The sequence below is a fragment of the Bison bison genome, unplaced genomic scaffold, assembly GCF_000754665.1.
Source record: "Bison bison bison isolate TAMUID 2011002044 unplaced genomic scaffold, Bison_UMD1.0 scf7180017864098, whole genome shotgun sequence".
Classification (NCBI taxonomy): domain Eukaryota; kingdom Metazoa; phylum Chordata; class Mammalia; order Artiodactyla; family Bovidae; genus Bison; species Bison bison.
In genome coordinates, this window is record NW_011494670.1 from 23,359 (window position 1) to 86,674 (window position 63,316).

A 63,316-nucleotide genomic window follows, 5' to 3' on the forward strand; every position below is an offset into this window, starting at 1 on the left:
TTCAAAGTCCTTGGGGCACCGGGATGTCAGACAGAAGAGCATCTCTCCAAGCTGCGACCTCACCCGTGTGTGGTCCCCGCTGCCCGGATGCAGGATGGTGAGCCTGTCACAGGCTGAGAAACAGGACTCTCATTTCTGTCTCTCTCTGCCCTCCTTCTCCCCTCCCCTCCTCCTCGCCCTGCAACTTGGGCTAAGCCAAGCAAAACCCATCGTCCTTGCACACCCCATCGTCATAAGTTCAGAGGGGGAAGGACCACAAAGCCCAGAGGCCTGAGCAGCGCCTTGCCAGTGTCTTGCCCAGGAATAAGCCCAGTCCCCCGTGTGTGTCCCACCAGCTGTGGCTCCTTGCAGGTGTGGGGCCTTTGCTAAGGTGCCTGAGAAAGGAGAGCCAAGGAGGAGGACCATCAAAACCCAAGTGTTTCATTCTTTCCAGCAAACCACGGTGCAGACGATGCCGAGCTCTTTCTTTCTGAGCCGGTAAGAGCGACAAGAGCCCTCCGTCAGCGGTTCCTTTCCCGGTTCAGCCTCCAGTAGCTGATGACTAAAAGTGCTCATGCAGGAGAGATGGCGCCCTCTAGTGGCACCAAGTGGGATGGTCACAGTGCCTTACGGTGACCTAAGGGCCTTGAATTCTTGCCTGGAAAATCCCATGGATGGAGGAGCCTGGTGGGCTACAGTCCATGGGGTCGCTAACAGTCGCACACGACTGAGCGACTTCACTTTCACTTTTTACTTTCACGCATTGGAGAAGGAAATGGCAACCCCCTCCAGTGTTCCTGCCTGGAGAATCCCAGGGACGGCGGAGCCTGGTGGGCTGCCGTCAATGGGGTCGCACAGAGTCGGACACGACTGAAGCGACTTAGCAGCAGCAGCAGCAAGGACCTTGAAGAACCACCCCACTCATAAGAGGATCTTAAGACCGGGAGAGGACAGACACCGCTCTGCTTCTGCTCACCTTTTCTAGATGTCTCCTCGGGACCGCTTTTGATGGACGATACAGCCAACCCCAAAGATTTAATGCCAGCGGGGACGACGGTTACACCTTTCTCTGTGGCAACAATTTCTGCAGACCCTGAAAACACACGTCTTTATGGTCCATATTCAACAAGTGATTCGAGGGAAGTTAAGGACTTTGGGAAGGTCATGTGCACATATTTAAAATGAATAACCAACAAAAACCTATTACATAGCACCTGGAACTCTGCTCAATGTTATGTGACAGCCTGGATGGGAGGAGGGCTGGGTGGAGAATGAACACGTGTATATGTATGTCCCTTCCCTGTTCACCTGAAACTATTACAACATTGTTAATGGGCTACACCCCAGTACAAAATGTTTTTTGATGTTAAAAAGAATAAAAAATTAAATTTAAAAAAAGTGGTTTGAGAAGAGATTTGCAGATGGACACATGCTCAAGGCCAAATTCAGACAAAGCATCAGGAGAGAGAGTCTTCTCAGACTGGGTCTGCAGATAGCCAGGGCAGAACCTCAGGGATCCTCGGCTGCTACGTGAGAATTTCCAAATTTTCCATGATGACGTTAAAACTGTTGGGGCCCAAGCTAGAACATGTGGATGACATCTTGGGGGCAAGAAGCTTCACAAGCTCTCAAGCCTATATGCGTGTTACGTTTACTATCGTGCGCCTGCCAAGTAAAGGCCACCAAGATGCTCACAAGTGAAGAGAAAACAGAATGATGGAGACATTAAGCCAGTTCTCAGTATAAAATCACGCAGGCAAGCGAAACTCTCCCTCAAACTCTTCAAAACCGCGTTAGCCTCTCTTCATGCTCAGAATTAAGTGCGAAGTCCCTTCCACCGCGGGCAAGGCTGCCAGCGATGTGGTCCTGCTTCCTGGACCTCCCTTCGCTCTCATATATCAGTCCCACCTGCCCCCTTGGCTGCAGGCAGGAAGGTCTCCAGCCCCAGGCCAGATCTCCAGCCCAGTCTGGTCCAGACCAAGGGAGCGTCAGGAGGCTCTGCCCCACTTGTCCACTGACCTAGGCTCAGTCCCCAGAGCTCAGGCTAAGGCCTGGACCTCTAACTTGCAGTCCTTCTCCAGACGCGCCATATTGGTTTTATTCATACATCCAGGCCCCTGTCTCTGCTTGCTCAACACTCTGATCCTGATGGGTTAGAAGCAGCCCTTCAGGAACCTTGTCATAACCTCAGTCTCCTAAAGTTAGCATCCTGTTCAGTTCTCCAGCCCCACAAGTGGAAACCCATTAAATGGTGACTTTCTACCACACTCCAGAGAGCTGGAAACAGATGAAGACTCTCCCTGACCAAACTTCAGTCAGGCCCCTCTGAGCCCTCCCTCGACCTTAGCCCGTGAGCACTGCAAGCTCTCCGCACTCCCCACGCTAAGAGACTTAACCAAATTCTAGTGTTAGTCACTCAGTCATGTCTGACTCTTTGTGACCCCATGGACTGTAGCCCACCAGGCTCCTCTGTCCATGGGGACTCTCCAGACAAGAATACTGGAGTGGGTAGCCATTCCCTTCTCTGGGGGATCTTCCCGACCCAGGGACTGAACCCCACTCTCCTGCATTGCAGGCAGATTCTTTACCATCTGAGCCACCAGGGAAGCCCAAACAAACCCTAGCCTGGTTTCTAACACTCAGGGAAAGCCTTGTCCCTGGGATGACCCAGTTCTGGTCTTCCTTAAGGTCCTTAAGGTCCAAGAAAGCGCAAGGCAGTCAAGAGAATTCACTGCTTTCCATCCACACCCACCTTGCCGAACAGGTCTCAGCAAACAGCCCCTACCCTCTCTTTGGAATTTTCCACTTTTCTGGCTCTGCGGGAGCTCCTAATAGCTTCCCCTTCCTCCTCCCTCATCGGCCTTTAAAATGCCCCATTGCTTCTGCACAAATCAAAGTGGAGCTCAGTTTATCATGAAGTCCACGCCTGGACAAGCGGTCGTAGGGTGAGAGAGGCCAGTCCAGTTCAGGTATAAAAAAAAAAAAACACCACGTTTAATTTTAATCAGAGGAAACAATGGAAAATAATGAGCTACCATTTTTTTCTATTAAAAACTAGAGGTTTTTCATTCTCTTGTTTTTAAATAGTACCCACTATTGGCCACTGGAATGCACCTGTGAATGTAAATTGATTCAGTTTTTCTCCAGGGCAATATGGTGACATGTTGAAAGCCCTGAAATGATTACATCTTTTATACAGCAATTCAACTTCTAGGTATTTATCCTGACAAATTAATCAGAAGTGCATAGGCATAAAGAAAGTACGTATCTATTATTTATAGTAACACATGTTAGAAATAATTGGTTAAATAAATGATAGGATTCCACATAAGGAATTGTTGCACAGCCTGTAAAAACCATGTTACAGAAAAATACTTCATGTCAGGTGAATATCACCTCGTTGTATGAAGTGATACAACTCAGACTATGAAACTGTAGCTGCCAAGTGATCTCAAATTCATTTTGTTTATGTTACGGATGTGCTTACTCTGGGTTGGGTAGAGACTGGAAGAAAACATCTTCAAATATTAAAAGTAGCTATTTGTATTCTGTGAATTTAAATAGACAACCAAGTATAGTTTTCTGTATTTTTTCCTAAATGCATCTCTTTAGCAGATAGGTTTCTGTATCTTCCTATTAATGGATCTTTTGATTTCATTTTGTCTATTTTTTGGTAAAGGGAGTAATTTTTGTAGAGGAGGGGAGTTGAAAGTAAATTGGCTTCAGTGAGTTCTCTCATTTTGGGGAGCACACGATGAATGTACAGGGGACAACAACATACGCCAAGGGGGGAGAAGCTGAGCATGCCTACCTGGAGAAGGCGTGGTCCCAGAGTCCTCTATGCCTTCCCGGTCTCCACCTGGTTCTGTCCCCAAGGGAGAGACAGGGAGTGAGCATTAACTCCAGTCTGTCCCATCTTAGTGTCCAGAGGCGGCTCCCATCCCCTGGGCGCAGGAGGCCACATGCTCCTTGCTCTGCCCCCGTTCACTTCCCAAGGGGCAAATAAATAGATAAGTAAATATTTTTAAAAATAGAGCCATGGTTGTTAATCACCACGAACAAAGTAAATAGGTTAATTCTCTTGATGACGTCTTGCCCATCTATTTTTAGATAAGACTTTGTTCTCTGTGAAATCACAACTGTATAACAGGAAGAAGACAAATCTTACCTTCTGAAGTCTGGGGTTAGAAAGCAGTCCAGAAATCAAGGCTAGAATGACTTAGAGTTTTTAATATCCCAGAGTCTTGGTTTCCTATATAATCTGCAGAATGGGCATAGTAATACTCACTCCAGACCCTGTCAAATAGTGGTCACCGGTGTGAGTGTGTGTGTGTGCACGCTCGGTTGTGTCTGACTCTTTGTGACCCCATGGACTGTCGCCCACCCGTCTCTCCTCTGTCCATGGGATTTTCCAGGCAAGAATACTAGAGTGGGTTGCCAGTTCCTACTCCAGGGGATCTTCCTGATGCAGGGATCAAACCCATGTCTCCTGCACTGGCAGGGATTCTTTACCACTGAGCCACCTGGGAAGTCGGTCACCAGAACTCAGCACAAATACCGAGATGGCATTTTCTATTAGGTGCCCTCCTCTGAAGTCCCTTCTGCTTACTTGTCCTGGAGAGCGTGATCAGTTGGTCAGCTCCAGTCTCAGATGCCACTGTGAAAAGAAATCATCAAATCTCAATTACCAACCCAGCTCAGCACCTTAGCCGGGCAGAGGAGAGAAGACCCATGGCAATCTGATCAGGGACTCTGTCTGGGTATTGTGGCCCCATTACTTCTCAACTCAGTGGACAAAAGGCCAGATAAGGGCCCGTCTTGTGGTTTAGACAGAAAGACCAGCAAATGACCACTCTGGGAGAAACAGCCATTATTTTCCCTGGTTGGAATGGCTTCATCTGGGAAGGCAGCTTAAGAGGAAACGTAGGTCTAAAAGCAAGGATGGAGGAAGCGGCATCTTCAAATCTCAACCCTCCCACCAACTCTGGGTTTCGACAGCTTCTCTCCATCTCAATATGCCATCTGAATATGGAGATTCTAGTAATTATTTCATAGAATTGTATGAGCATTAAATGAGGTTACATAGTTTCAGTCTCCCAGTATCCTGCTTGTGGTTTGACATTGTGTGTGCTTTTTTTGTAGCCACATTAGAATTTTTGGAAGAAGATGCTGGCCCAGAATCTTCCCGTGCTCTGTCTCATTGAATTCTTCTGTCTCCCCAAAGAATAGGAACAGTCAACCTTTTCCAGGGATTGGTAAACTATGACCCAGCCCTCGGCTCATTTTTGTCAATAAAGTTTTATTGGCACCACAGCCACACCCATCCAGTTACAGACTGTCTGTGGCTGCTTTCCTGCGGCAATGGTAGAGTTGAGTAGTTGTGAAAAAGATCTTCTTGACCCCAAGTCTAAAATATTTACTATCTAGCTCTTAACCTGAAAAAAAAAAAAGCTGATTTCTATGCAAAGTGAAATTTAGAGAGGTTAAACCATGCTCCCCAAGTCACATAGCTGAAAAATAGGAGAGTCAGGAATCCACCCCAAATCTGCCTAACTCTAAAACATAATTTCACCCCATAATGGTGAGAACAGCTGCAAACCCTTACAAACTGTCCCATCGGCACTCATGTGATTGATTTTTGAGCCCACATTAAGGCTTCCTCCTCGGAGGGCATTTGTGAACACTGCTGAGGTCGTGGGTGTGAAGGTGTTGAGTGTGTGTTGGGGGCAAAGATGTGAGTGCATCCACCCTCTTCCTCTACTTAGACTCCAGACTCCTTGAGGAACCTTATTTACTTTGAGTCTTTCCCAGGGTTATGCCACAAGGGGAGTAAGGATTCTGGTTGAAGAAAGTGGAAAATGTATGAATTGGGGGTGATTCTGTGATTGTCTGGTGGGGCCAGGAAACCCGTAGCTTATGCTCAATTTTTTTATTTATTCTTTTTTTGTTTGCTTTTGGCCATGCTGTGCAGTAATGGAAGACCTTAGTTCTTCAACTGAGGATTGAACAAGTGCATTGGGACCTTGGAGTCTTAAACACTGGGCAGCCAAGAAAGTCCCATTATCCTCAGTTTCGAAGGGACGTGGCCACTGCCAGTCACACTGGGTGTGGCGGCTGCTTAGGGGCAGGGCATATGGTGGAGCTTTGGTTTGGTGTTGGTGCCCTCTCCTCTTTTCTCAGGACCAGGAATCCAAGGCACGGGCTATCTGGGAGCTGTTGGGGATGACATGGCCTTGGACATGGAGGATAGCCACGGGATGAACCCATGAGCCTCTGCTTCTAACCTTGCAGAAGCAGCAGCAGCAGCAGCAAAAGAGAATTAGATGCAAACCTGTAGGCAGCGGGTATGCAGTGGGCTCTCCCCGCGGTGATGAGTTGCCAGATTTAGCAAATAAAAAACCAGGAAGCCCAGTTACATTTGGATTTCCCATGAACAATAAATATCTTTTTAGTAGAAGTAGGGCTCATGCAAATTCTGGGACACACTTATATGAACACAGCATTCATTGTTCATCTGAAGTTCAAGGTCAGATGGTCAAGGGTGTGGGTCCTGTGTTTTAATTGGTAATTCTCCTGAGATGGGACTAGGAGTTGTGGGAGAAAGCTGAGCAAGTAGAAAAGAGATCTGTGGGTCAAAAGGAAGTAGGGGGGACTCTGGAATGTTCCTGAGGTGGTTCCACTGCAAGCCCAGGCAGGGGGAATTTTAGGTAGCCAATCTCAGCAAGTAGGCAGATGGCACCATCAAAACACAGGTATTTGGGGTCCCCACCGGTCCCCTGTGCTCACCTTCTCCTGAGATGGCCAACAGGCTGGAGTCCGTGGGCTCCACAGGAACCACTGGAGAAAGAGAGACCCTGGGAGCAATGGGTGATGAAAGCAAGTGCCAAGGGTCTCCAAGGACAGGCTGGGCAAGGGAGGAGGGAGGGGGCTGGCAAAGATGTTCCCAGAGGGGCTGCTTATCCTGCCTCTCGCACCCCACCTCAGGACATAGGGGTGCCCAGCAGGGACCCTGCTCAGGAGGGGCTCCAGTCAGTGCTGGTTCTTGCGGGGAAAGTGACGCCATCAGTCACAGGCTGTTGCAACCAAAGGGCTGCAAACCCTGAAGGCTTGTGGCTGTGGACCGTGGTCCCCACCCGAGAAGAGTGCTGTTCACACGGGATGGCAGAGAGAGAGGGTGCTGGACTCAGAAGGTCCACAGAGATACCACATGCATACACAACCCACACACACGTCCACACGCGCACGCCTACACATGCTCATACACAAATCCACACACATATAGGCACAGACACACCCACATCCACAGCACACACAGTCACACCAACTTCCTCTTTAGCAAACACGGCAGGACTAGTTCTGAGAAAGAGACTGCAGCCCCAGGAAAGGAAGGATGCTTGGCCAAGGTGCACCTTGAGCTTCCCATCCTTGGGTACCCACGAGGTTGGGACTGAGAGATCGTGGGGAATTTGGCAGACAAGGAATGATGTGCATAAACTTAACTCTCACTTTTTTTCATAAGACTCATGTTTTAGACTTAGAACCATCCCTTGCTTTGTTCAGTAGACAGTTATGAAGAGCCCACCTGGTCCTGAAAAATGACATAAAGAAAACAACCTCCTCTTTAGGGAGGCCCCACCTGGGCCCAGGTGGCTCCTTGGGCTGCATGCTCTGGGGGACAGACAGGGAGGCAGCCAGTCTATCCCCAGGAGGCCTCAGCCACCAGGAGGTCACCCCGCCAGAAGGGCCTTGCCCTGTCTGAGCACTGAACTATGTCCTGCTCACAGCTATAGACAGAGAGGAAGAACCTGGGGTCTTCATCCTAACCAGATCAAATTCACACCTGTCTACCTAGCAAGGGCCATTTGATGTTGGCTATGGACTGAATTTATCAGAAGTAACAGTGTTTCTTAGAGAAGGAAACGGCAACCCACTTCAGTACTCTTGCCTGGAAAATCCCATGGATGGAGGAGCCTGGTAGGCTACAGTCCATGGAGTTGCAAAGAGTCAGACCCAACTGAACAACTTCACTTTACACTTCAATGGTGTCTCTAGCTGGGGGAGGTGGACATGCCTTCAGTGCCACCGGTCACTCCAGCTCCCCAACCTAACCCTGATCCATCCAGTCCCATCTGCAACCAAGGCCCTGTGGTCCAAGCAAGAGTGGCTTCCCGAAGAGGCCTTACCTCTTGGCAGGATGGTCAGCAGCTCCTCCTTGCTGGCTGTCTCTGAAAAGAAAGCACGTTGGAGAAGTGGGTTTGGGATGTTAGAAGGCGCTGGACTTGGGCATCTGAAGAAACGCAGCGATGATGGTCTCTGACCAGCTCCCACCCCAGATCACCAGCCCCAGCAATGACGCCAGGCCTGGGTCTTCCTACCTGGAGGCTGAACCAGACAGAAGGATGTGTCCAGAAGGTTCAGGGAAGAGTTGATACTGGACCGAGCCAAGCACTCTATGGCAGCCTTATCACAGGTACACAGCAGGTGCTCACAGGTGTCCCTGGATTCTGTATGCAGAGCAAGGACAGAGCAGGTGGGAAGAGCTCACTGGGAATCCCAAGAGGTGATGCAAATGCTCAAACTGACTGCTGACTTGCCCTCCACCGCCCTGTTTCTCTTGCGGTTTTCTTCAGCTCATCCACGACGGCTCCGTCCCTTCCGCTGTGTGGTCCAGCCTGGGAGCCAAAGGCACTTTTCTCCCACACTCACACCCCATCCACCAGGCCACCCTACCGGCTCTGCTTTCAACCTATATGAATCTGATCATGTAGACCTGGGCTTTCCTGACAGCTCAGTGGTAAAGAATCCGCCTGCCAACGCAGGGGATGCAGGTTCAATTCCTAGGTTGGGACGATCCCCTGGAGAAGGGAATGGCAATCCACTCCACTATTCTTGCCTGAGGAATCCCATGGACAGAGGAGCCTGGTGGGCTACAGCCCACGGGTGGTAAAGAGTCAGATACAACTGAGCAACTAAACAATAGCAACAATGCACCCCCACCTGCTCTCCACCCCCCCCAAATCCTGCCTGGCTTACAGCAGAGGCCTCACTAGGCCCCCCGCCTCCTCCCCTGTTGCCCAGCCTCTTCTCACCACTGAGGGGCCAGAACAGTCTTTAGGGCTCAGGTCAAACCATGCCTTTCTGTGTGTGTGTTCAGAATCCTCCATCAACGTCTTCACGCAAAGTAAACACCACTACCTCTTGTTCCTTCTCAGACCTCACCTCCTTTCACTCCTCCCTTGTCACCCCACTTCTGACCTGCTGTCCCCCTCGTTCCTGACACACCAGGCCCCTGGAGCCCAGGTCCGCCGCGGGCCACTTCCTCCATCTGCTGTTCTCCTGAGAAGCCACAGGCGGCTTCCCCCTCCTCTCGGTCTTCACGCAACTGCCGTCTTCACAGGGAGGGTTCAGCCGACTTTCTTATATAAACAGGACCCCCCTCCCCAGGCCTCTCTGTGCTTTTCCTCTGATGTATTTTCCTCCCCAGATCTTAGCCCTTCTTAACGTATCGTACAGTTCCTTTCTGACGTTTCCAGTGTCTGACAGCGAGAGGAAACCCCAGGTCAGAGCACCGCCGACATGTAGGTGATTACCTTGCACTTGGTGGGGTGCTCAGTGTGTAAGTGTTGGGTGAATGAGCAAATAAGCCATGGTTCCCTGGTTCACTGTGCTCCTCACCTAGTGATTTACACCCTTCCTGATGCTCCAGACTCCTGCCAGTTGACATTACTTGGACTGAGGGGCCAGTCAAACCTGGGTTCAAACTGTGGCTTTGCCACTTGGCAGCTATGTGACTTTGGGAGAGTTATTATTTAATTTCTCTGAGTCTTTCTGTCCTTATCTGAACACTGGGGATGACGACCCCTGTCTAACAGAGTTGTTAGGACAACCAGAGTTGCTGTGTATACTATCCACGACTTGTAACAGTCACTCAAAAAGGCTGGCTCTAATACAGTACCCCATCTTGCCATGGTCTTCTTCCCTCTCTGCTTTGGCCTACTCTACTTCTTCTGCCAGGATTGTTCAGAGACATGAAGTAAAATTCCTAGAGTCACACAGCAGGTAAGGTGGAGAGCTGAGACTGGAACATACAAGTGTCTGATTCTTATAAACAAGCACCCCAGCCTTATTCATCCATCATGGCGTCTGCCTCCACTTCCACCATCATTGCGTTCTCAACAGATGCCAGTCTCCATATTGTTTGACATTTAACACTGTTTAAAAATTGTAAATGTAACATTTTAAGCATTACTTAATTTTTATAACAAATCTCTGAAGCAGGTTCTGTCCTCCCCCTTTTGAGGATCAAAGTTGTTAAGTAGAAGGTCAGGGTACTCCCTTCCCGAAATCCACAATGCCTAAGTAGCAAACTATTTGCCTTCCCCAAGCTTCCAGGGTTGGTACAAGCATAGCATTGTAAATCAAATAATCTGCTGAGCAACTGTTGTTTCAGTTCAGAAAGCATGCAGTGGGCCTCTACGCCTGCAAGGTACAGCTGCCACAGATCTGGCGGGGCTGTAAGTATCCACAGCCACAGATCTGGCGGGGCTGTAACTACCCACAGCGATGCAGGCAATGGTGACAATGACGAGGGTGGACCCTGGGAGCCTGGGCCTGGAGTCTCTGAACTGTCGTTTCTCAGCCCAGTCTCCTGGGACACCTGGAGACGCTCACCACACGAGATACTCTTGCTGATGCAGTTGACATCCGTGCTAAGCTTGGCAGGGTCTTGCAGACAGTCCATCTCAGCGGCCTCCTCATAGCACCTGCGATGCTGGAAGCAGCAGCTGCGGCAGGAAGGGTCGGAATGAGAGCGTGGGTTAGAGCATGGGCAGGCAGCACACCATCATTCAGTGTCCCCGGATGGTTCCTGGCAGTGACCTGTTTCAGTCCTTAGTGCGCACACACACACATGCTTGAATTTGAGTTGTGTTGCCTATGCAGCAGGCGCTATCATAGCTATCAGCGTTTACATATGTGAAAACTGAGACACATGGAGCTCTGCAACTTGCCAAGGTCAAGGTTGATCACAGAGAGAGGCTGACACCAAACAGCTAAGTCAGGTGGCTCTTGCAGTCCAAGCAGGAGGACAGTGGAGCCCGACGCAAAGAAGAAAAAACACACAGGCAGCTGATGGTCTTGGGCAGGCTGCCGTTTCTGACACTACCTAACTTATAGAAATCTGTTAAGGTCAATAGAATGTCAATATAGACTCTACCATGCAGTAAACACTCAATAAGACTACAGCAATTATTTTTGGGGTCTGGCAAGCAAGTTCAAGGTGGAAATAATCTGTATCCCAGAAGTCTGGAAACTCCCACCTCCGTCAATTGCACCGTGTAAAGTCACTGAAATTGGGTGTGACACAGCATTCTGCCAGTTTCGGCCATCAACGCTTTGATCATTAACACAGTGATGAATTGCTGCTTTATTTTTTTGACTTCTAGGTCTGCTCAGTATTTTAATAACTAAAAGAAGTGGCAAGAGAGGACCTGAAAGAAAAACACGTTCCCAGAAACGGTCCTGGCACCATGCCCTGAATGGAATCAGTTTCTCCCTTTCTGAATGTCAATGAGCTGGCTTGTGGTCCCAGGGATGGAAGACTGCCCTCTGTTCCAGAAACAACTTACACCCATGGGAATCCTTCCCTACCTTCTGGGACTCTGTGTGGATGAAGGCGCACACTCCATCACACTGGATTTGGGCACAAATATAGTACCAGTGGGAATTCCCAGGTGGCACCAGTGGAAAGGAACCCACCTGCTAGTGCAGGAGACCTAAGAGACGCAGGTTCAAATCCTGGGTTGGGAAGATCGCTTAGAAGAGGATGTGGCAACCCACTCCAGTATTCTTGCCTGGAGAATCCCATAGACAGAGGCGCCTGGAAGGCTACGGTCCAAAGGGTCACAAAGAGTCGGACACGACTGAAGTGACTTAGCATGCATGCATAATGCCAGTGAGGTGTGGACACAGTCCCAGAGTAAAGGTGAGACTTCCACACTGCTGCAGTTACTATGGCTCCAATTACTGCTAGAACTACTACTACTGGTAGTAGTACTTCTACTACTTCTACTTCTCTTACTACTTTAAATACTACTACTACTACCTCTAGTACTACTAATGTTACTACTACTATTACTAGCCCAACCCCTAAACCCTGATAGCAGTTTTATTAGTACTGCAGCTATTGCTACTACTGTTACTATTACTACAGCTACTACAGCAACTGTTCTACTACTATTGTTACTACTACTACTAACACCAACACCATCACAGGTTCACTAGTACTGCTTCTGTTGCTATCACTGCTATTACTATTAATACTACTGTAGCTACTACAACAGCTGTTACTACTAATATTGTTATATCACTACAACTATCATCACTACTAACACAGCACTACTAATCTTGTTGCTGTTGTTATCAATCACTAATAACCCTTGAAAACAATAAGTCAGGCAGAATTCCATCACATTAGCTTGTATTTGGTCACGTAATCCTAAATAATAACTATGAGGTAGGTGTTTTTATTACCTCCATTTAATAGGTAAATAAACTAGAACACAAGGAAGTAAAATAATTTGCCCAAGGTCAGGTCCCTAAGGAACAGAACATGGGAATTACTGGCTTATAGGTGATCTGCTTAAAACTCTAACATGTGTGTAGCCTCAGTCGTTCAGTCGTGTCCAACTCTTTGTGACTCCATGGACTTTGTGACCCCACCAGGCTCCTCTGTCCTTGGGGTACTGGAATGAGCTGCCATTTCCTGCTCTAGGGCATCTTCCCAACCCAGGGATCCAACTCAAGCTTCCTGAGTCTCCTGCATTGCAGGCAGATTCTTCACCGCTGAGCCATCAGGGAAGCCCCCAAACTCTAACAGATACCAACACATTGTCCTAACTGACCCTCCTGCTACCAGTAGCTATTTGCCGTATCCTTGCTGACGCTGAATGCTTCTAAGATTTTAAATTGTGTTGCACATGCCCATATACACCTGCACACAGAAGCAGGGACCAGGGAGCCTTCTGCACCTGTGCTCTGCCCAAAGCTCAGCCGGGCCTCCACGAGCTCACCTTTGGTCTTGCTCACCTGTCAGACTGGTCCACAGGCAGCCCTTCCATCTCAAACCTGCAGGCACAGCCGTAGTCTTCGAAGTCCCGGGGGCAGAGCCCAGCCACGCACCTCATACCATTCACGAACTGGAGCAGCGCGGGGAAGTTGGTGAAGACGGCCTGCAGCCAGGTGAAGTGGGAGCCCAGGCAGTCTGGGGGAGGGGACCAGGGCTCACCGGGAGCCAGAGTTAAGGAGGGAGCCCCCTTTTCAGGGGGATAGAACCTCCTCACCTACTAAGCACCCACTGCATACTCAGGACTTCTTGACCATTGAAGGGAGGCAGGTTTACAAGCTGCGGTCCCCGTTGGTTGCCCCCCAATGGCCTTTTATCCTTCTGCCTTACCAACAAACCTGAAAAGTACTCAAGGAAGGTGAGCCGCCTTCCGAAGTCCCTAGGGATGTTTAATAATCATTCTCAGCTCATCATGGTAATCTCACGCTTCTGTGATAAGGTTAGTCTAGGGCTGGCCATGAAAACCATGTATGACCCAAAAAACTTCAGGGGTAGTCTGTTAGAAGCTTTGGAGACATATTCCTTTCCTAATAAAGCATAAAGACATAGAAGAGGGCCTTTCTGACCTACAATTTTCTCCTTCCTTGAAGGTGGTGAGGATATACTGGGCTAGAACTGCAGCAACCACTTTGCAACCATGAGGCCCCATATCTAAAGCTGAAAAACTATTATGTCCAAGGGAGCAGTGAGGCAAGATAAAATGAGCCTGCTGGGTCTCAGATGCCAGTGCTGCGCTACTGCATCAGTCCTTGTGCCTTCAGAAGGCTTATGTGAGATCATTAAATGTCTTTATTATTTAAGTTCCTATTAGTTTCCTGAATGGATCCCAAATGATACAGTCTTGGCAATAAAGAACTATAAATCAGCCTGAGGAAAAAAAAGGAGTATAGACACTAATAATCTGGGGTTACCTGTTATGTGCAAAAAACAGTTAGATGCTTTAAATAGCACAATAGTTAAAATTGATAGAGTGAGTAATGCTATGAAAGGCTTTCATGGTCAACGATCCCATAAATGTCTTGTTCATTCTGAAAGACAGATCCTATTCTGTCACCTCCCTTTCACAGGTAAAAAAGCCAAAGGTCAGAGACATGCCTGAGGTATCCACCAGCAATGATGACTTGCCCTAAACAAAATGCTCTTGCAAACGTAACTGGCAAGCAAACAGCATCCAACTTTATGACTCTGTATCTCATGCTCACTCTCTGCCTGGAGGATTGTTACATACTTAATGAGATGATCCCACAGCACCAATTTAAATGCACAGGGAGATCAAAAAGAGGTTCAATTCAGTTCAGTCACTCAGTCGTGTCTGACTCTTTATGACCCCATGGACTGCAGCACACCAGGCTTCCCTGTCCATCACTAACTCCCGGAGCCTATTCAAACTCATGCCCATCAAGTCAGTGATGCCATCCAACCATCTCATCCTCTGTCGTCCCCTTTTTCTCCCACCTTCAATCTTTCCCAGCATCAGGGTCTTTTCCAATGAGTCAGTTCTTCCTATCAGGTGGCTAAAGTATTGGAGTTTCAGCGCCAGCATCAGTCCTTCCACTGAATATTCAGTACTGATTTCCTTTAGGATGGACTGGCTGGATGTCCTTGCAGTCCAAGGGACTCTCAAGAGTCTTCTCCAACACCACAGTTCAAAAGCGTAAATTCTTCGGTGCTCAGCTGTCTTTTGGGGGAGATCCAAAGTTGTGAGGATCACATCCACCTTGACTGTTCACTGCTCTGCTAGTTTCTTCCTACCTCGTTCAAACTTCCCTACCCGTGTTTTGTTTCCACACAGTCTAATCAGAAACATGATAAAAGGTTTTACGTTGATGGGAAAAGTTCATCTGGGGTTTATGTGTGTGAGTGTGTGTGTGTGTGTTTATGGAAACATGCATTTTCATTCAAGACCTGCACTCAGTCATTTATACATTTTAAGTGCGCTTTTAAACCTAGCATAGTCTAATCTAATAGGCAATGCAGAGCCACCTTGCTTGTGTCCATCATATTATAATCTTGTTTTGGGTACTTTTAGTTATCGAGGCTAGGAATCATCACAGCATCCACAGCATCGTGCAATTTGTAGTCACGTAATGAATACAGAACTGATCCACGGAATGTTTCTCAAGCTTTATGTATATTTACTAGTTGAGAAGGAAACATAAAACTACTTCGGTGTAAGACCAAGCTCTGGACTCAGAAAAGACCTTGTCCCTTCTGGTTGTGTGGCTGGGCAATTCCCTTAACTCCTTTGCCTGGAAAAGAGGGATGCCATTCCCCTCCTGACCAGGCTGTGGTCAGTAAGAATGAAGAAAGAATAACAAAACCACCTAGTCCCTCAGTGACTCACCCTACGATAAAAGGCACTGCCATTCACATCAGAATTTGATCACGTTGTTCGGAGCTTGCAGGGGAGGCCATGCTCAGAGGGCAGACCCCCAAGTTCTGTTAATTTCCTTAGATTTCCCCACACACACACCCCATGCCCTAACACCCAGGGGATAAAAGCAAGTTCAGATTTAACTCACCAAAAATTTCGGCCACACCTTCTACATTTTTAAACATCCCATTGAAGAAAGTCATACCTAAGTGGAAGGAAAAGATAATACATTGAGTTGGGTTCTCCCCTTTCCTTTCCCTGTCCACCCCCTTCAGGAAGAGTGAGTAAAACGCCTTCTCTAAGAATAGATTTGACCTTAGGCTAAATTTCTAGTAACGCAGGTTGCCATGGAAAACTAATAAGATAAAAATTGAGCTGTGTTGTTGTTGTTCAGTCGCTCAGTAGTGTCTGACTCTTTGTGACCCCTTGGACTGCAGCATGCCAGGCTTCCCTGTCCTTCACCATCTCCTGGAGTTTTCTCAAATTCATGTCTATTGAGTCGGTGAGGCCATCCAACCACCTCATCCTCTGTTGTCCCCTTCTCCTCCTGCCTCCAATCTTCCCCAGCATCAGGGTCCTTTCCAATGATGGAAAAGACTTCCAATTCCAAGTCGGCCCTTCACAACAATGCTCAGTGGTGAAAAAGACCCCTGGATGGTGAGGTCTGTCTGGACTGGTAGAAACTATGGCTAAACTACAAACACCCGGCAGGAAGTCATCATTTTGGGTCTCCATCAACGTGACGACTTTTGGAATTGGGCATTGTCCCTTCTGGGCATTTTAGAAATTATACCTATAAGCTGGTTACTAGGTATACTGACTTCTATGGAGAATGCAGCTTTGAGGTTAAGGCAGGTCTGGGGCTGCTCCGGGTGAGCCCTTGTATCTGAGCTGTTACTTAGGAGCTCCTGGACTGCCGTGTAGATCGATGCCAGGGCTTCTCCTGGTAAAGAAGAGTGGCTGGCATGGCCTGTTGGCACACTGTGCTTCCTGGCCTCAATCCTTCTAAAAGCCAAGTGTGGCTTGTGAGTCTAAACGTCTACCTGAAGAAGATCTCCTCCTGGGCATTGCACTTCCCATGGGGGTTGTGCCATTTGGGTAGAGGTCATGAATGTGTCTGGACAGGACTGGTCACTTAGCTTGCATGGGCTAGTGCACAAATAATTTGGTTGACTCCACTTACCTCTCTGAAAGGTCAGAAACGAACCCTTAGTTCAGGGTAAACCTCACCAGCTATGTACTCTATTCTTCAACGATGCCTGTATAAGAACCCACCTGAGAACTCTTTACAATCCAGCGCCAGGAAAACCTTCCCTTCTCCAAGGGACAACTACAGATCCCCTTTTCTGATAACCTGAGCCCTGCAATGCGTCCCCTTTTTCTTTTTGTCCTTTCAATACAATTACTGTGTAACCCTGACTGATTAGCCCATTTCCTTCCTTCACCTGGTTTCCCCTTCCAGCTGACGCATGTCTTTCGATAAGAACTTTTAGTGCTTTGTCTCAAAGGAGAGCCTGATGGTGGGTCAGACACCAGAATTAACTGTGAGGGAGACGCTTTGGAATTTTACTCAGATCACTGTACCGTTAAATGCCATAGCAGTAAGCGACTCTAGGGTATATTCAGAAGGGATCAGTCTCTCTGCCAGTATCCTAGACAGCTTGCTACCCAGCTAGGTCTCCTAAGAAAAGAGCAAAGGATCCTTACTGATATTTTCTGAGAGTCCCAGAGGCAGCTCATGTGGAAGGTGTGGGGTGTCAAGAGGGTGGCCCCCTATAAACGAGAAGAACAAGGTTAGTGCAAAGACAGGCACTGCCCACGTGCTGGGGAGGGCGGGGAGGCGGCAGCCGGGAGAGCGATGAGGATGCAGGTCAGCTGGATTCTACACCTGTTTTTCTAGTGCCTGGAGTGACCAGGGTGGCCCAGTGTTTTATATTGGTTGGTCTTAAGGGAGTAGTCTTCTGGTTTGGGATGGAGATTTTGAGACTTATCTTTAAGCTGTTGTTGCATAGGAAGCATATAATTTTAACTTACATGGCATGTTTGTTTGGAGTTTCTTGAGATGAAGGATTGGTGGAAATAAAAACAGATACATAAAAGACCCCAAACCCCGAGTAGTTTATAGTTGAGGACAGGGGTTTTCCCCAGACTGTCAGCATCAATCTCACCTGGGATGCAAGCTCAGTAAAAGTTATGGTCCTTGTGCCCTCGCTCAGGTCTGATCCCACAGGCTTACTCCAGAGTAAGTATCAGAAATAAACATTTTTAATAAGCTCCCCAGCTGGTTTGAAAGTTGCTGGTCTAGAAACTGCACTTTGATAAATGTTGCTTGGGAAGACGACAACAGGGTGGAAGACCTCTGTTGTTCAGTCACTAAGTTGTGTCCAATTCCTTGTGACCTCAGGACTGCAGGCTCCTCTGTCCTTCACTATCTCCCAAGTTTGCTCAGATTTATGTCTATTGAGTTGATGATGCTCTCCAGCCATCTAATCCTCTGTCGTTCCCTTCTCCTCTTGCCCTCAGTCTTTCCCAGCATCAGGGTCTTTTCTAATGAGTCCACTCTTCACATCAGGTGGCCAAAGTACTGGAGCTTCAGCATCAGCATCAGTCCTTCCAATGAATATTCAGGGTTGATTTCCTTTAGAATTGACAGGTTTGATCTGCTTGCTGTCCAAGGGACTCTCAAGAGTTTTCTCTAGCACCACAATTCAAAAGCACCAATTATTCGGTGCTCAACTTTCTTTATGGCCCAACTCTCACATCTGTACTTGACTACTGGAAAAACCATAGTTTTGACTATATGGACCTTTGTTGGCAAAGTGATATTTCTGCTTTTTAATACGCTGTCTAGGTTCTTCATAGCAAGGAGCTTACTTGATGGCTTTAGGGTTTGAATGTACTCTTGAGAGTCCCTTGGGCTGCTAGGAGATCAAACCAGTCAATCTAGTTTGAAGGGGCAAGGGAGCAACCGCGGGTCAAAGAGGCCATCACACTCCAAGGGAGTCAGCAAAGCAAAGGCCAGCGGCTGTGAACCGCGGGGGAGGACATGCACTGTTGGGTGGAGAGGCCTTCGCTCACTGGTCCCCTTGCCCTTTGCTCTCCTTGGTGCCCACCTCAACCCCCATCCCCCACATCCATGCTCAAAATGTGGATTAACCCTCAAGCTTATCACTAATGTTTGCTTTCCATCACTCACTTGGCAAGAGGATAAAAATAATAAGTAAATCAAATGGAATTTGGCAAGACGGCCCAGGGTTCATGCGTGTCTGCGTGTGTGCGCGTTCAGTCGTGTCCCACTCTTTGTGACCCCATGGACTGTAGCCCGACTGGCTCCTCTGCCCATGGGATTTTCCAGACCAGAATACTGGAATGAATTGCCATTTCCTTCTCCAGGGAATATTTCCAACCCAAGGATGGAACACGAGTCTTTTGCGTCTCTTGCATGACAGGTGGATTCTTTTTTTTTAAATTAATTAATTTATTTTAATTGGAGGCTAATTACTTTACAATATTGTAGTGGTTTTTGCCAAACATCGACATGAATCAGACACGGGCACACATGTGTTCCCCATCCAGAATCCCCCTCCCACCTTCCTCCCCATCCCATCCCCCAGGGTCATCCCGGTGCACCAGCCCCCCTGAGCACCGACAGGTGGATTCTTTACCACCAGCGCCACCTGGGAAACCCCAGTGTTCATAGTAAATATATACAAAGCCAGAAATACAGTCAAATACCATTACTTACCGCCGTGTGGAGCCATCAGCATTCCCAGGAGGAGAAGCACAATCATGGCAGCAGAGCAAAGGGAGGGACCTTGGCATCAACTGGCACAGCGTCCTGGGAGAGAAGTCAGCGGAGCATGGTGAGTATGCTTTCAGAAACCAGGACACGAGACCCCAGAGGACCTGTTTGTCCTAAAATGCAGTGCAGGAAAAGGAGAAAGGCCCCAAAGTGATCCTGTCCCAGCCTTGCAAGCGGCTTAACTAAGAGTAATGAGACAGGTTGGGACCATGGACTCTTTCCTGCAACCCTGCAGTGCTCGCACCTGGACACAGCTCTCCTCGAACAACAAAATATTAATACAAAGAAACCGTAAGAAACTAAAAATAACTGTGTGCACGCTCAGTTGGAGCAAACGCTGGACCCAAAAGACAGAAAGAGACCAAAAACCCCAGCTGCCAGTTTTGAAGAGCCTGGAGTACAAAAACAGTGTGTCAGGAGCAAAAACAGGATACTGGGCATGCCCCCTACACACACACACACACACACACACACAAGCCACCCCTTTGGCCTGACCCCTGGACAGACCTCTACCCTCACCCCACATAAGGAACACTCACTCACCCCTCCGGAGCCAGCAAGCAAGGGAAACTATTGTTTGTTTTTGCTCTCGCCTGCTACCACAGAGCCCCCAACAAAGCCTTGCCTGAATTTCTTGTTTAGCCTCTATTCAATTTCTATTGATTGGGGAAGACGAAGAACCCTAGTCTGTAACAATATGATGGTAAAGAGATCACATTCCCTCTTTGAAACTCAGTTTATCCATCTGTAAAATGGAAATGTCACCGTACACTCCTTGAGGACATAGTTCTGCTCTCATTTATTTATTCACTAAATCGATGGTCATTTGTTATGTGCCAGGCACGTAGCAAGGATGCAGGAAAGCAAAGTGAAGAAAACACACCTTACCTGTGAGTGGCTCATGGACTTTGGGGAAAGGCAGCAATTTAACAAGCACTACAGTTTGACTTTTGTAAACTGAGTTTTGAGGAACCCATGTGTGTGTCCAGCAGCATTCTCAGCAGTATTTTTTTTTTAACTTCTTAATCCATTTTTAAGTTGAAGTATAGGTAGTTTACAATATTATTTTAGTTTTGGGTGTACAGCAAAATGACTCAGTGATTTATAATATACATATATTTTCAGATTCTTTTCCATTTATAGGCTATTATAAGATATTGCATATGGTTCCCTGTGCTCTACAGTAGGTTTTTGTTTATCTATTTTATATATAGTAGTGTGTATCTGTTAATCCCAAATTCCTAATTTATCTCCTCCCACCAATCTCCTTTGGTAACCACAAGTTTGTTCTCTATGTCTGTGGGTCTGTTTTGGCTTTGTAAATAAGGTCATTTATATAATCTTTTAAGATTCCACATATAAGTGATATCATGGGATATTTTTCAGCAGGATGACTCTGAACCTTCGTACCAACATCACGGGATAAATCTGGCCACAGTGGCACTGCCCTTTAGCAAACAGTGCTTTCCTGCAGCGGCTCCATCTTTCCTCCCTTTGGCTTCTGAGTCATTTGAACACTTCTTGGAAAAAAGTACGGGTGGGTTCAGGAAGCTGCCGTATTTCAGCTCTAGCTGCCCTGTGATCTGAGCAGTAAATGTACTTCAGTAGTCACTCACTGCCTATTGACTCACCTGGGTCAACTATTGTTTAATAGGGAAGGAACAATTTAAAGGCCAGGGGAATTTAGGATGATTTTAGCTCCCTGGGAATCTAACTCCCAAAGGATTGTGACTTATACATATTCTGCTTTAGAACATGTTTTTTATTTATTTATTTTAATTGGAGGCTAATCACTTTACAATATCGTGGTGGATTTTGCCATACATTGACATGAATCAGCCACGGGTGAACATATGTCCCCCATCCTGAATCCCCTCCCACCTCCCTCCCCATCCCACCCCTCTGGGTTGTCCCCGTGCTCCAGCTTTGAGTGCCCTGTTTCATGCATCAAACTTGGACTGGTCATCTCTTTCACATATGGTAATATACATGTTTCAATGCTATCCTCTCACATCATCCCACCCTTGCCTTCTCCCACAGAGTCCAAAAGTCTGTAGAACATGTTTTTAGGACAAAGTTTGAACGGTAATACAGAGTGATCACGCTACCCCAGGGGCACACAAGGGGCTGCTAAATATGATTGTGCGTGTTGCACACTGTGCCAAGGAGTTGTGTGTGCCGACGGGATAAGGAGGGGTTGAAATGCAGCCAGGGCTCAACTCCCAAGCTTGCCTTCTGCCGAGCTGCGTCAGCCTGGAGGAAGGGACACTTTCTGCAATTTATTCTCCCAGAGGCAAAGGCTGCCCCGTGTCCTGGTGGCCTGGCATAGGTACCTAGGGCCGTGGTGAACCACCCTACTTGTGGGCAGGCCTTGGTATTGGGGAAGGTGTCCTAAAGGAGAAGACATTTGTAGGCCAGAGGATCTCTACTCTGTGAACTTGCTCCAGGACCCCCAGCACAGCCTCTGCTGGCTGTAAGATAAATGTTTGCTGAATAAATGTAGAAGGAGAGGGTGAGAGTTCTTTGAGATTCACACTCAACTGAAGCATTCTCTAATATTCTGCTTCTTATCTGTCAGACACAATTCTCTGCTTATAATCTTTTTTAACCAGTTAAGTTCTTACAGCAGGTTAACTTTCAAGGTTGGACAGACCCTCAGATTGCACTGGCTCTTCTGCTAGAAAGTGGTATGCCCTGGAAACTCTGTGGGTGGCAGCTAAAAGCATTTCTGGGACCCATAAAGTCATACCCACGTGACCGAGGCTGATGGTGTCGATGTCACACTACCAGGCACTTACTGAGTCTGATTTGTAATTGTTACCATCACCCAGCGAGAGGATGCCAAAGATTTGAGCTCAGAAGAGGACGTGGAATCATCTAGTCCGAACTTTCTTTTTACAGATGAGATCAGTGAGACTTCAAGACTGGCCGTTTATGGTAAAAAACGTTCCACTTCCCAGATCCAGGGCTCATTATATTAACAATATCACTCAGGAGGTGTTGTAAGGAGTGAATGAGTTAATCCATGACCATGCACGACACTTATAAGTGCCTGATGGAGAGAAATGGCCCCAAATCATCAGTAATCACAACGATGGTGTCCAGCACCAGAAGGCTCAAGAAATAGCTATTGCAATGAAGGTTCCAGTTCCCCGTTGGAGTAGAAACCCCTGTTTGGTGAAATGCAGGAGGGGGTCCGCTTAGCACCGTGGATGTTGTTTTCTTCTCTTGTGACACTCATTTCAGGGAGATAGCCTCCTGAGTAGTCCTGACACTCAGAGAACAGGCCGAGGGTGATTTTTATTGGAACTGCAGCTATATTTATTGGATTTTCAAGCATGTATTTTATTAGACTACAAATGAGCCGAAATGACCTTATTACGGACATAACCATGACTCAGCTCTAAGATTTTTTAAAGTAGGTTATGGTTGGGGCAACAGGGTGTTGGTGTTTAATGGGACAGAGTTTCCGTTGAGGAAGCTGAAAATTCTGGAGATGATGGAGTTAATGTTCGCACAACAATGTGAATGCACTTAAAAATGGTTAAAATGGTAAATTATATGTTACATATATTTTACTACAATTAAAAACAAAGTTATAGACCCCAGCACCTCATTCCTTTAAACGCCACGTTTCATCGACTGGGTCATTCTTTGTGCTGGGTCTCCATCAACACTAAGCTTGGTGTTGAGCCCTGGCTGCATGTCAGCCTCTACTTGCCCCATCGGCACACACACCACCCTTGCACAGTGCACAATGCGTACAGCAGTACCTGGCCACCCTGTGTGTGCCACTGGGGTAGCATGACCACTCTGTATTATCATTCAAACTTAGTCCTAAGAACATGACATGCAGAATATGCGTAAGTCAACCATCCATCTCACATTCCTTTGGAAGTCAGATTTCCAGAGAGCTAAAACAATTCCAATGCTAGAACTTTCTAGGTGGGGAACCAAGGCTCAGAGAGGCCCAGGAACTTGCCAAGGCCGCCTTTGCCAAAAGGCACCCCTGCAGGGGCATCAGGGCAACACCAGAGGCAAGAATCAAACTGAGGCCAGCCAGTCCAACTTGTCTTTGGTCCAGGTGTTTCCCCCTAAACTGTGATCCCGGTCATTAAATCCCAAATAAGCAGCCTTGTCATTTTGTTCACTGTATAACTGTCGAAGCTTTTGACAATAGTAGCTTGGGAGGCCCCCAGAGTGGCAGCTACTAGCCAGAGTGTGGTGTGACACTGCAGCTGACGGCCCCCAACTGGGGGCCTAAAAAAGGGAAACCGTGGTGTGCCTATAGGTGACGGCCCTGAGCAACGGGGAGGGGGCTTGAAATGTGGGGGCGGGGGGACACGCACATTTGGATCTGGGGGTGGGACGGCTCAGGGCCACTGCAGAAATCCAGTATCTTCCTGCTGGAATCCAGCCTCCTTCAGCTGGCAGAGGCAGGTGCCCTTGGGGGTGGACTGAGTTCACCCCACTGAGTTCACCTGGAGGAGAACTGCCTTTTCTTAGTTTGCCCAGAAAGCCTCTGGGCTTTCCTGTCAGTGACCCCAGGGCCATAGCATCTTGTGGGACTGTTGGTCTGCATGCACTGGAGGCCCGACTCACCAAAATGTCCCCTGCAGACTGATGCCACCCCCTCTAGAATGTGTCTAAGAGCAAGCCTTTCTAGCCAGACAGACCTGGGATGGAGCTGGCAGGTGGGGCTCCAGCTCTGCCTCTCCCTTCATGAGTGCCCTGAGCCTGACACTGAAGCTGCCTGTGCTCATCTTCCTGGACAGTAAGATGGTCATACATCTTCCTCAGGGCATGGTTAGGATTGAATGAAGTCATCCTTGTCAAGTAGGGACATACCTGGCCACGAACTGGGTGCTCAGTAAGGCTGGCCTGGGATTGATGCTTATTTTATTTCCACATCAGCTGCCCTAGGGAGGGACAACAGTCCACACAAATTTGTTGGACTCTCACCGATGTTGTGCTGGCTTTTTTCCCCCCAGGTGAATTCACCAGATGTTGTTCTCTGGCATTGCATCTTTTTGTACAAGGGTTCAGGGTGCCTTGGAGATGCTACCTACATCTTGGAGTAGCATCCAGGTCTCAGGTCTCAGACATCCCTTGAGAGCATCTCCCTCCTCCCTCTCTTCCTCCATCCTCACCCTCCCCTCCTTCCTACATCCTTCCCTCTCTTCTTCCATCCCTAACCCTCTTCCCCCCTCCCTCCCTTCCTCCCTTCCTCCCTCTCTCCCTCCACTACACCATCAGGAGAAGGGGCTGCCTACCGTGAAGGTCCCACTGGAAAGCCGCTGAACGAATGACGCCTGGCTTTGAACAGGATGGGGACTGAGTCCTTTATACCCCAAGGAAAGACCCTTCGTCATGCAACCCTCCTCCCCCTCCTCACATCAAGAGGACAGCCTTTCATGAACCTGGCAGGTGGGCTGCCTCTGTGGGGGAGGAGGAATTATAATGCCCTGGCTTGGACCAGGTGAAGGCTCCATATTAAGGGGCCCACCCCGAGCCTCAGAAGAGACCCAGGCTCTAATTAGAGAACAATGACTCCCCTGTTCCACGCCCCCCAGCTCACCTCAAAGGCTTGGAGGCCCAGAGATTATGTCTTGGGGTCATCAGGAGAGCTCTGATGAAACTTACATGGGCCCTCCTTCAGGAGAAGGGCCTGCTTTGTCTGCTCTAGTTAATTTCCCAGTGAGAGGATCTCTGGGGTGATTCTTCTTCTGTGTTTCTGGCCTCGGGCCTGGGAATATGATACCTTTAGGGGTTTTCTGCGCAAGCGGTGGGGTAGGGCAAGATGAGGCTTCATAATCAGACATCCTAGGTTCCCTGCCCGCTCTGCTTACTCATTCGGAGTAGGGCATGGAGCTTGTTACTGCTCAGCCTTGGCTCTGCATCCATGGGGGAATAATCCTAACAGGACCATGAGGATGAGGTGAGCCAGGTACAGTGAGTGGATGGTAACAGAGCCCATTACATCCTAGTTCCTTCTCTTTCCTTCATAGCCCTGTTGGGAATTGTTTCCTTTCCAGATTTAACAAGGAACAATAACATTTACTGAGTGCCTATTACGTACTGCAAGTATTTTTTACAAGATTTTGTCTTTTTCATCCCAATAGCAGTGGGATGCAGCACTAGCTCTGTTTTATAGATGGGATGAACAGTGAATGCATTAGTCTGAGTTCAAGTACGATGGGATTATTCTTGGCATCCAGGTGAGCCTGGCTGCAAACCCCGTAAGCTGTTCCCTCCATCACTACCTCCTGGAGAACCAGGGCCCGTCCAACAGTCTAATCTGGGAAGAACTGAGCCTTTACAAAACCCACTGAGGGCTTCTTCACATAAGCAGTTGTCCTTGTGCACTGAAGCTTTTCTTTATAGATTGTCAATTATTGCTCAGCGTCTCATGTGCACAGAGGAATGAAGCTATGCGGTGCCCATCCTTTCTTACCAGCACAGAAGACACTCCATCTCTAATAAAACGATGGGAGTCGATGGATCAGTGTGGCAAAAATTCACCTTTTCAGCATCTCCAGAGCATAACCACTGCTTAGGGCCAAGGCATGACAGTCACCATAGGTGTTCTTCTGGACTTTTCCTGGGATTTGAGAAGCTCATTTTCTTCCCATAGCCAATAACAGGGTATCTCAATTTAGCACTATGGATATTTTGGATCAAATGATTTCTGTTGTGCGGGTGTCCTGTGCATCACAGGGTGTCTTGCTTGCATCCCTGGGCCTCTACCTATGAGAAACCAGTAGCAGTTCCCCTCCCCAAGTTGTGACAGACAAAAACGTCTCTAGACATTGCCAAACAAACCTCCCTGTGGGTCCAAATCACCCTGATTAAGGTTCACTGGCCTACAAATTCCCTGGATCCTTGGCCTTTCCCTTCTCTGTTGGTGGAAAAGGGTGAAAAGCAAAGTTTTCTCCAGAACTCAGGCATAAGAAGGAAAAGGCCATTGGATGGGAGCCTACAACAGAAAGAAAGGCAATGCCAAAGAACGTTCAAACTACCACACAACTGCACTCACCTCACATGCTAGCAAAGTAATGCTCAAAATTCTTCAAGACAGGCTTCAGCAGTATGTGAACTGTGAAATTCCAGATGTTCAAGCTGGATTTAGAAAAGGCAGAGGAAGCAGAGATCAAATTGCCAACATCTGCTGGATCATCAAAAAAGCAAGAGAGTTCCAGAAAAACATATACTTCTGCTTTATTGACTACGCTGAAGCCTTTGATTATATGGATCACAACAAACTGTGGAAAGTTCTTCAAGAGATGGGAATACCAGACCACCTGACCTGCCTCCTGAGAAATCTGTATGCAGGTCAAGAAGCAACAGTTAGAGCTGGACATAGAACAACAGACTGGTTCCAAATCGGGAAAAGAGTATGTCAAGGCTGTATATTGCCACTCTGCTTATATAACATGCAGAATAAATCATGCTAAATGCCAGCTGGATGAAGCACAAGCTGGAAATAAGATTGATGGGAGAAGTATCAATAACCTCAGATATGCAGATGACACCATCCTTATGGCAGAAAGTGAAGAAGAACTAAAGAGCCTCTTGATGAAAGTGAAAGAGGAAAGTGAAAAAGTTGGCTTAAGACTCAACATTCAGAAGACTAAGATCATGGCATCTGGTCCCATTACTTCATGGCAAATAGATGTGGAAACAGGGACAGATTTTATATTTTGGGGCTCCAAAATCACTGCAGATGGTGACTGCAGCCCTGAAATTAAAAGACGCTTGCTCCTTGGAAGAAAAGCTATGACCAACCTAGACAGCATATTAAAAAGCAGACACATTACTTTGTCAACAAAGGTCTGTCTAGTCAAAGCTATGGTTTTTCCAGTGGTCATGTATGGATGTGAGAGTTGGACTATAAAAAAAGCTGAGTGCCAAAGAATTGATGCTTTTGAACTGTGGTATTGGAGAAGACTCTTGAGAGTCCCTTGGACTGCAAGGAGATCCAACGAGTCCATACTAAAGGAAATCAGTTTTGAATATTCATTGGAAGGACTGTTGTTGAAGCTGAAACTCCAATACTTTGGCCACCTGATGTGAAAAGCTGACTAATGGGAAAAGACCCTGATGCTGGGAAAGATTGAAGGCAAGAGGAGAAGGGGACACCAGAGGATGAGATGGTTGGATGGCATCACCGACTCAAAGGACTTGAGTTTGAGCAAGCTCCGGGAGTTGGCGAAGGTCAGGGAAACCTGATGTGCTACAGTCCCTGATGTGCTGGGATTGCAAAGAGTCGGACACGACTAAGCGACTGAACTGAACTGAATGGGAGCTTAAAGATTAATATAGCACCCAATTTCCTCGCTCACATGAGCCCCCCGCAGAGGGCACCTGTTCCGAAATTGGTGGACTAAGCCACACACACACACACACTCCTCTCCCCCTCGCCTTGTTTCTGTTGTTTAGTTGCTTGGTCCTGTCCAGCTCTGCAACATCATGGAAAGTAGCCCACCAGGCTCCTCTGTCCACGGGATTCTCCAGGCAAGAATATTGGAGTGGGTTGCCTTTTCCTTCTCCAGGGCATCTTCCCAACCCAGGGACCAAGCCCCGTGTCTCTTGCTTTGGCAGGCGGGTTCTTTCCCACTGAGCCTCCAGGGAAGCTCATCCCCCTTCCTCCGCCTTTCTTTTTTTCTGTTGCTAGTCTTTCAGGCATGGGTGGAATACACGGAAATGTACTTGTGCTTTGCCTTTTCACAGCTTCTCTTGGATGTACTTTCTTTTCAGGAATGAAGGAAAATTCTTCCATTTTGAGCCATTTTTTATATGTGAATTCTACATAATTGCATGTAACTATAAATATTTTTTAAAGATATCCTTTTGTAAATGTTTAATATTCTGCTAATTTGATTTTGAATTTTATATGTCAGGTATTCTGTTTTGGGATTTTTAAATAATTTATTTGTTAAAAAAGGAAAAATTGTACATTTTTAGAAGGTGTTTCTGAGTAAATTTAATGTACTGAAAAAAAAGAATCCTGGTTAGCAATATTCCTTGAAGGAGCTTCACCATCTCCTTCATTGGCTAGGGCACAGTAACTGTCCCATTCTTTTATCTCATCAGAAAACCTCTGGTTTCCCTGAGAGCTCAGTTGGTAAAGAATCTGCCTGCAATGCAGGAGCCCCCGGTTGGATTCCTGGTTTGGGAAGATCCGCTGGAGATGGGATATGCTACCGGTGCCAGTATGCTCAGGCTTCTCTTGTGGCTCAGCTGGTAAAGAATCCACCAGCAACGCGGGAGACCTAGGTTCGATCCTTGAATTGGGAAGATCCCCTGGAAAACAGAAAGGCTACCCATTCCAGTATTCTGGTCTGGAGAGCCATGGACTGTATAGTCCATGAGGTGGCAAAGAGTCGGACACAACTGAGTGACTTTCACTTTCACTTTCAAACCTCTGGTAGCCGCACATGCACAAGTCAGTCAGTATGGAGGTGCACTCCCCTGGGCTCCCCTATTGCCCTAAGCACCCCCCACACCTGGGCTTATTCAGCCAGGGAGGGTTGAACCTCCCCTTAACCTCCAGGAGACCGTGGACTCTAGGCTCTGGTCAGTGTCCCTTGGGCCCCCTTTACTTCCTGCAGCGGCTGCTGTTGTGAGAAGGTGTGACCCTAGCAAACTAGCCCTCTGAGCTTTGTCCCCACTGCATGGGCCTCAGAGGTCCCCCACGCTTGGACTTTTAAGGGTTGTGGTCAACCATAGTCACAATCCCTAGAAGTTGGGGTAATGGGTTCCACATGGAGTTTCCCCACAAGCAGATAGCCCAGGTGTGGGGATGAAGTCATTCATTGCTCCATCCTCTTATTTTTTTCTTTCGCTTCTTACATCATACTTCATTGACTCATGCACTGTTTCACAGCGAAGTCTCCTTAGGGAAGAGGAGCACATGCTGGTGAAGGGAGTTGGGGGGAGCAGAGGCAGAGGACCCTCCCGTGTGCCCCTTAGCAGGCACCCTCCCAGCTCCTGGAGGAAGGTCCAAGAAACAGAGCTGGACAGTCCTCCGCAATCCCCCTCCCCAAGAGGAGCCTGTCCTGCAGTGCTGTTTGTGGGCGCGATACAGTCGGGGGTTTGAGGGGAGGAGGAACTGAGCCACTCGGATTCCCAGTCATCCTCACCCTCCTCTCCTGGGGGTTGTGGGGGAGGCAGAGGCGAGATGGTCTGACATCCTGGCCCCTCCTGGCCCTCTGGTCCAGGTCCTTTCCCTTATGATAAATAACTCTTTGGGGAACCTCAGGGATCCTTTCTTGTTAAAGGTCCCTAATTAATATCAACTTGATCCATCAGAGGATCAGGTCAGATTCACCCACACAGAATGAGTGGTGCTGTGTTTTGTTGTTTTTTTAATTCCTATCCAGGCATGTGCACCTTTGTTTTAGTACATTTATTGCATCTTCATCAGCTTTGCAAACAAAGGGACCTTTGTAGGCTCCAGGAGTCCTGATCACAGCCATTTCTGAGTTTGACATCTGAATGACTTTGAGGATCCCTCAAGTGTCCTGAGAATTAAAAGTAAAACTTTTTGTGTTTGTCCAGACAGGAAAGCATCTGTCTGCTTTTATCCCTAAAGAACATACTCTTCACTGGTCGTGCAAGGGTACTCGAGGGTCTTCAGATGGGGAAGAACTGTCTCCACTTGGATGCTACATGAAAAGTGACTTCTCATTGAAGGGCGGGCATAGATCATAAAGAAGGGAGAATTGATGATCAGCAGCATCCAGGGTGAGTGGGTGGAGGGAAGCTGTCTCCACAGTGAGGAATGAAGGGGTCCAGGCAAGGCCACTGGAGAGAGCTTAGTAATGTTCTGCAGAAACACTTGACATTTACTGGGATAATGGACGTGGAAATTGCATACAGGGACCTGATCCAAAGAGAGAGATGATTCATTGTGTGAGTTGCAGTAGAGGGTTGATGCAAGAGGGCATTCAAACCAAGCATCTTCCAAAGAAAGGTCTGGTCCTTGAAAAGACAACCTTTAACCCTTGAAATATACCACCTGGTGTACTCTCGCCTGGAAAATCCCATGGACGGAGGAGCCTGGTAGGCTGCAGTCCATGGGGTCGCTAAGAGTCAGACACGACTGAAGCGACTTAGCAGCAGCAGCAGCAGCAAGAGTATCTTTGTATATTTGTATCATTTCTTTTTACATTCTGCATACAAAGGAAGTCATACAACATCTCTCCTCCTCTGTCTGACTTACTTCACTCCATATGAATCTCTAGGTCCATCCATGTTGCTGCAAATAACATCATCTCTTTCTTTTTAATGGCTGAGTAATATTCCAAATGGACTCACAGACTTAGAGAAAAAAATTCATGGTTACCAGGGGAGGGAGATGGGGGCAATGGATACTTAGGGAGTTTGGAATCAACATGTACACACTGCTATATATAAAATGGATGACCAACAAGGACCCATTGTGTAGCACAGGGAACTCTGCTCTATGTTATGTGGCAGCCTGGATGGAAGGGAAGTTTGGGGGAGAGTGGATACATGTGTATGTATGGCTGAGTCCCTTTGCTGTCCACCTGAAACTATCTCAACGTTGTCAATTGGCTATATCCCAAATACAAAACTAAAAAGATTTTTAAAAGAGCACTTTTTTCTACCTGGGACTTTAGATCATGCCAGGTAGTCTAAGCTCACAGGGTGATTTATAGCAGAGGCCTTGGGTCAGACAGTGTTAGCCTGATGCATGGAGGAGCTGGAGCCTGAGTAACATGGGCTCTTCATGTTCCCACATGAGAGTTACTCCAGTAAAAACCCTGGACTCCATGGCTGGGATGAGTTTCCTGGTTGACAAGATTCCATGAATGATCCCATATATCATTGCTGGAAGAGTTCCGTGCGGTCTATGTGACTCCACTTGGAGAGGACAGCTGGAAGCTTGTGTCTGGGCTCTGCCCTCTGTGCCTTTTCCCTTAGCTGACCTTAATCTCTTTTTGCTGGCATCAGTGGGAAAGGTGACTATACCAGCTTTTCTGACTTCTGTGAGTCCCATTAGTGCATCATCCAGTCTGAGAGTAGCCTTGGGGATGCACAGAAGATAAATCAAGACAAGACATCCACAAAACAACGCTTTCATCTCCTCCTGAGGGAAGGTTCTCATCACCTCCTACTTAAGGGGCTTGGAGGATTAACTGGATTCATAGTACAGCAAGTCCGATTAGTTGTAGATTAGCTGTTTGGATAAACTGCACAGAGAAATCATATGTGACTCTCTCCAGAGGATGGGTTCATTCTTCCTCATCTGTGCTTGTGTTGTCTTCCTGAAGCCCCAGGTTTAAGTCCCTTTGGGTACTGAGAGCCTCGGTGCCTGGGCTGGTTTGCTCGTGCTAGTCTCACACACTGCACACCATCTCTTCAGTCTCAGTCATCGTGGGAGCTCCTTGAGCACAGCTACTAGGCTTCCATGACTTTCACAAGCTCCTTGAGCGCTGCTACTAGGGCAGGCAAGGAGGCTGGCCTCATTTCCCTGACTATGAGAGCTCTAACACGTGCTCTTCTACCTTCAATACCTTACACAGGAAAGAGAGAGATGCTGCTTCCAAAAAGACCCGTGTTCAATTAATTGATGATCTAGAGCTGGAGCCTGGGTGAATTCTGCAAATGCTGCCAGCCTGGGCCAGGGCCCGGGGTGAACAGAGGTCGCCCAGGGTATTGTGAGATCCTGTTGTTTTTTCAAAACCTCAAACAGACTTGCAGATATTCTCAAGGCATTTTTGTTTTAAGGCTGGAAGAAAAAAAAGAGAGAGAGAGAAGGGAATGCTATAGAGAAATAAACTCTGGCTCAGACTATTCCCAGAGGGCCAGTATGCGGCAGTGCACTAGACAGGGCATCACTCAGAGTCAGTGTCAGAGAATGAAGGAGCTCGTGCAAGGACTGGCAGTCCAGTGATCAAGACTCCACTTTCCAGTCTTTCCTGCTGGCTCAGTGATAAAGAATCTGCCTGGCAAAGCAGGAGACATGGGTTCGATCCCTGGTCCGGGTGGATTTCACGTGTCATGGAGCAACTAAGCCCATGTGCAACAACTATTGAGCCTGTGTTCTTAGAGCCCGGGAACTGCAACCATGGAAGCCTGTGTGCCCTAGAGCCTGAGATCCACAAGAGAAGCCACTGCAATGAGAAGCCTGCACACTGCAGCTGGAGAGTAGCCCTGCTCTCTGCAGCTAGGGAAAAGCCTGCACAGCAATGAAGACCCAGCACAGCCAAATATAAATTAATTAATTAGTTAAATAAAAGCCACAAGGGAGGACTGGAGGACTGCATTGTATTTTGTTTGACTGTTGTAATATAATGCACGGCCATATGGCCACTCAGCTTATATTTGAATTACATTTCGCAGGGGTTTTTCAGAGTTCAACTTGGTTCCGTGATTTTTAGGAAGCCAGATTCCCTTGACCAGACAGTTCAGAAAGACGGAACAATAAAATGGCCACACTGTTGCTTTGGGGAACAGACAAACTACATCAGCCACTTTTGTCAGCAGGAGTGAAAATTAGAATGAAGACGTCTGGCCTCTGAGGATGCCTGAGGACAAGGATGGAGGTGCCCCTACACCCCGCTTGTAGCAGGTCACGCTGCGTCTTTTTCTTGAATCATGTGTATACACTTTGCTCTGGTCAGGCATTTGAGTGCTTACATGGCGATTCTCTCCTGTTTCATTTGTCTTTGTCTTTAGAGCTTACAGGGAGACGCAGAGAAGGGAAGAAGCTTGCCCAAGAGCACACAGAAAGACACAATGCTTTGCTGGGCTGACTCCTGCTTTTTTTCAAACTGTTAGGCGAAGGGAACTCAGAAATACCCTAGACTTCTTGTCTAGGATTCATGATCGTCAAGTGAGTTACACCTCCTCCTACTGATCCTGTGCTAAGGCAGAGTTCTAGACCTTTTTCGTAAAATAGTCTGGCTGTGTACTTACTGTGTGAATGGAACACCCTTTTCACCCTCTGACAGATGTATGTTGCATTCTTCAGAAACCAGGAATAGTAGTCAAGACAATACCTAAAGATCGAAATCACAGGCGAGAGTAATTATTACCCTTTGTGGATATTAGAAGAGAACCATCTAAAAAAGAAAGTCATAATGGCTAATTATTCACAACAAAAAATTCTCTCTCTCCATCTTTATAGGCTGTGGGAGGAAAGGTAGAGAATGAGTCTTCACAGGAAAAAGTTCAGACTTTGAGTCAGAAAGACTTATTCTTCTACCATCAGGACTTGCCAGGACATGTGACTTCAGGCTGATTACTTAATTCTTTGAGCCTTAGTTTTTTCATACATAAACAAAAGACAATAATAGAATCTAAACTCTTAGGGTATCTTGTGGAAGACAGGAGACACTGTTTGCAAAGTTCCGCAACGGTGCCAGAATTACCATTAGTGATGGTAATGGTACCATCAGTGATGAATATCATCTATTTTTGTGTGAGGTGGTCAGAGTACAGGGCTGTTAGAGTTAACCATGCAGCCAATACCTAGCAAGACAACATCCTGCTCTTGGCTGGTGACTATAGAAATTGTTTCAAAGGCCTTCAGTGAAAAGGTCACACATATCATTAGGAAGAAGAGTTTTCTGTGCAAGTTGTATCACTGGCTCGATGTCGGACTCTGGGAATCTACTTCCCTGTCAATCCTTCACCTGATATACAAGGAGGCTGGGCTAAACATTCTCTAATTGCTTCGATTTCTATCATTCTGTGATTCTAGTATTTTCTGTACTGTGCTAAGTTGCCTCAGTTGTGTCCAACTCTTTGCGTCCCCGTGGACTGTAGCCCACCAGGCTCCTCTGTCCATGGGATTCTCCAGGCAAGAATACTGGAGTGGGTTATCATGCCCTCCTCTAGGGGATCTTCTTGATCCAGGGATTGAACTTGCATCTCTTATGTCTCCTGAACTGGGACGGGGAAGTCTTTACCACTAGTGCCATCTGGGAAGCTTCTGGGGAGCAGCAATTGCTCATGTAGAGCTTGGCAATAAAGATTTCCCAGGTTCTATCACCTTCAATTTACCTGGAAAAGGAAAATCCCTGGGCAATTCCATGGACAGAAAAGCCAGGACAAAAGAGCCAGACATGACTTAGTGACTAAACAATAGACAAAATGCCCTGATTATTCTCTTCTAATAAATCATACCAGGCTGAAGGCATTGGCTTAAAGCTCAACATTCAGAAAACTAAGATCATGGCATCTGGTCCCATCACTTCATGGCAAATAGATGGGGAAACAGTGGAAACAGTGGCTGACTGTATTTTCTTGGGCTCCAAAATCACTACAGATGGTGATTGCAGCCCTGAAATTAAAAGATGTTTACTCCTTGGGAGAAAAGCTATGACCAATCTAGATAGCATATTAAAAAGCAGAGACATTACTTTGTCAACAAAGGTCCATCTAGTCAAGGCTATGGTTTTTCCAGTGGTCATGTATGGATGTGAGAGTTGGACTATAAAGAAAGCTGAGCGCCGAAGAATTGATGCTTTTGAACTGTGGTGTTGGAGAAGACTCTTGAGAGTCCGTTGGACTGCAAGGAGATCCAACCAGTCCATCCTAAAGGAAATCAGTTCCAAATATTCATTGGAAAGACTGATGTTGAAGCTGAAACTCCAATACTTTGGCCACCTGATGTGAAAGGCTGACTCATTTGAAAAGACCCTGATGCTGGGAAAGGTTGAGGGCAGGAGGAGAAGGGGACAACAGAGGATGAAATGGTTGTATGGCATCACCAACTCGATGGACATGAGTTTGGGTAAACTCCAGGAGTTAGTGATGGACAGGGAGGCCTGGTGTGCTGTGGTTCATGGGGCTGCAAAGAGTCAGCCACGAGTGAGCAACTGAACTGAACTGATCTGAGGGCATTGGGGCTCAGGGCCACTCAAAGTCCTCTGTAATTATTCCAGCAGATGTAACACAATGTAACACAATTCCAGCAGATTTGTAACAGCAGATGCAGCAAGTCAACTTGACAACACTTGACTGCACTGTGGAATGGCCACCCGCCTTGGCTCTGGGGACCCAGAAATGAATGGGGTTCCATTCTGGCTCTCAAGGAGGTGACAATACAGCAGAAGACCTACTGGGGAGTGCATTCCTCAAGGTACCGCTGTCACCTGTGTGTTAGTTATTTAACGCCTGGCTGCCTAGTAGCCTGCAGAGGAGCTGAGCAGAGTTAGAAGCCTGTAAGTACTGGATGCAAAGAATACCTCCCGGCCTCCATCCTGGGCTCTCTCTTCTGGCTCGTGCAGAGGCATTGCTGGAAGAAGCGACACAGCTCCATCAGACAAGGGTTGAGCTTCTGCACTGTCAGCGCAAGGGGAGCAGTGGTCATAGCCCCCTCCTTAGGGAGCGGCTCAGGACACCCTGGAAGATGCAATCCCAGACCAGTCACATCAACAAGCATTTAGCATGCATCTTCCCCGCAATGCAGGAGATCCCGGTTCAATCCCTGGATTGGGAAGATCCCCTGGAGAAGGGAAAGGCTACCCACTCCAGTATTCTGGCCTGGACAATTCCATGGACTACAGTCCACGGGGTCGCAAAGAGTTGGACACGACTGAGCGACTTTCACTTCACTTCTCTTCCCTTTGTTAGGGTCTGTGCTGGGTGAATATTGTCTCGCCCCTGGTCTCAGGTAGCTCTGGACCAACAGGTGAACATGGCCTTGCTTCACCGTGACTATCAAAGCTGCTGTGAGAGATCCTAGAGAGGAAGAAAGGTGAGGGACCGATTCCTGGAGGAAATCAGAGATGCTTTCCTGAAAATTCCTCGAGAAACTTTACCTTCCTCATTAGATGGGTGGGATGATGGATAGCTAGAGCTAAATAGAGATAGATAATATGGGTAGAGATGGGCTTTCCAGGTGGCTCAGAGGTAAAGACTCCACCTGCCAATTCAGGAGACGAGGGCTCAATCCCTGGTTTGGAAAGATCTTTTAGAGAAGGAAATGGCAACCCACTCCAGTATCCTTGCCTGAAAATCCCATGGACAGAGGAGCCTGGTGGGCTACAGTCCATGTGGTCACAAAAGAGTCGGATACGACTTAGTGACTAAAGAACAACAACAGATACAGATATAGATCCAGACTGTTATTGTTCAGTCACTAAGACAGGTCCAACTCTTTGTGACCCCATGGGCTGTAGTCTGCCAAGTTCCTCTGTCCGTGGAATTCTCCAGGCAAGGATACTGGGGTGGGGTGCCATTTCCTTCTCCAGGGATAGATCCAGAGAGATACAGCCAACACATTTTCTAAAATTCAGTCCGACCACTGCCCCCATCCGCACCTCTCGTGCATTTCTTTAGAACCTGGAGAAAAAAGGGCTGTAAGTTCCTATGGTAGCATAATCAAATCTTTGTCTGAAAGGCCCATTCACCATTTACTGCAGGTTTAGAGCAGGGCCAAGGCAGATCTTAGGTGATATGAAAAAGGAGACATGCACGGTCCAGCAATTTAATAATGCCGTGTTGACATATGACTGGATGGTGCGGGAACGTTCAGGAAACTAGTCTTGAAAGGCATCCAGGAGCCGGAGGGACCTGAGAACTCAGCCTTTGAAAGACTTACTTTGTATCCATTTCTATCTTCTGCAAACTGGCTCCACGGAAACAAAGGAGAGAGCTGGACCTTCAAAAGTTGGGAAAATGTAGCACAGACCACAGAAACCCCAAGTTCTGAACCTCTGTCAGGAGTCCTGAAAACCCACATGCAATCCCAGAACAGGGTTTTCTCTTGAATTCCGTAAGAATGAAGTACACACCAACAAGGGCCTACTGTAGAGCACAGAAGACTCTGCTCAGTGTTGCGTGGCAGCCTGGGTGGGAGAGGAGTTTGGGGGACGACGGATACATGCATATGTATGGCTGAGTCCCTTCAGGGTTCACCTGAAACTGTGACAATGTTGTTAATCTGCTACACTCCAATACAAAATAAAAAGTTAAAAAAAACAAACAAAAGAAGTGTGCATACAGGGATGGCCTTTCAAACAGAACAGAAGTTAATGACACTCAACAGCTGGGAGTCGAATATTTCTTTTTTTTAGGGCTTGACAGATGTAAGTTTTTATATATAAAATGGATAAAAAATAAGGACCTACTTTATAGCACAGACAACTATATTTGATATCTTATGATAACCATAATGGAAAGGAATATTACAAAATATATATATTGCATATTTGTATGTAACTGAACCACTTTGCCTTAGAGCAGTGATTAATGTGACATTGCAAGCCAACTATACTTCAATTAAAAATTTAAAAAATTTTATTCTATCTGCATGTATTGCCTACATTAAAAAAACATATTTCAAAAGATATAAAAATAAGATTAAAACATGAAAAATAAAAAATGATAATAGGGCTTGATGACACCAATATAAGTTTTTCTAGTTTGCATGGGCTGTAAAAGAGCTTCTAAGGGTCATTTTATTTAATTTTTTTCAGATGAAAATCCTTGGGTTATTTTATTTGATAATAATGATTGTCAATTTCTTTAAGTAACTGTAACAGTCTTTTAAAACAAATTATTTTTTTATTTGGCTGCACCAGGTCTTAGCCTCAGCATGTGGAATCTAGTTCCCTGATCAAGGATCAAACTCAAGCTCCCTGCGTTGGGAACAAGGAGTCTTAGCCACTGGACCACCAGGGAATTACCACTTTTTTCTTTTTATTGTTAAAGTTATCCCAGTTCTTTCTCAGTTCTTTCTTTCTTTTTAAGTGAAGTATAATTGCATTAAGGGTTACATATTGTATGATCCTAGTAATATAACTTATTTTTTGGGGGGGCAGCACCATGCAGCATGTGGGATCTTAGTTCTCCGACCAGGGATCGAACCCACGCCCTCTGCATCCCTGCTTTGGAAAAGCATAGTCTTAACCAGTGGACTGTCAGGGAAGCCCCAGGGGCTGAATTTTGGAGTCATCCTTTCCTCCTTCCTCTCTTTCTGCTAACATCATGCTCATTGTCAGAATGGCTTCCATTTGCAAAGCGTACAGCACTTTCTCAATGGGCATTCATTCAATAAAAGTTGTTTAAATTAAGTTATATGGTGCTGTCCAGTTCCAAATCACTTCCACACACATTATCTTACTCAATACAAAACCCTGCAGAGGAAAGACATTTTTAGTGCCCACAATAATTATTATCATTCTCGCTTTACAGCAGAGAAAACTGAATTCTGGAAATTGAGTGCAGGAGGGTACCTCACCAGTAAATAGCAGAGCTAGGATTTAATCCCAGCAGTCTGAATCTAAATTTATCAAACAAACCTCTTTTTTTTATAGTACACAGCTTCACCCAAAACAAACAAGAGCTAGAGGAGTGACAGGGCGCTGGTACATACTTGAAAACTGGTGGGTTCCTGGGATCAAGGCTGACTCTTCACCAGGTATAAAGGTCCACACGGCAGGGAGGTAACCTGCATAGGTGACAAGGGCCTCACAAAGGTCAAAATGAAATGGTCTTGGGTTATACAGACAACCAGAGAATCATGGCATCTTAAGGAACTCTCAAATCTAGAGAGAAATTGTAGTCAAGAAAGAGGAAGTGATTTGTGAAGATTACAGGGCCATTTAACAGCACAGCAAGACTTCGTTCTCCTGCCTGTTTTCCTTCTAGAACCAGTAAAGTACAATAGCAAGCCTGGTCTGCCTGCAGACACCCCCATCACCATGCCACTGCCCTTAAACTACGCTTCCCACCTAGGGTATAGCATTGCCCTTTGCAAGGCCACATTCTTACCTGCCTGTGGATATTTGGGGGCTGGAGCCTTGGTAGGACTTGGAGTCTGTGTGCCAGGGGTGGATGGACCTGGGATGAGAAGAGAGAGAGGTGAGCTTGGCTGTCTTCTAAGGATGCCTGAGCAGAAGTGGTACCCTGACACCAGTCCTGCCCTGTTCATCCCCTGCTGCCTGTCAAGCCAGGTGTCTGGTAGGATGCTGAGGATGCAAAAGTCAGTTAGAAATAGCACAGCTGTGAAGAATGCTACAATCCACTGAGCACAGTTGCCTATAACAAGGGCATCTGGCTACAGGGATCAGAAGAAGTCATTTTAAAAACTCACAAACCAGGCTTCGCCGGTGGCTCAGGGGTAAAGAACCTGCCTGCCAATGCAGGAGATGTGAATTCAATCCCTGATTCTGGAAGATCCCACATGCCAAGAGCAACCAAGCCCGTGAGCCAAAACTACTGAGCCCGAGCTCTGGAGCCTGGGAGCTGCAGCTACTGAGGCCCGAGCACACCCGTGCCCTAGCTCCACAAGAGAAGCCACTGCAGTGAGCCTACGTACCACATGCAACTGGAGAGAAGCCCGAGCCGCAACAAAGATCCAGTACAGCCAAAAACAAATAAACAGAATTTTAGAAAGCACAGAAACCACTTTTGTCTGGTTACAGGAGTAGAAAGTATGGAAAATTCATGACACTGCAGTGATGAAAAATCAAAATCCTCTCTGCTTCCCAGATACAGTCAAGGTTAACATGTTGTGAATTTCTTTTCAGTCTTATTTTGGTCTATTTTTAATTTTCTGTGTATATTTATTACACACACATGCATACACACATAAATACATAAACAAACACATAATTGGAATCAGACAACAAAGTTTCAGGCCATCCTCATATTGTGATTATATTTTAATGTGCATATCATTATATTTATATGTAATTAATAGAGGTAGGGGGCTTCCCTGGTGGCTCAGTGGTAAATAATCTACCTGCCAATGAAGGAGACACAGGTTTGATCCCTGGGTAGAGAAGATCCCCTGGAGAAAGAAATGGCAACCCACTCCAGTATTCTTGCCTGGGAAATCCTATGGACAGGTGGACAGAGGAATCTGACAGAGACTAGCGGGCTACGGTCTATGGGGTCACAAAAGAGTCGGACATGACTCAGCAACTAAACGACAACAACAGTGGAGGCAGGAGTGAGCAATCTCTCTTACCTGAGGTCGGGCTGGTCTGGATCGGGCTGCCAACTGCGGCTGCTGTCCCGGCAGGAGGCTGGGAAAGGCTCCTTGTGTTCATAGTCTCCTCGGCCTTAGGAGATGTAGGCAAGGAGGCAAGGGTCTCCCAGGGAGGCCCTCCAGGAGTTTTCTCGCTGGTGACCTGAGCCCAGGGCGTGGGTAGAGTGGAAGCCTGTGCCTGTCTGTGGGCCGTGACCCTTGGAGTTCTGGCCACCTTCCTAGTAGCTGCAGGGTAACAGGGCATGTACATGCTTGACTGCCTTGATTCAGATGTAAAATTGACAAGACATTGACATATAATCAAAGGGTATATGCAATGTGCACGCATAATATAGATTATCCAGGGACTTCAGCTCTGTCCTGAACTGGAATAAGGGGACCAAACTAAACTTCGTTTTCCTAAGTACCAATCAAGAAAAAAATTCTCCAAATTCCTAGGTCACTAAACAATCAGCTAGAGTGTGTGTTTGGGGGATGGTGGACTCTGTGAAATGTAAGCAATACATTTCTAATCATATGGCATAGTGGAAAGGTTACAAGGTTTAAGGTGAGGAGACCTGGAGATGTAAATTCTGTCCCCAACTCCTCTGTGCTGTGAACTTTGGGGCAAGTTACCAAACTCTTTTTAGCTTTACCATTAAAATGGAGGTGATGGTGGTGATGGTGGCAGCCTGACAATATCACAGGATGGTTATTAAGACAAGCCTTCTCTTGTTGGTCTTTTAAACAAAACTCGTCAGATGGTTTTCACTTGCTTATTCCCATGGTAGGAATCAAAAAAGTTTTTTTTCAAGTTTTTACAAAACTAAACTCCTGGGAGTATCTTAACTCTATAATTTAAGTTGGAAACAGTTGGCATTTTAAAAATATTCAGATTTCTCATCCAGAACATGATATATCACTTTATTTAAACATGCTTTTATTACTCTTGTTAAAGTTTTAGGTAGTTTTTCTTACATAAAACTAGCACTTTCCCTGTTAGGGTGATAGCTAGGTATTTTATGATTTCCCTTGCCACCTGTAATCACATCTTTTTTCATGTTATACCAGAAGGTTTTCTTCTTTTGTATAACTGTCTAGGTGCAGATATATTACTACAAACTTTTCTAGTTAGTGAAGCTGATTCCTTTTCCTCATTTTTGTTTCCCTGCCTGCCTGACTTTTATCAATTCTCATCCTTCTCAGGGGAGCCTCTCTCTGGGTTCTCTAGAATAATAGCTCTTTGTAGGCTGAATAACAACTAATCAGTCTGCTTGCCTATGCTTCTCTCCCAGGTCTGAGAGGTCAGGAAAGAAAGAGAACATTGATAGAGCTGTGGGGTTCTTTTTAACAGCTAGCCTGGGGTCTGATATTAAACACATGCATTGACAAGTAAATGAATGAATGAATTCTGGTGACTCTGGTCCAGTATTGGAGCTCATTGAGACATAACTGTCTTTTAATGAAAGAGTTATCTCAGTTGTATCTTATTCCAAATAAGATTAGCGTACCTTTTACATTTTTAGTGGTAATACCACTGATCAGTGTCCACAGACGTGATGGGAAAGGAAGAACTTCTCAGCAAGTCATTGGCAGCAGCTTTCTACACTGACATCAAGTCATTAACATATTCTTGGCATCATTATCCAGCCTAACCCTGCCTACCATAAAATATTGAGTTCACTTCATTTCATTAGTGTGTGAATTTCAGGAGAGATATTCCCAACCGCTTTGCTGAAATAAAAATACCTGATGTTACAATAAAATACAATTATGTAAGATATTACTATTGGAGGATGCTTGCATGAAGTGCACCAGGAAACTTCTGTACTATTTTTGCAACTGTGAATGTTGAACTACTTCAAAATTTTAAAAGTTATAAAAGTAAACATTAGAAAGACATTATGCCAGTGATATTCATCACCTTTGCTTATAAGAATTAGACCCAGACTGGTTCACATCTCTTATTTAAGGGATGCTAAAGAAAGGGGTTAGTGGAGAAGAGATAAAGGAAGGATTTCACTTATTTATCTGAGCCCAGAGGGAACTGGGGTGGGCGGGCAAACAAGACAGGAGAGGAAAGGGTGAGAAATCTTACTGGAGGCTGGGAGGGTGGGAGAGGGCATGTCCAGGGTGGCTGTGGCTCTGGCCGTGGCCTTGGTTGTGGCTCTGCTGTGACGCTCAGGAAGCACGTTTGTCTTCAAGGTCTGCTCTGCCTCTGAAGGAGGCGTTGTGTCTGTCCCAGAAGAGGTCCTCAGAGCGGACACTCCAGCCCTCTGGGCTTCACGTGGGGGGCTTGTCCTCGGTAGTGTTTGCTGGCTTGTGGGTGTGAGCTGTGAAGTCGGGGCCGACGCCGTGGTAGCTGCACATTTAAGGAGACACTCAAGAGCAGCTTTACTATGCTGATACTTTGGACACAAAGAATTGTCGAGCCACTGGAAGATCATTGGACGGTAAATACACAGTACAGAGGTTCAAAATCACTCAGAACAGTACCTGACATCACCAAGAAGAGGGTTTCTCCTTCAGTGAGCTGAAACTAAGCTGAAATATCAAGCTCTGAAAACACTGCAGGAAAAAGCCCTGTGCACAAAATGCAAAGCTGTCAGACCCAAAAGCATCAGACACTTGACATGTTTCCTGAACAGAACCTGACTCCCGTCAGAGTCCTTGCCCACCTGGCAGCCCTTTGCTCCTCCGTGGCTCTGACGCTGGTCCCTGGAAGAGTGCTTAGGTTTGCTTAAGTGCCCTGGGGGTATAACTAGGGGCCAGGGGTGAAATCTGGGAACTAGGGGTTCTCAGGCAGAAACCACTTGAAAGATGGGCTCCCACAAAGACAGCATGTGCGTGCATGCCAGTTCAGTCATGTCCAACTCTTTGTGACCCCATGGACTGTAGTTCCCCAGGCTCCTCTGTCCATGGAATTTTCCAGGCAAGAATACTGGAGTAGATTGTCATGCCCTCCTCCAGGGGATCTTCCCGACCCAGGGATCGAACCTGCATCTCCTGCATTGGCAGGTGGATTCTTTACTCACTGAGCCACTCAAGAAGCCCCCTACAAAGACAGAAGGAAGGCTTCATTCAGAGGAAGAACCCCTCCCCCCAGTGTCCTTGGATGCTCCATGAAGAGAAGGAGGAAGAGACTCAAGTGTTCACCCTCGGTGAAAGGGTGGCTTAGGGAATGGGGGCCCATGTCAGAACAGGACAGGCTCCCAGTAGCCCATAAGATCTCATCCTCTGGGTAGACGAAGGCTGGCCTGCAGACAGGTGGGGTTTCAGCCCCTAGTTGCCTGTCTGGCAGGCAGCTATGTGTTGGGCACAACCAGTGCAATTGCAGAAGGTGGCCCTGCAACCTTATTTCCTCTCTCTTGCCTTACTTCTGGGCTCAGCATCACTCCACATGCACCAGAAGCCTGGCCCTTGCTCCCAGATGAATGGACATGGGGATGAGTACCTGCCAATCAAACCATCACTGAGACAGGTGACTGCTGTCAAGCACATCAACTTTGGGTCAACACAGTCTCTCTTCCCAGCTGTTGCTTGGAAAATTTACAGAAAGAGCACAAAAGGGGAGACCTAATTGAGACAGGGAGTGGAAAGTCATGGAAGGACTCTCTGAAGAAGTGAGATTGGCATAACCCTCAGATCTGTTCTCAGAATTGAAAGGAACCTGCCAATGGCCCATTGCATCTCTTTATCAAGCACAAGTTGATAACTTCCATAACTAAGAGATGCCCTTTAATAAGGGGTTCCCAGGTTGCACTAATGGTAAAGAACCCCCCTGCCAATGCAGGAGACATGAGACATGGGTTTGATCCCTGGGTCAGGAAGAGCCCCTGGAGGAGGGCATGGCAATCCACTCAAGTATTCTTGCCTGGAGAATCCCAGGGACAGAGGAGTCCGGTGGGCTACAGGGCATGGGGTCATAAAAGAGTTGGACATGGCTGCAGTGACTTAGCACAGCCTCACACCCTACCTACAATAAATACCAATCAAGGCAGCCTTGTGAAGTGGGATTGGAGGTTGACTGCAAACTTCATTTCACTCCAAGGACACTGATGAAGAACCTACTGTGCACAAAGAGCACTGTGAGGCATCAAGAGGAAGGCAGACGTGGAGCTGAAGGAGGCTCAGCCTCGCCTTCAAGTGTCAGTCCTTGAGGAGACACACAGATAAAGTCGTCTGTGACTCAACCTGGAGTAACAGAGTCCAAATGAGTGCTGTAGGATTACAGAGGACAGAAGACTAATTTTGGTTAGGTGATTTTGTTGGAAAGAAGAGTCAGTAGCTGAGTTAGCCATTGACAGACAAATTGGATTCTGAAATACGGAAAAGTAGGGAAGTTCCATTCTGGGATAACAGCAAAATTCCAAAGGTGTGGAGATGTATGCCATCTGCAAGAAGAGGCAGGGGTTTCAATAGAGTTTTAGCAAGAGATTTATGTAAAGAGAGTAGATGAGTGTGGGCTTGATGATAGAGAAATGTATACTCCTTGCTAAGGATTTCGGATCCTCTGCTGCTGAATTAGGAGTTCTGAGCAGTAGAAAGATATAACCCAATTATATTATAACTATTTTGGGAATGGATGGATATTGCAGAGAAATAAGAGACTGGGTCAAAGGAGATTGGTTCAGGGGCTGCTATAGTAAAGGTAGATGATGAGAACTTGAACTAAGATCATCAGAGCAGTAGAAAATAGTCTTGGAAGATCAGCCACATTGCAGAAACGTTATTCAGCTAGAAATGACAGCTAAGTGTAGAAGAGAAAGCTTTAAGGTGACCCAAAATGCCACCTGGTGCCAGAGAAAATGCAGGAAGATGGGGAGGTGTGAGTATGGAGGGGCAGAAGATGGTATCTGGGATTGGATGGTATCTGGTATCTGGATGGCATCTGGGTATTATGGAGTGGCAGTGTTTACAATAGGGTCACAAATTCAAATATGTACAAAAGTCAGGTACTTTATATGAGAAAAGAAGTGCAAGCCAACAGGGAGAGGTGAGGGCTATGGAAAAGAAGAGAAAAGCGTCTCTCCTAACAGAGAGGATGGCAGGTCAACTCCATTTGCTGGCTGCCAGGGGTGAGAGGGAGGACCCAGGGCTGCCAGGTCTTTTGACAAAAAAAAAAAAATCTAGAAATCCAAAAAAATTTCAATGACAAAATCCTCTGATTTTAACACAACACAGCTAAATAAAATACCTGAGGGCAGCGTTCAATCTTCAGCTTGCTAGCTGGGACCTTGGTCTGGAGACTCTATTGTAGGAGTTTGGGAGGGTTACACTCACCCAGAACACCAGATATGTTGCTGGCAAATGTGTAATTGATAACAGGGGACTTTTCCACCACCTCCCAGAAGTCAGAAAGATTCCGTCCTGCAGAAACCACAGCAACAGGGTCAAATCTTGGGCTTACCTGTTAGAGAGTTTGCGTGTAATTCTCAGCTTAGAGAGCTGGTCAAAGAATGGCTGCTGGTGGTTCACCTGACTTTCCTGTCATCATGCAGATGAAGATGCAGTCGGATTCATTCGTTTGACTCACTGCAAGACAGACCAGGACACAGCAGGACTTAGCAATGGGCCTGAAGCTGTTAAGTCTTTGGTTGAAATGAAAGTTAAGTTGGAAATTTCTAGCTCCAGTTGTTACAGGAAGACAAGGCTAACTCCTGATTTGGGAGCCCTGCTTTTTCGTATTCCATGCTGAGTGCCACATCTCAGTATTTGCCGAGCATTTTCAAGACGAGCAGACCTGAGAGGATGGAAGCTGACTTAAACATCTCTGTGAGGTGGCTGCTGGAATTTCCAATGATGTCCACCAGGAGGGCAGTGAAATCTGCAAGACAGATTGAGCAAGGTTGCATTTCTGAAGCTCGGTTTAAGTTTCAGAGAGGTGAGAGGAAAAGTACATTGTATGTGGATTTTTCAAAGTAAATTTAACAAGTTTGATTTAGTTCAGTGTATTGAGGAATACTAACAACCATTTTTAATATTACCAGTTTCTTTTTAAGTCTTAATTTTAGTCAGGCAGAAAACTTCTGGATCTACCACTGTAATCTCCTTTCTTCTCCCATTTCCCTCCCTGCCTGCACCGCACCCCCTTTCCCTCCTGCCCCCCACCATCCAAACCCTTCTCTGCCAGTACCAAAGAGCTGTGCAAGACCAGAGTATTGAGTAATGAAAAGATCAGTAATTTTTTGACTTGTTTCCCTTATACCTCACGATTTCATCTCATTGATTTAGAACACCAAATTCACTGGGTAGGAAGCAGTTCTGCAGACATGGGATGTAAATTTAAGTAACTTCGGATTTTCAAAACGGTATCAAATCTAGTGGTGGATTATAAATGGCAGACTACCAAAGGAGACAAGAACTCTACACAAAATAGACCAAGGAAGCTCTTCTGCTGCCCTCCGTGTTAAGAAGTCTGATGGGAGGAGACTGAGACAATCTTACCACATTTCAAGCTGTAAAATCTCTCTCTGAGTGCATTCTGAGCAAGTCTTAACGTGGCGGGAGCCACTGACCGATGAAAGTTCCCATTACGCATACAGCTGCCTCCTCCTCTGCTGTCCATTTATCGCTTTCCAGGACCCAGCTAGGTTTTGGCTTCTACAGCAAGGAGTATTTATTCTAGGAGCCCCAAACAGTGAATTTTGAAAGACACTTCTGAGGTCCTGTGGATAGTTTCCCATCATGCCTTGCATAAATGATTGTTTTCAGTAATAGGGCCATGAGCTGGGGTTGGGGGCGAGCTTTGAAAATATAGAACCCAGAGCATTGAAAATATGGAACTCAGGTATGAAAAGGAAATATGACAACTGGTGAAATGTATGTATCATGTGAGGCCAGTGGGAGGCAGGTGCTACCCTCCGAGCTGGAGTCTCGGTGCCATGTCATCACCACGCCTCATGGGTTCACGGTTGGTCTCCTGGAGGCTGCTGCCGTGGTGCACCTACATAGTGTGGACACTTGGCCATGAAGACGGTAGGCCTCCTTCATGATGTCTGTTTAGACCAGTCTGTCCCTAGTCACATTGGTAAACGTAAAAACTGAAGAGGGGAAGTACTTCATTTCTCATGCCATCTATTTTCTGTTTCTCAAAAGTCTCCATTGCTATTAATTCATTCATCTAACATTCATTGAGTGTCTACCATGTGCCAGACATCACTGAGGCACTGGAGGACTGTGTAAGACCCCATCTCTGCCCATCAGGAGCTGAGATTAGTGGGGGAGAGAGACTCATAAACAGACCAAGAAACTGCAATCCACAATTTCAGTCCACTATTAATAGCACATACATCATATAATGAGAGTTCCTTGGAAAGCAAGAAGCTCAAACCAGTTAATCTTAAAGGAAATTGACCCGAGTACTCTTTGGAAGGACTGATGCTGAAGCTGAAGCTCCAATACTTTGGCCACCTGATGCAAACAGCTGACTCATTGGAAAAGACCCTGATGCTGGCAAAGACTAAAGGCAGAAGAAGAAGAGGGTGATAGAGGATGAGATGGTTGGATGGCATCACCAATGGACATGAACTTGGGCAAATTCCGGGAGATGGTGAGGGACAGGGAAGCCTGGCATGCTGAAGTCCATCAGGTCACGAAGAGTCAGACAACACTTGGCAACTGAACAACAACAACATTAATATCACATGGAAGCTATGAGCATGGCTTTGGAGCCCAGACACCAAGGATGGAGTTCAAATTCTGTGCAAGCTTCAGAGAGATGAGGAAATTTCCCAAGGTCTTAGAGTATGTGGCAGGGCTTGAATTCGAGCTGAGGCCTGCCTTATGCTAAAGCACCAGCTCTTCTGAAAATTTCTACCACTGCTCATACACATCTCTTACTCAATACATTTGTCAACTCTCCTTTTAGAGCTGCTCCCACAGTTGGGTCCTAGCCTTGGAAGAAAATCAGTTATCACTGACTCGAAGACATTCTTTGTTTCGGTGAAAATTTGAATTATCTGATTGATTAACAACATGTAGATGAATGATATCGACTACTTTCATATGTAATAGGAAGTAGGGGGAAATTCCTTTTTGTCTCTCTAATTGGTGATGACTTATGAATGTCTCAGTACTCAGTGTCGACAAGGATGAGGAAAAGCACACACTTTCAAACATTACTGATAAGAGTGTAAACTTATGCAAGATTTCTAGAGGAATTTTTTTTTTTTTTTTAGAGGAATGTTTAGTGATGTGAATCATCACAAGACCCCCTTCCTGTCAGACAACAATTCTATTTTGAAGACTTTATCGTATAGGAATAATTGGACAAATACTCCAAGTGATTGTACACAGGTACTCATCACAGCATTGTTGAGAACTGTAAAAAAAATTTGCATCAGGAGGAGATAAATAAATTATGGTACTTTTTTTCAATGAATATTATGAATTCATATGAAAGAAAATTCATATTTATATTCATTGGAATAGAATGTTTTTTAAGACCTGCTGATTAGTTTAAATAAGATTATAAAACATCATAGAAAACATGGTAAATACATAAATATACTGCCTTTGAAAAAAAAAATCAGACAATACCAGGTTCCCTTAATCAACACTCTTCTATTTCAAACCCAGACTCTAATCTTCTTTTTGGAGGTAATCACCCACCCGGTGTTCAGATAGGCATATATTTTTTCATCAGTGCTATTTTACTCAATTTATTTATTTTGCAAGTTCCTTTCTCTAATTGGAAATGTCATGGAAATATTTCCATACACAGACCAAATCTGGTCACATGCACATCTTTATGTACTGTCTATGGCTGCTTTCCAAGATTTAATTATACAGCAGACTATTCAACCATTTTCCTGATGATGGGTGTTTAGATCATTCTCAGATTTTGCTCTTAAACAATGATACATTTTGTTCTTGCCCTTCTGCACAGACAGAACTATTTCTTGGTAGGAAACCAAGAAAGGAAATCTCTGGGACAATGAATAGGCATGTATTTAAGCATAATAGATATCATGGCATTTTCTTATTTTAGTCAAAGGAGAAAAAAAAATTCTACTTATAGAAAAGGGAACAAGCAAAATCAGTTGCAAGCCTCATGATGAGTTGTACCAACCTGACAAATCGTTGGTTTGGTTGTTTAAGCAGTAGCAGTACCGCGTGGGGAAGTTGGCTGGATCCACAGTCTTCAGGTTGGAAACTGTGAAGAGAAACGAAGTACACAGCAACCCTGACACATAGCCTGGCCCTGCCTGTCCATCGCTTACCATTCTTAACACCAAGAAGAACTTGGCAAGGGGAGAAGGGAAGGATGGATTGGGACTTTGGGATTGGCAGAAGTAAACTATTAATATGGAATGGATAAACAACAAGGTCTTACTGTAGAGCACAGGGAACTATATTCAATACTGTGTGATAAACCATAATGGAAAAGAATGTAAAAAAGAACGTACATATACATCTATATATCTGAATCATTTTGCTATATAGCAGAAATTAACACTGTAAGTCAACTATACTTCAATAAAATAAATTAAAAATAAAAGAAGAGCCGGCAGCACTTACTGTTATAAATGGCCACAGAAAACTTGTGGAAGGCGAATGAACTGTAGGAAGTGACACTCAACAATGAGAAGAAGTTCTTGCTATCTGCCAAAGATACCAAGATAAAGAAAGAGCAAATGCCCACCAACAACACTGAACAGTAATAGAAATTACTAAATCGATTATAGAGGTTTAACAACACAATGAACAAATAAAAATAAAATAATGAACATTGAAAATAATAAAAATCAAAGCAAACCCCAAAATGCAAAAATACATGTCCCTTGACTAAATTTCTTGATCTATCTTTAAACTGGCAATTCTCTCACAATATAGCTATGATTAGCGATGACTACACAGGTGCTGTGTTTGGAACTCATCTTGCTCTCAAAATGCTGGCAGGCCTCCTACTTCATTTGGATGTTTTCAATCTCATCATGAGTTAAGTAGGACACACATCCTCCACTCAGAACACAAGGGAGTTGAGATACGCAGAAACAGCATGGGTCTTGCCCAGGTCATGGAGAGTCCAGAAGTGAGGCAGGAAGAAAACAAAAATGGACCTGGATTGTGCTTAAAAAAGAAAAAAATGGTTACCTTTTAAAGCTCTATTCAGCATCCCATTCACCAGCTCGGTGAGGTTAAGTGCAGACAGATCGACTGACCTTGCAGGCAGTTCTGAAAGAGATTCAAAGATAATGTCACCAGCAGGCCTTTCTTGGCAACAGAAAAAGTTCCTCATTTCCAGCATTCAGGCAGATGTGCCTCCTGTTTGGACATGAACTCACACTCTGTGTTGGGCACAAGGATTTGGAAGCTAAAAGGCAGTTCCTGTGACAGCTAAGGACATACACAGGGACAAGCAAGAGTAGAAAGGAGAAGTCTGGGTAAAATACAAGGAACACTTATTTTAGGGAATAGTTTATCTCTGCATGTGGAGAGAGTAGAGATTGGCAGGGGAGGCTCGTGTATATCAGCTCCAGGAAACTGCAGGAGTTCTCAATGTCCTATATAATACAAATAATGACATTGTCTAACAGAGAGGCTTGGATCCTGGCTGACCTTTGGCCTCACCAGAAAGACTTTGTTTTCAATTCTAGAATTCTGATGCTTGGATTTCATCCTCAGAGATTCAGATTTAATAGTTCCCAGACATCAGTGGCTTCTCAGCTCGCGCTACTGGTAAAGAATCTCCCTGCCAATGCAGTCAGTCAGTTCAGTCACTCAGTCATGTCTGACTCTTTGTGACCCCATGAATTGCAGCACGCCAGGCCTCCCTGTCCATCACCAACTCTCGGAGTTTACTCAAATTCATGTCCATCGAGTCGGAGATGCCATCCAGCCATCTCATCCTCTGTCATCCCCTTCTCCTCCTGCCCCTAATCCCTCCCAGCATCAGGGTCTTTTCCAATGAGTCAGCCTTTCACATCAGGTGGCCAAAGTATTTGAGTTTTAGCTTTAGCATCAGTCCTTCCAATGAACACCCAGGACTGATCTCCTTTAGAATAGACTGGTTGGATCTCCTTGCAGTCCAAGGGACTCTCATGAGTCTTCTCCAACAGTTCAAAAGCATCAATTCTTCAGCACTCAGTTTTCTTCACAGTCCAACTCTCACATCCATACATGACCACTGGAAAAACCATAGCCTTGACTAGACGGACCTTTGTTGGCAAAGTAATGTCTCTGCTTTTCAATATGCTATCTAGGTTGGTCATAACTTTCCTTCCAAGGAGTAAGCGTCTTTTAATTTCATGGCTACAATCAGCATCTGCAGTGATTTTGGAGCCCAAAAAAATAAAGTCAGCCACTGTTCCCACTGTTTCCTCATCTATTTGCCATGAAGTGATGGGACCAGATGCCAAGACCTTAGTTTTCTGAATGTTGAGCTTTAAGCCAACTTTTTCACTCTCCCCTTTCACTTTCAACAAGAGGCTTTTTAGTTCTTCTTCACTTTCGGCCATAAGGGTGGTGTCATCTGCATATCTGAGGTTACTGATATTTCTCCCTTGGACATGGGGTTGCTCCTCGCCTGCCAGTGCAGGAAACTAAGAAACCCGGGTTCGATCCCTGGGATGGGAAGATCCCCTGGAGAAAGCAAAGGCAACCCACTCCAGTATTCTTGCTTGGAGAGTCCCACTGACAGAGGAGACTGGCGGGCTACTGTCCATAGGGTCGCAAAAAGTTGGACATGACTGAAGCGACTTTGCACTGCACACACAGCATGGACATCAGCCCCTAAATCCATCCATCCATCCATCCACCAATTGCCCACATATTGATAGCGTGCAGCCAAGTGGAGAGATGTGACAAGGTAGAAATAGTGCTCAATGCTGCTTTTTATGTTTTTGCAAACAGTGTCTTTTTCAACTCTTACTTAATGTTCAAATAATTGTGGCTAAAGTGATCTGAGGATTGGAGAGAGACTGCAGCCCTGTTGTGGGGGTTGAGAAGTGAAAGTGAAAGTGTTAGTCGTTCACTAAAAGAGTCGTGTCTGACTCTTTGCAACCCCATGGATTGTAGCCCACCTGGCTCCTCTGTCCACGGAATTCTCCAGGCCAACATACTAAAGCACAATGCCATTTCCTTCTCCAGTGGATCTTCCCAACCCAGGGATCTAACCTGGGTCTCCTGCATTGCAAATGGATTCTTTACCATCTGAGCCACCAGGGAATCCCTGGTATCGGGGGTTGGAAATGGGGAGGCGTCCAATGGTGGGAGAAGTGATCTCAGTGGTCCAGGCCTCTCATGGAGCACTGGGCTGTGTGTGAGGAGGGAGTACTCACCTGTAGTGTCAAGAAAAACGATCCCCTTTTCTCTCCTCTCTTCTTCTCTGAGGCTGGACACTGGGAAGAGAAAAGCCTTCAGGAGAAAAATGGAGCATTCAACCCCAACCCCACGCTGCTGGAGAGGCCTCAGAGGTCTGTACTATAACTGCCCTCTGACGTCATGAAGGTCAGCATCGCTGAATGCACTGCAATCCCTCCCCCACCCCTGGGCTTCTAGTCTCCTTGAACTGGACGTGCTCTGCTGAGTCACTTCAGTCGTGTCTGACTCTGTGCTATCCCATAGATGGCAGCCCACCAGGCTCCCCCGTCCCTGGGATTCTCCAGGCAAGAACACTGGAGTGGGTTGCCATTTCCTTCTCCAATGCATGAGAGTGAAAAGTGAAAGTGAAGTTGCTCAGTTGTGTCCGACCCTCAGCGACCCCATGGACTGCAGCCTTCCAGGCTCCTCCATCCATGGGATTTTCCAAGCAAGAGTACTGGAGTGGGGTGCCATTGCCTTCTCCAGGACGTGCTCTAGAAATGCACATTTTAATCAATAGACAAGCTGATTCCCATGCAGGGCATATAATCCACCCCTTCTCTTCACTGGGATGGGAAACTGAGGCTCAGAGAGCAGAAGAAACTTGCTTAAATTTGCTCAACCAAGCCCTGGTAATAAAGAGTCAGAACCTACTTCCAGAAGAGGGAGTCACTTGCCCACTCAGCAAATTTCATGCTGCCAAAGAAGAGAATGTCAAAGGAAATCTTGAAATACCAAAGGCATTCATTCATTCTTTACTCTTTCAATAAACATTCACCTAGGGCCAAGCAGAATGCTAGGTGTTTGGTATAAATAAGTCAATGGGAAAGGACCCTGTCTCCGTGTCTGCAGAGCCTATTGTGTGTGGTTTAGAGGGAGGAGAGACACTCACGTGTCATCCCATGTGAGAAGAGTCAAACAGGGAATATCAAGATGCTAGGAACACCTCTATCAGAGAACCCAACCTGTTCTCTGGGATGGAGGAGACATCCTTGCAAAGCCGAGACCTGAGAGGTCAGCTGTTTTGGACTAGATGCCACTTAATCATACTGCATCATTTACTACTATTGTTGCAATGATTACTTTTCATGTCACATTCCAATGGACAGGTGCTTTGTGCCCATTTTATAGATGAAAAAACCAAGGCACAGAGAAACTGGAAAATGGGTCATTGTGTTACAGCATGAGTCAGGCTTTAGGACTGGTCTAGTTACCTGTTGCACCAAGCCAAGTCCCATCTTTTTCCTTCTTAACTTGTTTATTTCCAGATGCTGGAATAAAAGTTTTCATGAGTAAAATGGTATTGTGGAAGCACAGCCCCAGAAATTTATAACATCCTTAAAAGTCATCTTATCCATCACTCCCTTTGAAGGATGAGGAATTGAAGTCCAGAAATGTTAAGTGATGTGCCTAAATCCCACCTCTGGCCAGTCATCCTATTCCCATCTCCACTCCTCACCCCAGATTCTGGCAACCACCTTTCTTATCTCTGCTCCTTTAAGTCTGACGATTTTAGATTCCTTGTAGGAGCAGCATCATGCTGTATTTGTCCTAGGAAGGAACACCTGTTCATTTACCTGTTGTAGGTAGGAAAGTCATGACATTTTCCTTCTCAGCTTCTCCTCTAAAGGAAGACACTAAAGTCAAACAAAAAGATTTCATCAGAGAAATTATAACACAGACATAATATCAGAGAAAATTTAATCCAAAATAAGCCTTTTAAAGATGAGAAAATTGCATTGTGGACTTGCTTAAAATCCAACATGTACTTGGCTCATTCATTCACTAATTTAGTCATTAAATATTTATGGATTAACTATAGCAATGCTAATAGTTCATCATGCCATTAAGCATCTAGATTTTAATAGACATTGTGTGTATTAGATACTGGGAGAGTATGATGAAACAGATAGACACAGAGTCCGTCCTTACGGAATTTATAGTCTAGTAGGGAGGGCAGACGTGAAGGAAAGGAAGACCCAGGGATGTCATTTCAGACAACGCTAGTTATGCTGAAGGACATTTGGAGCGCATGGAACAGGGAGCCTGATCTAATCTCAGTGATCTGAAAGCCATCCCTGGGAGACGATGCTCCACTGAGATCTGAAAGGTGAGCATATTAGAGCAGAGACAAAGCTGGCTCAAGGGTTAGTCAGTGTATAGATGACAGTCTGAGCCCAGGGTCTGAGATGGGCAAGAGTATTATTTTACAGACTGGAAGAAGGCCAACATGATGGAGCAGAAAGGATGGAGACAAGGGATTGTAGGAACTGGAGCCGGGGAAGTAGTCTGGATCATGTAGAGCATATAAAGACTGAGGAAGCTACCCAAAGAGAAGAAGTAGAAAGTCATTGAATACTTTTTGGGAGGAGGAGGAAAAAATGAAGGATGAACTGGGGAAGTGGCTTAATGAAATGTCTGAGAGAATGCCTTAGGCTGGTGAGTAGAGAACGGTATATGGAGAGACGAGAGGAAGAGGAAAAGCAGGGAGCTGGTTTTGGAAGCTCCAGCAAAGGGAAGATGATGCTTTGGACAAGAGTGGTCACTGTGGAGGGGAAGAGCATTCTGTTGCATAAATGGGACTCGAATGCAACAGAATAAATGGGACGAGGGACAAAATCAGAAATGGGGGATTCGCTATTGTCATTTTGATTAATGGCAGTAGTAAATTTGATCATTTAAGATTCTGGGCTGAAACACTGGATGCTACAATTCTCTAAAGAACAATGAATTTTCAAACAGAGTTTATAGACCAAGACATTTGACCTTTGACTAGACCCACCTGTGTTGAAAAGGGACAGGACACAAGTGAGATCCAGGCACAGCCTCACCAGAGGACCACGTAGCAGGAAGCCTGGCATGTTTGTGATACTCTGGCCCACCTGGAAGCAAGCAACACAAGCACGTGGAGGAAACCAGCTGAATTACTAACCACCTTGGTGCAGAATATCCACCAGGGAAGTAATATTGAGAACACCACATGGGGCATCACTAGAAATAACAGTCTATAAAAGGCATTTATGGTTCTGACTGGTGAGGTTATGCAGAGGTAACAAATTAACTCCACAGCCTCACTGGCTGAAATCAACCACAAAAGTTGATTTCTTGTTTACAGTCTGCACTTGCTGCACATCGGTGGGGAAGTTGGTTCTGCAGGGTCACTCAGGTGCCCCGGATAGTGGAGGCTTCACCTTCTGGACATTCTCCATCCCTGTGGCCGCCTTAGTCATTGACTCATGGTGGCAGTGGAAGAGAGAGTTGGAGGATTACACCCCGACTCCTAAATGCTCTGGCAGGAAGTGACATGCTCGTTTTTATTGACAGCTTTCCACCAGAATTGCTCGTGTGGTCCTGCATAACTGCAGGAAGTCTGGGAACACGGAGCAGGGGGTGCATGCATATTTAGGGAGAATCAGTGTCTCTTCCTTGGGTTCTCTGACTGTTTAGATGCAAAATGAGCTTGCCAGGTGGTGCTAGTGGTAAAGAACCTGCCCACCAAAGCAGGAGACATAAGAGATGCGGATCAGGAAGATCCCCTGGATCAGGAAGATCCCCTGGAGGAGGGCATGGCAACCCACTCCAGTATTTTTGCCTGGAGAATCTCCATGGATGGAGGAACCTGGAGGGCTAGAGTTCATAGGGTCTCAAAGAGTCGGACATGACTGAAGTGACTCAGCACGTAGCACATAGATGGGAAATACCCTTCAAATACAGCATCACTGCAGCTTATAAATAGGAAAATTGTATTAATACACATGTCCATATGAGTGTTCACACTCTCTTTCTTTTTCTGTAGCACTGTGTGCCAGCCATTCATCAGGGAATTTGCTATGCAGAATCATATGACAGTTAAACCTGCAAAGCTGAGACTAATAGAAAGGACGGTGAAAATTTATTTAGTGCTTTCTCTGTGCCAGACACCACACAGAATGCTGCTTGACGCATCTTATCACTTCACGACTACACAATCTGCATGTGTAGGTACGAATGTATTACCCTTTCATATGGGCTGTACAGACTTGATTTGAAAAAAGAAGCCATTTGCTAGAGGCGAAGAATAGAATAGAGCTGGTAGGTGAATTGGGGAAGGGGAGAAAAGTCAAGAGAAAGTGCACCAGGTTTGGGGAAATTGCCTCAGGAATTAAGAATCTTCACGGCAAATTCTATTTTAAGAAGTTTAGTTGTCTATTGATGGAAACACCTCCTTTGGAATTTTCTTGAAAGATTCTTATAAACATTTAAATTGTTTTTTTTTTTTTTTTAAGAGAGAACAACACCTGGGGACCTTGTTTTTTATTTAATTAAATTAATTAATTTATATTACATTTTGGCCACACATGTGGGATCTTAGTTCCCTGCAGAGGGATGGAACTCACACCCCCTGAAGTGGAAGTACAGCCTCTTAACCACTGGACCACCAATTTAGAGGGAAGTCCTCTAAATGGCTTTCTAATTATTGGTAGATACTTTAGTGGTATTTCCTTTGGATGTCAGCTTGGACAGAGACAGGCCTTAAAAGGAGCAAGGGACTCCTTAGAGTCCTTTTAGTCTATTAAATCTGTCTATTCTTTGAAGCTCAGTTTTCTTCATCTGCAAAATGGGGATAAGAGAGAAGGTCTTCGTGACAATTTAGCTCAGAAGATCTTTGTGACAATTTAAGATATGAATCTCAAATATTTAACCCAGTGTCTGGCACATAGAGGCTCTCTATACATATGCCAGTCATCTTGGGCAGGCTGGTGACACAGGAACAGATCAGACATACCACTTGCCTAAAGCTGTTCAGTAACTTGGAGGAGACGGGCACACGAGTAACTAATTCACGCTAATTCACACTCAAGGTCAACTGTGGTACATTCTGCATAGACAAATTGACAAAGGGGACGAGAGAGACTGGTGAGTCCAGGACATATAATTTTCTCCATTAAAGGAGATAGGGGTGGGTGGACAATATGACAAACTAGATGGAGAGTCTTTTCTCTGGTGCTTCAGCTACTGCGAAAGTAGTCCTTCACCTCTCTGAGCCTCGTGTGTAAAACAGAGTCATAGCAACCTTGGAGATACTTTGTGGAGGTTAAATCAGATCACGAAATATGGGATCAAGTGCAACCTCTGACACATAGTGAAAACTTCGGAAGTTTAATTCCTTTCTCGTTCTCTTCTCTTCTCTTTTCCCCTCCTTTCCTGCTTCCTCCTCCTTGTCCATCCCAGGTCCCCACATCATACCAGAAACATACAGAGTGAGTAGACATAAATAAATGGACATTCTATTTCTCGTAATAGAAAAATAATTATCCACATCTGTATAATAGACACTTCTCTTTCGCTTTTCGGTTGACTCCTGTTTCATTGTGTGAACTGCTCTTTCCCATTTATTAAGAGTAAACGTAGTAACATTTATAACTTTAAGATGACAATTTCTATTGATCCTGCTGTGAGAAAAATGCATTTTTTCTTCTGTCTAGTTTTTTATTCTTTGTCATTGACCAAATTATGCATTTGGAGTAGGGTTGTCAGATTTATCAAATAAAAATACAGGACGCTCAGTTAAATTTCAGTTTTAGAGAAACTGTGACTCATTCCTCAGCGTATCTCATGTAAGATTTGGAATTACCCTAGTTTGGAGATGGGGAGATGTTTTTTATAAAAGGAAAGTTGCTTTTAACATAGACTTGTGGAGCTAGCCCTGGAGTGGCTGCTCAGTGAATTCTCTGCTGAATTAAACAGAATCTGTGGATTCAACACATGAGGTGGGAGTCTCACCATGTAACCTTCAGATGGTTCTTTCTCCTTTTTAAAGTATTTTCACATTGCTGAGGGTCCCAATAAACTGCTCCTTTTTAAAAAATATATACACTTAATTTTTAAGAAAAATTAAATGGATGAATGAATTATTTTAATTTTTAATGTGTGTTTATTTTCTTGACTGCATGTGGGATATTAGATCCCCCACCAGGGGTCAAACCCACACCCCCTGCACTGGAAGGTCTAACCCCTGGACCACCAGGGAAGTCCCTAAGCGGCTCCTTTTTTTTGCTCTCACTCACATTCAGTCCTGGAGAGGAAAACTGAGAAATTGGAGGGAGACGGGGGCAGCGTGAGTGGTCGGTGGGGGCTGGGGAGGTTCTGCCCACTTTTTAGCTCACACCAGCAGAACTGGCTGGATTTCGCCTCTCAGTCACACTCAGGAGGTCAACCCCCCAGCCTGCCTCCCACCTTGAGAGCCTGTGCCACCAGGGGATACTGGAGCAGAGGGAGGCGCAAGGGTTAAGGTAACGCAGACTTGACTTGCATCTTGAGTTGGCAAGTGCCATCTGGGTCAAGATACTTCACCTTCACTCACTCAAAAAACCTCATGGAGCTCATGGCATGGGTGTTGCAAGCACAGACCCTGGAGCCCAGCTGCCTGACTTGGCTTCCTGGCTCTGTCACTCCCACCGTGCAAGTTATTAAACCTCTGTCTGCTTCTGTTTCCTCACCCTTCGGCTGCCATGGGGGCTCAAACATGTTGTATTTGTAACATGCAATGAATGATGTATGGTGCAGAGCAAGGGCTAGGTAAATGCTTAACAAATAAATAAAAGTATTGGTTACTTCAACAGATGGTGGGGGACGTCCCTGGTCGTCCAGCGGTTAAGATGCTGCACTTCCAATGTAAGGGCATGGGTTTGATCCTTGGTCGTGGAACTAAGATCCCACATGTCTCGTAGTGATAGGGTCAAAAACAACAACAGCAGCAGCAGCATCAAATAAATAAAGATAAAACTTTTAAAAAAGATGGTTGAACTCTAATAGTAAGAAAGACAGTATCCCCCATGTGAATAGAATTACACTCCTCAAAGTTATATTATACAAAGACTGGCTCAGATATCCAGAAATTTACCATAAAACTGGGTCATCATTATTTTGCTGCATTCCCTATTGCTTTTTTCTGAAATTCTTCCCCCCCCCTTTTTTTTGAAGTATACTTGATTGCAGTATTGTGTTAATTTCTGATGTAAAGTGATTTAATTATACGTATGTACATTCTTTTTCATCTTCCTTTCCATCGCGTTTTATCAGAGGATATTGAGTACAGTTTCTCGTACTGTGCAGTAGGACTTTGTTGTTTCCCATGGCTAGTTTTGCATAATCAATCAATGTTTCCTCAGTGGCACTGGCCTGAAAGCTAGTCGTGTAATGATATGATGACAATAGTAATGTCCTGAAGAGGGTCAGAATATGTGACCTCAAAATAAGCCACTTGGGCATATGGATTATTTTGAGCTAAAGGCCATGGAGAATCAACAGGTGCAGAAAGAAGCCTTTTTGAGTCTCCCCTCTATGACTAAAGGAAGAAAGTCTGCCATAAATTCCCTCTCCTGGGGGAGTTGGATGGCCATGAAGAGAATGGAAAGTTACCATCAAGACAGGCCTGCACAGGGACTTCCCTAGTCCTGCAGTGGCTAAGATTATATGCTTCCAATACAGGGGGCCTGGGTTCGATCCCTGGTCGGGGAATGAGATCCTGCATGCCACAACTAAAGATCCCGCATGACCCAGTGAACATCAAAGGTCCCACATGCAGCAGCTAAGACCCAGTGCAGCCAAATACATAAATAAATATTTTTTTAAAAGATGGATCTGCAAAAATCTTACTAAAATAACACTTACCTAGTTTCTGTATGTACTTACTTTCCTACAGTTTAGCACCCTAGAAACTCAAAACATTTTTCCTTTTCTTGCCACTTCCCCAGTAACTTAACTTCCTTCTGTTAAAATGATATAGAAGCCTCAGGGTCTGACCACCTCTTGGAAGTTTTCATTGATTTCTATGAGCCCACTCCTGTCCCCCGCCTGCGATGTGTGTATGAAATAGACCTTTCCTCTTGTTAATTTTTTTGTCATTTTAATTTGCAGAGCCCCAGATTAGGAACCTAAGAGGGTAAAGAAGATGGTTTTCCTTTCTTTTCCTTTCCAACAGCAGAATTTATTGAGCCTCCACTTTTGACTCTCATCTCCGCTATTTTGCCTTCTCAAACGTCCCATGAGGGAGACACTGATACTCCAGTTAAACAAGAGAAGGCCCAGGGATCAGAGGGGGAGCTCCCTACTCGTGGTCCCACTGCTCAAAGCGAGAGAACTGGGGTCTACGTTTGTGTTGTTTTCCACCACATTCTGCTCTCTTCCCCGCCCTTCAGAATACCAGCCCAGAGTGCCAGAAAAGGGGCTGAGGTTGGAAACAAACAGAACTGCTGATTATGTCAAAGCATTTTGGCGGGCAGAAGCATTGTAAGTCCAGTCACACTCCTGGGAGAAGCACTGAGAAGAGTTTTTGGGATCCATGATCCGTGAATCTGCCCAAAACAGCTGTGAAATGAATTCAAGTTATTTGTTTTATTGGCTCTAGCCCTGTAACTGGAAACAAGAGAGCCAAGAATGAAGCTGCTGGAATCTTAATTAAATACTGCGTTACTTCCGATTAGCAAGGATCACCAATCAACCAAGGTTAGTTCAGCCTGCCAAGGAAACCAACCTTTCTCACTGGACTTGACAGCCAAAAGATGCCCAGTCAGATACAGAATGATGACAATGTCAGTGTCAAGGTGAAAACTCACGTTCCATCTCATTTGGGCAGGCCACACAGGGAGCAGCATGTTCTCAGTACATTAGGACAGTCCATTTGATACGGCAAGACAGGAGTATAGCCATTTTGGAAAAGGGCCAAGAACACCCTTTAGGAAACAGGCCTTGGAAGCTAAAGATCCAAGCCTTGAGAGACCAAAACCAGGCTCACAGGAATAAAGTATTAACTTTATCTCCGCTAACACTCACAAGAAGTTGCCACAACACACGAAGCTCAAATACCAATTTTAACTTCATCTATTCTGGGGCTTTCTTGCAGAAAATTCTTCTACATTCTTTTTCCCTCACCCAAACACTCTCTATTCCTGACAGCTACCATGGAACCACCTACTGATGATCAAAGAAGTTTGGCAATTTCTGGAAATGACCAGTGACCGTGAGACCTGCCCTCCGTACAGTTATGAAAGCAGCTTGCTCTCTCTTTTAATAAAAAGTTTTGCTTGCTTGGGAGTCTAGTGGAAGGGATAATCTTTTCCAAGTACAATTCCTGGGGCTTCCCAGGTGGCAGTAGTGGTAAAGAACCCGCCTGCCACTGCAGGACACATAAGAGACCCAGGTTTGATCCCTGGGTTGGGAAGATCTTCTGGAGGAGGAAATGGCAACCCACTGCACTATTCTTGCCTGGGAAATCCTTTCAACAGAGGAGCCCTGTGGGCTACAGTCCATGGGATTGCAAAGAGTTAGACACGACTGAGCGACTAACACACATAAGAAAATAGTTTCTGAGCTGCGGCCTCGCTGCCACCAGCCATTTTCCAGGGCATTCTTTTCTTCTCCTTCCAATTCTTTGGATTAAAGATACCTTTTCTTTATCATGGATGTGAGGACAAGCCATCCTCCAAGCTGGTGACTGCATTAAGATGCTAATCACTAGCTTAAGGGAAAAAATAGAAAGAAACTGACTGTGATGAGCTGTGAGCCTTAGCTTAAGTGCAGCATAGGGGCTGGGTCATAGACACTATTCGCCTATCATTCAGGCCCCAGGAGCCCGAAGCCAAGGAATTAGAGCAGACGCATTTCTTATCTGGCTTAGTGCTTTGGGGAGCAGAGGGAAGCGAAAGGTTTTCAAATCTCTACAGTAGATGACTTACCTGTCTCCCAAACAGGATAAGTGACTTCAGAGACATTAAGCAGCCTGCAAGATTAACAGCTAAATCGGAGCAGTGGGATTTATATGAATTTTTAGTGAAAGATACAGAGGGTCAGGGTGGGGAAAGGCTTGATAACTTTGCTTTGAATTCTCTAGAGGGAAAGAAAAAAAAAAAAGAATAAAAATCCTACCAAAAAGTCAGGATGGTGAAACAGGATCGGCTCCATTGGAGAAAAATACCCGTGCTATGGGCTGAATAGACCCCGTGAGGGGAATGACAAAGCACTGATTCAGGGTCGGATAGGAACCCTCTTCTGACAGTAATTACGTGCATTGAAGGAGCAGAACAGAAGACTCCCCCTTCCTGCCATTAAGATCTGCAAGCCAAGCATCATCTGTCCTGTGGGCCAGCAGAAGTCTTCTAAGGAAACAGCTAGATGTTGCTTGTGAATTTTGTAGTGCAAGCCTAGCCCCTCTGCTTATTTTTATAAACACTAAAATGGTTTTGGACATGAGTCTGAACAAACTCTGGGAGATAATGAAAGACAGGGAAGCTTCAGTTCAGTTCAGTCACTCAGTCGTGTCCAACTCTTTTCTACCCCATGGGCTGCAGCACCCTGGGCCTCCATCAATCTTTCCCAGCATCAGGGTCTTTTCAAATGAGTCAGTTCTTTGCATCGTGGCCAAAGTATTGGATTTTCAGCCTTCAACATCAGTCATTCCAATGAATATTCAAGACTGATTTCCTTTAGGATGGACTGGTTGGATCTCCTTGCAGTCCAAGGGACTCTCAAGAGTCTTCTTCAACACCAGAGTTCAAAAGCATCAGTTCTTCAGTGCTTCTTTACACACAGTACTTCTTTACTCTCACATCGATACATGACTACTGGAAAAACCATCCAGCCATCTCATCTTCTGTCGTCCTCTTCTCTTCCTGCCCTCAATCCCTCCCAGCATCAGAGTTTTTCCAATGAGTCAGCTCTTCGAATGAGGTGGCCAAAGTACTGGAGTTTCAGCTTTAGCATCATTCCCTCCAAAGAAATCCCAGGGCTGATCTCCTT

The 63,316-nt window shown here is 45.8% G+C and overlaps 2 protein-coding genes across 2 annotated transcripts in view; both read right to left on the bottom strand.

Annotated features, from left to right (window-relative positions):
• OC90 (otoconin 90) overlaps positions 1-19,267 on the bottom strand; it is a 24,574-nt gene extending 5,307 nt beyond the window's left edge. Inside the window, exons 1-12 of the mRNA XM_010838588.1 lie at positions 19,222-19,267; positions 17,184-17,249; positions 15,625-15,681; positions 13,066-13,240; positions 10,651-10,763; positions 8,355-8,483; positions 8,163-8,204; positions 6,766-6,816; positions 4,589-4,636; positions 3,791-3,844; positions 956-1,072; positions 1-113 (exon numbers count right to left, since the gene is read on the bottom strand). The exon at positions 1-113 is cut by the window's left edge and continues 59 nt beyond it. Of these exons, the coding sequence (XP_010836890.1) occupies positions 1-113; positions 956-1,072; positions 3,791-3,844; positions 4,589-4,636; positions 6,766-6,816; positions 8,163-8,204; positions 8,355-8,483; positions 10,651-10,763; positions 13,066-13,240; positions 15,625-15,681; positions 17,184-17,249; positions 19,222-19,267 (1,011 nt within the window). The remainder of the gene's footprint in view (positions 114-955; positions 1,073-3,790; positions 3,845-4,588; positions 4,637-6,765; positions 6,817-8,162; positions 8,205-8,354; positions 8,484-10,650; positions 10,764-13,065; positions 13,241-15,624; positions 15,682-17,183; positions 17,250-19,221) is intronic.
• Positions 19,268-31,949: 12,682 nt separating this feature from the next.
• HHLA1 (HERV-H LTR-associating 1) lies at positions 31,950-55,401 on the bottom strand. The gene is made up of 16 exons (XM_010838589.1): positions 55,323-55,401; positions 54,118-54,177; positions 52,519-52,578; positions 50,333-50,413; positions 49,757-49,840; positions 49,308-49,391; positions 45,978-46,061; positions 45,713-45,769; positions 45,512-45,604; positions 42,333-42,596; positions 40,235-40,480; positions 39,034-39,102; positions 38,636-38,710; positions 35,502-35,658; positions 33,226-33,308; positions 31,950-32,035 (listed from the first exon to the last, which is right to left on the bottom strand). The coding sequence occupies exons 1-16, from the start codon at positions 55,399-55,401 to the stop codon at positions 31,992-31,994; spliced, it is 1,620 nt and encodes a 539-aa protein (XP_010836891.1). The 3' UTR covers positions 31,950-31,991.
• Positions 55,402-63,316: the final 7,915 nt, after the last annotated feature.

What these genes read in the sequence shown, in the direction of transcription:
- HHLA1 (XM_010838589.1), bottom strand. Translation starts at nt 55,401, where the DNA reads ATGCCAGGCTTCCTGCTACGTGGTCCTCTGGTGAGGCTGTGCCTGGAT. An exon ending in GCTGAATAGAGCTTTAAAAG is followed by an intron (nt 49,841 to 50,332) that starts GTAACCATTTTT and finishes TATCTTTGGCAG; the next exon opens with ATAGCAAGAACTTCTTCTCA. An exon ending in CCCCAAATATCCACAGGCAG is followed by an intron (nt 38,711 to 39,033) that starts GTAAGAATGTGG and finishes TCACCTATGCAG; the next exon opens with GTTACCTCCCTGCCGTGTGG.